The sequence below is a fragment of the Ranitomeya variabilis genome, chromosome 4 (assembly GCF_051348905.1).
Source record: "Ranitomeya variabilis isolate aRanVar5 chromosome 4, aRanVar5.hap1, whole genome shotgun sequence".
In the NCBI taxonomy this organism is placed as follows: Eukaryota; Metazoa; Chordata; class Amphibia; order Anura; family Dendrobatidae; genus Ranitomeya; species Ranitomeya variabilis.
In genome coordinates, this window is record NC_135235.1 from 742837647 (window position 1) to 742909735 (window position 72089).

A 72089-nucleotide genomic window follows, 5' to 3' on the forward strand; every position below is an offset into this window, starting at 1 on the left:
CTCACCATGATTGCCCATCACCTCCATCATTGTCTCCACTGTCATGATCTCAATGGCAAGAGAACATAGCATAAGCATATATAGGAACTAGCTCTTGGAAGATGGGAACTGAGCTGACCATGAACTAAACCTAACGCACAACTAGCAGTGGCCGGGTAGCATGCCTACGTTGATTCTAGATGCCCAGCCCAGCCGGAGGACTAAATAAAGCTAGCAGAGGAAAATATTAGTCCTAGCTCACCTCTAGAGAAATACCCCGAAAGGAGACAGAGGCCCCCCACATGTATTGGCGGTGAGTTGAGATGAAATAACAAACGTAGTATGAAAATAGGTTTAGCAAATTTGAGGTCCACTTACTACATAGCAGAAGACAGAAAGGACACTTTCATGGTCAGCTGAAAACCCTATCAAAAACACCATCCAGAAATTACTTTAAAACTCTGGCATTAACTCATAACACCAGAGTGGCAATTCCCGTTCACAAGAGCTTTCCAGACACAGTAACGAAACTACAGCTGTGAACTGGAACAAAATGCAAAAACAAACATGGACAAGAGTCCAACTTATCTAGTAGTTGTCTAGGAGCAGGAACAAGCACAGAGAGGCTTCTGATAACATTGTTGACCGGCAAGCAACTAACAGAGCAGCAAGGTTATATAGCGACTCCCACATCTTGATGGGAACAGGTGAACAGAGAAGATGAAGACACCAGTTCAATTCCACCAGTAGCCACCGGGGGAGCCCAGAATCCAAATTCACAACAGTACCCCCCCCTCAAGGAGGGGGCACCGAACCCTCACCAGAACCACCAGGGCGATCAGGATGGGCCCTATGAAAGGCACGAACCAGATCGGAGGCATGAACATCAGATGCATTCACCCAAGAATTATCCTCCTGGCCGTATCCCTTCCACTTGACCAGATACTGGAGTCTCCGTCTGGAAACACGAGAGTCCAAGATTTTCTCCACAACGTACTCCAACTCACCCTCAACCAACACCGGAGCAGGAGGCTCAACGGAAGGCACAACCGGTACCTCATACCTGCGCAATAATGACCGATGAAAAACGTTATGAATAGAAAAGGATGCAGGGAGGTCCAAACGGAAGGAAACAGGGTTAAGAATCTCCAATATCTTATACGGGCCGATAAACCGAGGCTTAAACTTAGGAGAAGAGACCCTCATAGGGACAAAACGAGAAGACAACCACACCAAATCCCCAACAGAAAGCCGAGGACCAACACGACGGTGGCGGTTGGCAAAAAGCTGAGTCTTCTCCTGGGACAACCTCAAATTGTCCACCACCTGCCCCCAGATCTGATGCAATCTCTCCACCACAGCATCCACTCCAGGACAATCCGAAGATTCCACCTGACCAGAGGAAAATCGAGGATGAAACCCCGAATTACAGAAAAACGGGGACACCAAAGTGGCAGAGCTGGCCCGATTATTGAGAGCGAACTCCGCCAATGGCAAAAAAGCAACCCAATCATCCTGGTCAGCAGACACAAAACACCTCAGATATGTCTCCAGGGTCTGATTAATCCGCTCGGTCTGGCCATTCGTCTGAGGATGGAAAGCGGATGAAAAAGATAAATCTATGCCCATCCTAGCACAGAATGCCCGCCAAAATCTAGACACGAATTGGGTCCCTCTGTCAGAAACGATATTCTCAGGAATACCATGCAAACGAACAACATTTTGAAAAAACAGAGGAACCAACTCGGAAGAAGAAGGTAACTTGGGCAGAGGAACCAAATGGACCATCTTAGAAAAACGGTCACACACCACCCAGATGACAGACATCTTCTGAGAAACAGGCAGATCTGAAATAAAATCCATCGAGATGTGCGTCCAAGGCCTCTTAGGAATAGGCAAGGGCAACAATAATCCACTAGCCCGAGAACAACAAGGCTTGGCCCGAGCACAAACGTCACAAGACTGCACAAAGCCTCGCACATCTCGTGACAGGGAAGGCCACCAGAAGGACCTTGCCACCAAATCCCTGGTACCAAAAATGCCAGGATGACCTGCCAACGCAGAAGAATGAACCTCAGAGATGACTCTACTGGTCCAATCATCAGGAACAAACAGTTTATCAGGTGGGCAACGATCAGGTCTCTCCGCCTGAAACTCCTGCAAGGCCCGCCGCAGGTCTGGAGAAACGGCTGACAATACCACTCCATCCTTAAGGATACCTGTGGGCTCAGAGTTACCAGGCAAGTCCGGCTCAAAACTCCTAGAAAGGGCATCCGCCTTAACATTCTTAGAACCCGGTAGGTATGACACCACAAAATTAAACCGAGAGAAAAATAATGACCAGCGCGCCTGTCTAGGATTCAGGCGCCTGGCGGTCTCAAGATAAATCAAATTTTTGTGGTCAGTCAATACCACCACCTGATGTCTGGCCCCCTCAAGCCAATGGCGCCACTCCTCAAAAGCCCACTTCATGGCCAAAAGCTCCCGATTCCCAACATCATAATTCCGCTCAGCGGGCGAAAATTTACGGGAAAAGAAGGCACAAGGCCTCATCACGGAGCAGTCAGAACTTTTCTGCGACAACACTGCCCCAGCTCCGATCTCAGAAGCGTCGACCTCAACCTGAAAAGGTAGAGCAACATCAGGCTGACGCAACACAGGGGCAGAGGAAAAACGGCGCTTAAGCTCCCGAAAGGCCTCCACAGCATCAGGGGACCAATCAGCAACATCAGCACCCTTCTTAGTCAAATCGGTCAATGGCTTAGCAATATCCGAAAAACCAACAATAAATCGACGATAAAAGTTAGCAAAGCCCAAAAATTTCTGAAGACTCTTAAGAGAAGAGGGCTGCGTCCAATCACAAATAGCTTGAACCTTGACAGGATCCATTTCAATGGAAGAGGGGGAAAAAATATATCCCAAAAAGGAAATCCTCTGTACCCCAAAAACACACTTAGAACCCTTCACACACAAAGAATTAGACCGCAAAACCTGAAAAACCCTCCTGACTTGCTGGACATGAGAGTCCCAGTCATCCGAAAAAATCAGAATATCATCCAGATACACAATCATAAATTTATCCAAATAATCGCGAAAAATATCATGCATAAAGGACTGGAAAACTGACGGAGCATTAGAAAGACCAAAAGGCATCACTAAATACTCAAAGTGGCCCTCGGGCGTATTAAATGCGGTTTTCCACTCATCCCCCTGCCTGATTCGCACCAAATTATATGCCCCACGAAGGTCAATCTTAGAGAACCACTTGGCCCCCTTTATGCGAGCAAACAAATCAGTCAGCAACGGCAATGGGTATTGATATTTAACAGTGATTTTATTCAAAAGCCGATAATCAATACATGGTCTCAAAGAGCCGTCTTTTTTTTAACACAAAGAAAAAACCGGCTCCTAAGGGAGATGACGATGGACGAATATGTCCCTTTTCCAAGGACTCCTTTATATATTCTCGCATAGCAGCATGTTCAGGCACAGACAGATTAAATAAACGACCCTTTGGGTATTTACTACCCGGGATTAAATCTATGGCACAATCGCACTCTCGGTGCGGAGGTAACGAACCAAGCTTGGATTCTTCAAAGACGTCACGATAGTCAGACAGGAACTCAGGAATTTCAGAGGGAATGGATGATGAAATGGAAACCACAGGTACATCCCCATGAGCCCCCTTACATCCCCAGCTCAACACAGACATAGCTCTCCAGTCGAGGACTGGGTTGTGAGATTGCAGCCAAGGCAATCCTAGCACCAAATCATCATGTAGATTATACAGCACCAGAAAGCGAATAATCTCCTGGTGATCCGGATTAATACGCATAGTTACTTGTGTCCAGTATTGTGGTTTATTATTAGCCAATGGGGTGGAGTCAATCCCCTTCAGAGGAATAGGAGTCTCCAAAGGCTCTAAATCATACCCACAGCGTTTGGCAAAGGACCAATCCATAAGACTCAAAGCGGCGCCAGAGTCGACATAGGCGTCCGTGGTAATAGATGACAAAGAGCAAATCAGGGTCACAGATAGAATAAATTTAGACGGTAAGGTGCAAATGGAAACAGATTTACCAAGCTTTTTAGTGCGCTTAGAGCATGCTGATATAACATGAGTAGAATCACCACAATAGAAACACAACCCATTTTTCCGTCTAAAATTCTGCCGCTCGCTTCGGGACAGAATTCTATCACACTGCATACTCTCTGGCGACTTCTCAGTGGACACCGCCAGATGGTGCACTGGTTTGCGCTCCCGCAAACGCCTATCGATCTGAATAGCCATTGTCATGGACTCATTCAGACCCGCAGGCACAGGGAACCCCACCATAACATCCTTAATGGCATCAGAGAGACCCTCTCTGAAAGTCGCCGCCAGGGCGCACTCATTCCACTGAGTAAGCACAGACCATTTACGGAATCTTTGGCAGTAAATTTCCGCTTCATCTTGCCCCTGAGATAGGGACATCAAAGTTTTTTCTGCCTGAAGCTCCAAATGAGGTTCGTCATAAAGCAACCCCAAGGCCAGAAAAAACGCATCCACATTGAGCAACGCAGGATCCCCTGGTGTCAATGAAAAGGCCCAGTCTTGAGGGTCGCCCCGGAGCAAGGAAATCACAATCCTGACCTGCTGTGCAGGGTCTCCGGCAGAGCGAGATTTCAGAGACAAAAATAATTTGCAATTATTTCGAAAATTCTGAAACCCGGATCTATTCCCCGAGAAAAATTCCGGCAAAGGAATTCTCGGCTCAGATACAGGTGCATGACAAACAAAATCTTGCAAATTTTGTACCTTCGTGGCGAGATTATTCAAACCTGCAGTTACACTCTGAAGATCCATTACAAACAGGTGGACACAGAGCCATTCAAGGGTTAAGAGGAGGTAAGAAGCAGCTAGACAGCAATTAAGGGCTAGGCAGCAAAACTCTGAGGGGGAAAAAAAAAAAATTTCCCTTCAACACTTCTTTTTCTCCTGCTTCAGCCCAAACAATTAACACTTTGCGGGCCGGTCAAACTGTCATGATCTCAATGGCAAGAGAACATAGCATAAGCATATATAGGAACTAGCTCTTGGAAGATGGGAACTGAGCTGACCATGAACTAAACCTAACGCACAACTAGCAGTGGCCGGGTAGCATGCCTACGTTGATTCTAGATGCCCAGCCCAGCCGGAGGACTAAATAAAGCTAGCAGAGGAAAATATTAGTCCTAGCTCACCTCTAGAGAAATACCCCGAAAGGAGACAGAGGCCCCCCACATGTATTGGCGGTGAGTTGAGATGAAATAACAAACGTAGTATGAAAATAGGTTTAGCAAATTTGAGGTCCACTTACTACATAGCAGAAGACAGAAAGGACACTTTCATGGTCAGCTGAAAACCCTATCAAAAACACCATCCAGAAATTACTTTAAAACTCTGGCATTAACTCATAACACCAGAGTGGCAATTCCCGTTCACAAGAGCTTTCCAGACACAGTAACGAAACTACAGCTGTGAACTGGAACAAAATGCAAAAACAAACATGGACAAGAGTCCAACTTATCTAGTAGTTGTCTAGGAGCAGGAACAAGCACAGAGAGGCTTCTGATAACATTGTTGACCGGCAAGCAACTAACAGAGCAGCAAGGTTATATAGCGACTCCCACATCTTGATGGGAACAGGTGAACAGAGAAGATGAAGACACCAGTTCAATTCCACCAGTAGCCACCGGGGGAGCCCAGAATCCAAATTCACAACACTCCACCATCATTGCCCATAACTTCCATCATTGTCTCCCCCCACCACCATCATTGCCCATCACCTCCATCATTGTCTCCCCCACCAATATCATTGTCCTTCACCACACACAGCTCACCGCAGCAGCAGCTCATCACACACACACACACACACACTCTCTCTCACACACACTCTCACACACACACACACTCTCACACACTCTCTCACACACACACTCACACACACACACAGCTCACCTCACGTCCCCGCAGCAGCAGCTCATTCCAGCAGCCTCTTCCTCGCTGGATTCCTGGAAGCTTTCTGACTGAGACAGCAGCACGCTGGATGATGACGTCATCCAGCTGGGCTGTCTCAGACAGGAAGCAGGACGCTGGGAGGTGAGCTGCTTTGTGAGTCTGTGTGCCTGCGTGTGTATGTGTGTGGTGCGGTGCTGTGTGTGCGTGTGTATGTGTGCGGTGCGGCAGTACATGCGGGCAGTGTTAGCTGCACCCAGCGGCTAATGCTGCCTGCTATTAAAGAGAAATGGTATTCACGCCTCTCCACGCCCATAGGCAGTGGGGGCCCTAGGCAGCTGCTGGCCGAGCCTGTATATATATATATATATATATATATATATATATATATATATATATATATATATATATATATATATATACATACACATATATATAGTATATATATATATATATATATATATTATATGTACATATATATATACACATGTATGTATGTGTGTATATATATATATATATATATATATATATATATCCACATATATATATATTGTAGGGATTCACTCGCTCTGGTGCGTTGGAGGAAACAGGAGGCACATTCTCTTTAAAAGTTTACAGGTTTATTTGCTCTATAAACCAGCAAGGCAGCAAAAAAAGATAACAGTCCGTACATCAGGCCAACATAACATAAAAGTCCATAGAAGATCTCTGCTCTTCTCCGGCCTGACGGCACTCAGGCTCTGTCTGAAGCCACAGACAGAGAAAGGCTTCTCCGTCTCTTTACACAGACTCCTGTCTGTAGTGTCCAGCTTAGACACACGGAAATCTGTCCACCATGACAGATTCCCACACTCACTCTGGAGGCTAGCATTAGGCTTTCTTTAATAGGTCTAACCACACCCAGAACCCATCACATGATCAGACATGTGGTTGTGACCTCACCACAGGTCCTGCAACAAACATAGACAGGCATGGTTATGCCCCTTACCCAGGGGTGAGGTATATGGGTAGCCAGACCCTCCCATTTCTCATAGCTACCCATAACCCGGACCCAAATATACTAAGCAACTCCTTATTGCTTTATGTGCAAACAGAAAACACTCCGGGTTACATCACAGCGACAAGCCTTCTCTGTGATACATAGCTCCCGTTGATTAGACACCCTTTAGCCATGCTACATACCTCCCCCCTCTGCCTAAAGCCATGCGCCTTGGCACTTGACCCAAACCGACTAGAGACCCCTCTCAGTTGTCCCTGACAGTCAAACCTTCTGTCTAAGTCAGGGCCTGCCACTGAACCCTTACGTCGGTATTCGTCAACCACTTCCATCACACCCTTTGGAAAAGATGACCCCTTGTCATTTCCTCTGCTACAGGATCTCCCGCTTAGGTCACTGAGCCCTGAACTAACTGAGGAGTCACTATTTCTAGCTCTTCCATCTGACCACCTTCGGTTCTCTCTCAGTTGTTGATCTCTTCTATTGTCTTCCTTCGGAGAGCAGCTCTTCTCTTTACGACTACATCCTCTGTTAACTTCAGCTTGAGGACTTCCAGGCTTTAGAGTACCTCTTCGCCTCTCTGGCAGCTGTTTATTAACTTGCAGTCTCTCAAGTCTCAGCTGCTCTACCTCCCTTAGGTATGCCATACGATATTCCAGAAGCATGCGGATATTCCTAATACTCTCTCTGGATCCAACAACCAGGAACGGAACCATCCCATCTTCATCCATGACCTGGACCTCTTCATCAGCCGGTATCCTCAGTCTCTTCAGACCGGATTTATCCACCATCTCCTGCATCACTCTCCCAAGTTTCCCAATGACTTTCGCCACCAGAGCTTTGGGTACTTGGACTGTGTTTTCCACTAAGCCCAGCTGACTAAGAGCCTTCCTTTCACGCTCCAAACGTCGAACGGCTTCAACATTCTTCAAAATGATCCTCTGTTTTGTACGGAGGCAGTGTAGGTGCATATCCCTTAGGACAGCCACCCGCTTCACTGTGACTTCCCTAGTCATCAGTATGACCAATTGCTGAGTCTCAGGCGCCCAGTGCACACTACACGCCTCTACCGCCTTTCTAAATGCCTCATGCACACCCTTCCTGGCGCACGCTTCTCGCATGTCTTCGGGTACATCAATCACGGTCTTGAAGAGCGGGGTCTCACTCTCTTCGTAGACAGATGGCTCCCTTTTTGCCTCTGACCTTTCCACCAAGACATCTGTCACGACCGGGTGACTCTCTTGTTCTGCTTTTAGCACGAACTCTTCCTCAGTCTTTTCTTCTGCTTGAGCCTTCGCCAAGATGGGCATTGGCAACTCCTCTGCCAGGCAGCGACGTTCCTCCTCTCTCTGGAGAAGCTCCTGCTGATACTTTTCTTGAGCCATTCTGAGCACTTCCATATCTTTCAATATGGCCCTATTCATGGCCTGACACTCCGACAGGTGACGTCTGAGTTCAAAGACCTTCTTCTCCAGGTCACCCACTTTGTGCTCAAATGCTTGCCTCAGGACCCTTTCTAGTTCAACAGTTTCTTTAAGCAGCTCTATGTTATGGTCCTGCTCTCTTTTGGCCAGCTCATGTTGCACCACCAGTTCTTTAGTTAAACTTTCAGACAGGGTCTCTTGCCCACCCACACTCTGCCTCTTCAGAGTTCCACCTGTTTCTGCATCCAGCTCTACGGTCTCTCCTGGGCTCTCTGTCTGTTTACTCTTTGGTACCTCTGGACTCTTGGTAACCTCAGAGTTCTCCATTTCTTCCGCATCAGGTACTTCATCATACTGAGCCACTTCACTTTTACCAGGCATTGCAGCCCGTCACTAACTATCTCAGTGCTAGGGTTTGTCAGAGATAAATTGACCTCCTCATCAAGGACAGTAACCTGATCTGTACCTGACCCTGTCTCTTCCTCATCACCTCTCTTCTCAGAGGGTGTAACCTGTCCCGCCTTTCTGAGGCCCCGACGACGAGATGAAGATTTGTGATTTTTACTCGGCTCCTCCTTACTGCACTCTTTTCCCTTTGCGCTTGAGTCACAGTCTGAACAGGAGTCACCCTCTCTCACTCTGTCATCCTGGAACAGCAATTCCCCATTTAAACAGGTGTCAGACCCACACTTTCTTCCGGTCACCCGTAACTCTGGACCATTGACACTAGGTGGCGCCACCTCCTCTCCACACATCCCATTACCAGGAATCCCCACAGCCTGCTGCTGTAGTGGGGCTTCAATATGACCATTGCGTCTCTCCTCTGAACAACCCCACACTGCGTCAACTTCCCATATGTCTTCAAAGATCACAAAGTCCCGGCCCCTCTCAAATGGGTAGAACAAGTCTGGTGTTATACCGCCATCTTGGCACTTTACATTTTTGGACATATCAATGAACACTCTGTCCACAGTATAGTCAACCGTGACCCCATGAATGCAGCGAACATTGACCTTTTTCTCGGTTAGACAGAGAACGAGAGGAGTTCCCATCAGAGTCACCTGACTCTTTGAGTCCAGCAGTCCAGATACTCCTTCACGTTGTAACATAACAGTACACACCTGTGGGCTGTCATCAAATGGGAAGTCTATGCCGCACTCGGAATACACAAAACACAAACATTGCTGTTCCCCTTTTGAAAGCTCCACCCCTTTTTGGGTCACCATCCCCTTTTTGGACTCCGCCCCTTTTAGGGCCACCACCCACTTGTGGGCTATTTTCTCCTTTAGGGCCACCACCCCCTTTAGGGACTCCACCCCCTTTTGGGCAACTACCCCCTTTTGAGACGCCGCCCCTTTTTTGGGATGCCCGGCCCCTTTTTGGCCAACCATAATTATTTGGGGTCACGGCTCCATTTTGGGACTTCATCCCCTTCTAGGGACACCACCCGAGTCTGGGGTACACCCCGTGGACTTCCCACAGCACTCTCAGGCCCCAGTTCGCACAACACAGCAATGTGACTCTGGCCCTTTAAGAGTCTGCACACTCTAAACCAGCAGTCTTTTTTTTTTTTTCTTCTCTTTTATCTCTTTGCTGCAACCGCGCTGCACAGCTCAACCGCAGACTTCGTGGACCCGCCGATCCACAGCAAGCCGCTTGTCACCTTCGTGGACCCGCCGAACCACAGCAAGCCGCTTGTCACCTTCGTGACCCCACCGAGCCACAGCAAACTTCGTGACCTCACCGAGCCACAGCAAGCTGACTCTCAGGAAAAAAAACTCAGTCTCTCACTGACTCCGGTCAGAACACCACAGACTCCGGTCTGTTACGCACCCGGCTTTACACACAGCCCAAACATAGTTTTTCACTGACCCCGGTCAGTACAATACACGGTTTTCAGACCGTTACCCGTTGGCAACTTCACCGGTTTTCTGGACACCCCTCAGCCTCAGAGATGCCCAGACGCACTGTCTGTTTTCTTCCACTCTGACCCCAGTCAGTACACACGGACACCTGTCCGTTACCTGTGGTTGCCGGCCACACAGGTTCCCGGATCCCTCTTCTCCTCAGGGGTATCCCAAAACAGCAGTTCTCACTGACCCCGGTCAGTACTGTATTACTCACGGTTGTCAAGACCGTCCACTCTTCTTGGCTCAGCCCAGCCAGCGCTGCAAGACGTGCTCCTTGGATCTTTGCCCGCATCCGAAACACCAATTGTAGGGATTCACTCGCTCTGGTGCGTTGGAGGAAACAGGAGGCACATTCTCTTTAAAAGTTCACAGGTTTATTTGCTCTATAAACCAGCAAGGCAGCAAAAAAAAGATAACAGTCCGTACATCAGGCCAACATAACATAAAAGTCCATAGAAGATCTCTGCTCTTCTCAGGCCTGACGGCACTCAGGCTCTGTCTGAAGCCACAGACACAGAAAGGCTTCTCCATCTCTTTACACAGACTCCTGTCTGTAGTGTCCAGCTTAGACACACGGAAATCTGTCCACCATGACAGATTCCCACACTCACTCTGGAGGCTAGCATTAGGCTTTCTTTAATAGGTCTAACCATACCCAGAACCCATCACATGATCAGACATGTGGTTGTGACCTCACCACAGGTCCTGCAACAAACATAGACAGGCATGGTTATGCCCCTTACCCAGGGGTGAGGTATATGGGTAGCCAGACCCTCCCATCTCTCATAGCTACCCGTAACCCGGACCCAATATACTAAGCAACTCCTTATTGCTTTATGTGCAAACAGAAAACACTCCGGGTTACATCACAGCGACAAGCCTTCTCTGTGATACATACCTCCCGTCGATTAGACACCCTTTAGCCATGCTACAATATACACTCACCGTCCACTTTATTAGGTACACCTGTCCAACTTCTTGTTAACACTTAATTTCTAATCAGCCAATCACATGGCGGCAACTCAGTGCATTTAGGCATGTAGACATGGTCAAGGCAATCTCCTGCAGTTCAAACCGAGCATCAGTATGGGGAAGAAAGGTGATTTGAGTGCCTTTGAACGTGGCATGGTTGTTGGTGCCAGAAGGGCTGGTCTGAGTATTTCAGAAACTGCTGATCTACTGGGATTTTCACGCACAACCATCTCTAGGGTTTAGAGAGAATGGTCCGAAAAAGAAAAAAAATCCAGTGAGCGGCAGTTCTGTGGGCGGAAATGCCTTGTTGATGCCAGAGGTCAGAGGAGAATGGGCAGACTGGTTCGAGCTGATAGAAAGGCAACAGTGACTCAAATCGCCACCCGTTACAACCAAGGTAGGCCTAAGAGCATCTCTGAACGCACAGTGCGTCGAACTTTGAGGCAGATGGGCTACAGCAGCAGAAGACCACACCGGGTACCACTCCTTTCAGCTAAGAACAGGAAACTGAGGCTACAATTTGTACAAGCTCATCGAAATTGGACAGTAGAAGATTGGAAAAACGTTGCTTGGTCTGATGAGTCTCGATTTCTGCTGCGACATTCGGATGGTAGGGTCAGAATTTGGCGTAAACAGCATGAAAGCATGGATCCATCCTGCCTTGTATGGAGCATCTTTGGGATGTGCAGCCGACAAATCTGCGGCAACTGTGTGATGCCATCATGTCAATATGGACCAAAATCTCTGAGGAATGCTTCCAGCACCTTGTTGAATCTATGCCACGAAGAATTGAGGCAGTTCTGAAGGCAAAAGGGGGTCCAACCCGTTACTAGCATGGTGTACCTAATAAAGTGGCCGGTGAGTGTATATATATATATATAAGGAAAACAAAAAGCAGCACCAAAAGAAAACAAAGGGTGCAAAAAATCCTTCCAGGTATATACCAAACCTCATGCTATTATCCAGAAAAATGAATGCAGCACTCCAATAGAAAAAATAAATGTGGTTTATTGGCCCATGTGCGACATTTCAGTCCAGGATGTGGACCTTTCTCAAGCCTGAGCTTGAGAACGGTCCACATCCTGGACTGAAACGTCGCACATGGGCCAATAAACCACATTTATTTTTTCTATTGGAGTGCTGCCTTCATTTTTCTGTATAATATATATATATTTATATATGTTTGTGTATATATATATAGATGTCAGTGACACACAAACATATGTTTTTGTATTAGATAGATAGATAGATAGATAGATAGATAGATAGATAGATAGATAGATAGATAGATAGATTCTCCATGCAGGGAGGCAATGGGTTAAACAGGGTACAAAACAGTACAATTAGCAAAGGATATGGCGGAGTGAAGAAATAACTGCTCAAATAAAGGCAGTCCTGATGAAAATAAGTGGTTCCTAAGTCCACAAAGTGAATAGCGTCGGCAACGACTGGCACGGTATCTTTTCAAACACGGTCCTATGGGCAACAAAATCCTGTCTTCTGGCGGCAGTGGTCAGTCTCCGGTACCTTCCACTGCAGTGCACTGCATATACTGCAGTGGCTAACAAGTTTACGCGCCACAGTCCTGTGCGAGCCCAAGGTGGCTCTGCAAATATTCACTGGTTACGTCAGGTCACAAGTATCAGTCCTGTATGCGGTCCCTCTTATGTGACACATGTGCTATACTCACGGACACTGAGCATACGGCACCTTTTTCTCTGTAGTGACCGGGCACACTCTGCATGTTCCTCTCCCTTTTTGGTCCCGCTGTTGGTGGCAGGCAAAAGCAGATGCTGGGCTGCTCGATGCTGGTGCTCCCAGGACGGAGCACTTCTCTCCCTGGCTGTTGCTGCACAGACCAACTGCAGACTCTGCAACGGTCCCTCTTCCTAGACTGCTGTGGCACTCCCGACTTCTCTGTACAGCGGTCCCGCTGCGGACATTAGGGGACCCTGTCAGTGTGGCCTGTCGTGGGCCAGTACTCTGTGGTGGGGGCAGGGGAAGCAGAGTGCTCCGCTCACTGCCCTGCATTCGTGCCCAACTGACGTGTTTCATGTGCTTTTCTCTATTATCCCCCCTTTGCTGCGCACGCTTTTCTCCTCCCACTCCCCGCCCTCCTGGGATAGCAGGAAGATCCGCCGCTCTAGCGCTTCCCCCAGGCAACAGGGGAAGGTCCGGCTCACTCAGGCTTCCCCCAAGTAACGGGAAGGTCCGGCTCACTCAGGCTTCCCCCCGGGAACGGAGGATGCAGCCCTTTCAGTTCCAGACCCGGCATGCAGGTACCCGCTGTCTGGTCATCCCCCTAACACAGTCACACTCCAAACTCCACTATGGTGAAGACCAAAAAGCCATCGAAGGACACCAGAAACAAAATTGTAGCCCTGCACCAGGCTGAAAAGACTGAATCTGCAACAGGCAAGCAGCTTGGTGTGATGAAATCAACTGTGGGAGCAATAATAAGAAAATGGAAGACATACAAGACCACTGATAATCTCCCTCGATCTGGGGCTCCACGCAAGAGCTCATCCCATGGGGTCAGAATGATCACAAGAATGGTGAGTAAAAATCCCAGAACCACACAGGGGGCCTAGTCAATGACCTGCATAGAGCTGGGACCTCCATAACAAAGGCTACCATCAGTAACACACTACGCCGCCAGGGACTCAGATCCTGCAGTGCCAGACGTGCCCCCCTGCTTAAGCCAGTACATGTCTGGGCCCATCTGAAGTTTCCTAGAGAGCATTTGGTTTGTCAAGAAGAGTATTGGGAGAATGTCATATGGTCTGATGAAACCAATGTAGAACTGCTTGGTAGAAACAAAACTAGTTGTGTTTGGAGGAGACAGAATGCCGAGTTGCATCCAAAGAACACCATACCTACTGTGAAGCATGGGGGTGGAAACATCATGCTTTGGGGCTGTTTCTCTGCAAAGGGTCCAGGACGACTGATCCGTGTACATGAAAGAATGAATGAATGGGGCCATGTATTGTGAGATTTTGAGTGCAAACCTCCTTCCATCGGCAAGGGCATTGAAGATGAAACATGGATGGGTCTTTCAGAAGGATAATGATCCCAAGCACAACGCCAGGGCAACTAAGAAGTGGCTTCGTAAGAAGCATATGAAGGTCCTGGAGTGGCCTAGCCAGTCTTCAGATCTCAACCCCATAGAAAATGTTTGGAGGGATTTGAAAGTCCATGCTGCCCAGCGACAGGCCCAAAACATCACTGCTCTAGAGGAGATCTGCATGGAGGAATGGGCCAACATACCACAACAGTGTGTGCCAACCTTGTGAAGACTTACAGAAAACGTTTGACCTCTGTCATTGCCAACAAAGGATAACAAAATATTGAAATGAACTTTTGTTAATGACCAAATACTTATTTTCCACCATAATTTGCAAAATAAATCTTGCCAAATCAGACAACGTGTTTTTCTGGATTTGTTTTCTCATTTCGACTCTCATAGTTGTAGTCTACCAATAATGTCAATTACAGGTCTCTCTCCTCTTTTTAAGTGGGAGAACTTGCACAATTGGTGGCTGACTAAATACTTTTTTCCCCCACTGTAGATATATAGATGTCTGGGAGAAATAAAATTAGTACAGTGTGTGTGCAGCTTACTGTACATTTAATTATTAAAAGATAATTTAAGGGACAAAAATGGCGTTGGCTCCCGCGCAATTTTCGTAACCAACAGAGGGTAAGCCGACGGCTGCGGCCAGATCTTTATAGCCTGGGAAAGGGGTAATCTCCATGGAGCTTTCCAGGCTATATCAGCTCACAACTGTATACTTAGCCTTTACTGGCTAATGTATTGGGATATCCCAAAAAAGAAAAAATGACGTGGGGTTCCCCTATAACTAATAACCAGCAAAGACTATGCAGACAGCTGTGAGCTGATATTATTAGCCTAGGAAGGGGCCATGGATACTGGTCCCCCCAGCTTAAAACATCAGGTCTCCGCCACCCTAGAAAAGGCGCAACACTAAGATGTGCCAATTCTGGCACTTAGCCTCGCTCTTCAAACTTGCCCTGTAATGGTAGTAAGTGGGGTTCATATTTGTGGGGTTGATGTTACCTTTGTATTGTCAGGTGACATCAAGCCCATGGCTTAGTAATGGAGAGGTATCTATAAGACACCTATGAATTACTAATCCTATAGTTATATCTTAAACAAAGATACAGCCAGAATAAAGTCCTTTAATTGAAAAAATGACACAGATTACTTTAATAATTTTAATTAAACCATACTTATTACTTCACCTAATTCCACCGAAGACTTCGATCACCTGTAATAAAAGTAAAATAAAAAAACAACAATATATCATACTTGTCCATCGTTCTGTCTCATGCCGTAATCCATGTCTGGGGGATAAATACTTTTCAACCTGGACTGTGCCAAGATGCGACCGTCAACGCTGAGCACTGGGGAATGGACTGCTCTGAGCACAGGCTCAGTGACTAGCGGTGATGTCACTAAGGCTGTGTTCCCCGCTAGCACCGTAAATCTCACCGAGGTCATTGCAGTGAAATTCTACCGGTGAACTTGCCTCTGCACCGAGCAACTTTATCACGGTGCTAGCAGGGATGTATGTTATGGACCTGGTGGTTAGGAGCACACGGAATGACCTGATGGTTAAAACGTTAAACCTGGGACAAGCTCTGAGGAGGTGGTAACTCTACTGACCACAATCCCTAATCCTATCACACAAACTAGAAATAGCCGTGGAGCATGCCTAACTCTCCCTAGACGCCTCTTCACAGCCTAAGAACTAACTACCCCTAAAGATAGAAATAGCAGCCTACCTTGCCTCAGAGAAATTCCCCAAAGTAAAGGTAGCCCCCAACAAATATTGACGGTGAGTTAAGAGGGAAGTGACAAACACAGGAATGAAACAGATTTTAGCAAAGGAGGCCGAATCTTTTCTAAATAGACAGAAGATAGGAAAGGGAACGATGCGGTCAGTATTAAAAACTACAAAAACCACGCAGAGTGTGCAAAAGGACCTCCACACCGACTCACGGTGTGGAGGTGCAACTCTGCACCCCAGAGCTTCCAGCTAGCAAGGAAATATCATTATAGCAAGCTGGACTAGAAACATAGCATGTACTGAGAAATATATTAAAAAACCAATGAACAGCCAATGAACTAGCAGGGACTTAGCTTCTGCTAGAGTAGACAGGTCATCTGAGAAATACAAGAGAGATCTGAACCAGTACTGAGACATTGACAGCTGGCATGGACTAACGATCTAAGCAGAGTTAAATAGGGGAGTCAGCAGAAGCAAATAAGCGAGGGCAGCTGAGAAAGCCAACCTCAAAGATCAGCAGTTCCACTCAAAGCCACCAGAGGGTGTCCAAGGACAGAACTCACCAAAAGTACCATGCACGACCACAGGAGGGAGCCCAAGAACGGAATTCACAACAGTACCCCCCCCCTTGAGGAGGGGTCACCGAACCCTCACCAGAGCCCCCAGGCCGATCAGGATGAGCCAAATGAAAGGCACGAACCAAATTGGCAGCATGGACATCGGAGGCAACAACCCAGGAATTATCCTCCTGACCATAACCCTTCCATTTAACTGGGTACTGAAGCTTCCGTCTCGAAATACGAGAATCCAAAATCTTCTCCACCACATACTCCAACTCCCCCTCAACCAACACCGGAGCAGGAGGATCAACGGAAGGAACCATAGGCGCCACATATCTCCGCAACAACGACCTATGGAACACATTATGGATGGAAAAAGAAGCTGGAAGAGCCAAACGAAACGACACAGGATTGATAATTTCAGAAATCTTATAAGGACCAATGAAGCGAGGCTTGAACTTAGGAGAAGAAACCTTCATAGGAACATAACGAGAAGATAACCAAACCAAATCCCCAACACGAAGTCGGGGACCAACACAGCGATGGCGGTTAGCAAAACGCTGCGCCTTCTCCTGAGACAACGTCAAGTTGTCCACCACGTGAGTCCAAATTTGCTGCAACCTGTCCACCACAGAATCCACACCAGGACAGTCAGAAGGCTCAACCTGCCCTGAAGAAAAACGAGGATGAAAACAAGAATTACAAAAAAAAGGCGAAACCAAAGTGGCCGAACTAGCCCGATTATTAAGGGCGAACTCAGCCAATGGCAAGAAGGTCACCCAATCATCCTGATCAGCAGAAACAAAGCATCTCAGATAGGTTTCCAAGGTCTGATTGGTTCGTTCGGTTTGGCCATTTGTCGAAGGATGGAACGCTGAAGAAAAAGACAAATCAATGCCCATCTTAGCACAAAAGGACCGCCAAAACCTAGAAACAAATTGGGAACCTCTGTCAGACACAATGTTCTCCGGAATGCCATGCAAACGAACCACATGCTGAAAAAATAATGGAACCAAATCAGAGAAAGAAGGCAATTTAGGCAAGGGTACCAAATGGACCATTTTAGAAAACCGATCACAAACCACCCAGATGATGGACATCCTTTGAGAGACAGGAAGATCAGAAATAAAATCCATGGAAATATGCGTCCAGGGCCTCTTCGGGACAGGCAATGGCAAAAGCAACCCACTGACACGAGAACAGCAAGGCTTGGCCCGAGCACATGTCCCACAGGACTGCACAAAAGAATGCACATCCCGTGACAAGGAAGGCCACCAAAAGGATCTAGCAACCAAATCTCTGGTACCAAAAATCCCAGGATGACCAGCCAATACTGAACAATGAACCTCAGAAATAACTTTACTAGTCCATCTATCAGGGACAAACAGTTTCCCCACTGGACAGCGGTCAGGTCTATCAGCCTGAAACTCCTGCAGCACCCGCCGCAAATCAGGGGAGATGGCAGATAGAATCACCCCCTCTTTGAGAATACCAACCGGCTCAGGAATTCCCGGAGAATCAGGCAAAAAACTCCTAGAAAGGGCATCAGCCTTCACATTCTTAGATCCCGGAAGGTATGAGACCACAAAATCGAAACGGGAGAAAAACAGCGACCATCGAGCCTGTCTAGGATTCAACCGCTTGGCAGACTCGAGGTAAGTCAGATTCTTGTGATCAGTCAGGACCACCACGCGATGTTTGGCTCCCTCAAGCCAATGTTGCCACTCCTCAAATGCCCACTTCATAGCCAACAACTCCCGAATGCCGACATCATAATTACGCTCAGCAGGCGAAAACTTTCTAGAAAAGAAAGCACATGGCTTCATCAAAGAGCCATCAGAACTTCTCTGAGACAAAACAGCCCCTGCCCCAATCTCAGAAGCATCAACCTCGACCTGAAAAGGGAGCAAAACATCTGGCTGACGCAACACAGGGGCCGAAGTAAAACGACGTTTAAGCTCCTGAAAAGCCTCAACGGCCGCAGGGGACCAATTCACCACATCAGCGCCTTTCTTCGTCAAATCAGTCAAAGGCTTAACCACACTAGAAAAATTAGCGATGAAGCGACGGTAAAAATTAGCAAAACCCAGGAACTTCTGAAGACTCTTCACCGATGTAGGTTGAGTCCAGTCATAAATGGCCTGAACTTTAACAGGGTCCATCTCGATAGTAGAAGGGGAAAAAATGAAGCCCGAAAAGGAAACCTTCTGAACTCCAAAGAGGCATTTAGACCCCTTCACAAACGCATTAGCACGAAGGACCTGGAATACCATCCTGACCTGCTTCACATGAGACTCCCAATCATCCGAAAATACCAAAATATCATCCAAATATACAATCATGAACCTATCCAGATACTTCCGGAAGATGTCGTGCATAAAGGACTGAAACACAGATGGAGCATTAGAAAGCCCGAATGGCATCACCAGGTACTCAAAATGGCCCTCGGGCGTATTAAATGCTGTTTTCCATTCATCGCCCTGTTTAATACGCACAAGATTATACGCCCCTCGAAGGTCAATCTTGGTAAACCAACTAGCCCCCTTAATCCGAGCAAACAAATCAGACAGCAGAGGCAAAGGGTACTGAAATTTGACCGTGATTTTATTGAGAAGGCGGTAATCTATACAGGGTCTCAGAGAGCCATCCTTCTTGGCCACAAAAAAGAACCCTGCTCCCAACGGTGACGAAGACGGGCGAATATGCCCTTTCTCCAAGGACTCCTTTACATAACTCCGCATAGCGGCATGTTCTGGCACAGATAAATTGAAAAGTCGGCCCTTAGGGAATTTACTACCAGGAATCAAATTAATAGCGCAATCACAGTCCCTATGAGGAGGTAGGGCACTGGACTTGGGCTCATCAAATACATCCTGGTAATCCGACAAAAATTCAGGGACTTCAGAAGGAGTGGAAGAAGAAATTGACATCAAAGGAACATCACTATGTATCCCATGACAACCCCAACTAGACACAGACATTGATTTCCAATCCAGTACTGGATTATGAACCTGTAACCATGGCAAACCCAACACAACAACATCATGCAAATTATGCAACACTAAAAAGCGAATATTTTCCTGATGTGCGGGAGCCATGTACATGGTCAGCTGAGTCCAGTACTGAGGTTTATTCTTGGCCAACGGCGTAGCATCAATTCCCCTTAAGGGAATAGGACTCTGCAAAGGCTCCAAAGAAAAAACAGCGCCTGGCAAACTCCAAGTCCATCAGGTTCAGGGCAGCGCCCGAATCCACAAATGCCATAACAGAGTAGGATGACAATGAGCAAATCAGAGTAACAGACAAGAGAAATTTAGGCTGCACAGTACTAATGGTGACAGACCTAGCGAACCTCTTAGTGCGTTTAGGACAATCAGAGATAGCATGAGAGGAGTCACCACAGTAGAAACACAGCCCATTCTGACGTCTGTGTTCTTGCCGTTCAGCTCTGGTCAAAGTCCTATCACATTGCATAGGCTCAGGCCTCCGCTCAGAGGACACCGCCAAATGGTGCACAACTTTGCGCTCGCGCAAACGCCGATCAATCTGAATGGCCAAAGACATTGATTCATTCAGACCAGCAGGCGTGGGGAACCCCACCATAACATCTTTAAGGGCTTCAGAAAGACCCTTTCTGAAAATTGCTGCCAGGGCACACTCATTCCATTGTGTAAGCACAGACCACTTTCTAAACTTCTGGCAATATACCTCTGCTTCATCCTGACCCTGACATAGAGCCAGCAAGATCTTTTCTGTCTGATCCACAGAATTTGGTTCATCATAAAGCAATCCAAGCGCTAGAAAAAAATGCATCTACATTAAGCAATGCAGGATTTCCTGGCTCAAGGAAGAATGCCCAGTCTTGCGGGTCGCCACGCAACAAAGAAATAATAATCTTTACTTGCTGAATGGGATCACCAGAGGATCGGGGTTTCAGAGCAAGGAACAGTCTGCAATTATTTTTGACATTCAAAAATTTAGATCTATCCCCAGAAAACAAATCAGGAATTGGAATTCTAGGCTCTAACATCGGATTCTGAACTACATAATCCTGAATATTCTGTACCCTTGCAGCGAGTTGATCCACACAAGAGGACAAACCTTGAATATCCATATCTACACCTGAGTCCTGAACCACCCAGAGGTTAAGGGGAAAAGAAAGACAAAACAAGCTGCAAAGAAAAAAAAATTGACTCAGAACTTCTCTTATCCCTCTTTTGAGATGCATTAACACTTTGTTGGCCAGCTGTACTGTTATGGACCTGGTGGTTAGGAGCACCCGGAATGACCTGACGGTTAAAACGTTAAACCTGGGACAAGCTCTGAGGAGGTGGTAACTCTACTGACCGCAATCCCTAATCCTATCACACACACTAGAAATAGCCGTGGAGCGTGCCTAACTCTCCCTAGACGCCTCTTCACAGCCTAAGAACTAACTACCCCTAAAGATAGAAATAGCAGCCTACCTTGCCTCAGAGAAATTCCCCAAAGTAAAGGTAGCCCCCAACAAATATTGACGGTGAGTTAAGAGGGAAGTGACAAACACAGGAATGAAACAGATTTTAGCAAAGGAGGCCGAATCTTTTCTAAATAGACAGAAGATAGGAAAGGGAACTATGCGGTCAGTATTAAAAACTACAAAAACCACGCAGAGTGTGCAAAAGGACCTCCACACCGACTCACGGTGTGGAGGTGCAACTCTGCACCCCAGAGCTTCCAGCTAGCAAGGAAATATCATTATAGCAAGCTGGACTAGAAACATAGCATGTACTGAGAAATATATTAAAAAACCAATGAACAGCCAATGAACTAGCAGGGACTTAGCTTCTGCTGGAGTAGACAGGTCATCTGAGAAATCCAAGAGAGATCTAAACCAGTACTGAGACATTGACAGCTGGCATGGACTATCGATCTAAGCTGAGTTAAATAGGGGAGTCAGCAGAAGCAAATAAGCGAGGGCAGCTGAGAAAGCCAACCTCAAAGATCAGCAGTTCCACTCAAAGCCACCAGAGGGTGTCCAAGGACAGAACTCACCAAAGTACCATTCACGACCACAGGAGGGAGCCCGAGAACGGAATTCACAACAGATGTAACCAAGGTCACCGTAGTTCAGCCCAGCTGGGAGCACAGCTTCGGTGATGTCACCGCTAGTCACTGAGCTTGCGCTCGCAGCAGTTCATTCCCCAGTGCTTCTCAGCATGGACGGTCGCATTTTGGCACCATCCAGGTTGAAAAGTATTTCTCCCACAGACATGGGGGGGAGGGATTACACCACAAGACAGAACGACAGACAGGCATGGTATATTGTTGTTTTTTTATTTTATTTTTATTTCAAGAGATCGAGGCCTTCGGTGGAATTAGGCGAGGTCGTAAGTATGGTTTAATTGCGATTATTAAAAGGAGTCTGTGTCTTAATTTCAATTAAAGGACTTTATTTTGGCTGTGTCTTTATTTACCATATACACTGTGTTCCAAATTATTATGCACAAAGAGTTTAGGAGTGATAAGGTTAGAATTTTTTTGTTGGTCATTTAAACTCATTGATGGTGATGTGTGTTAGGGCTCTTTATATCACTGAAAGCAATTGCAGATACCTATGCAAATTAATTTGGCAGGTGTGTCCAAATAAAGGCAAGACTACTTAAGAAGGCTGTTCCACATTATTAAGCAGCCTACATTTTTTGCCAAAATGGGAAAGAAAAAGGATGTGTCGGCTGCTGAGAAGCAACAAATTGTGGAGTATTTAGGTCAAGGCATGACTACAATCAACATTGCCAAGACACTTCATCGTGATCATCGCACAATCAAGAAGTATGTAGCTGATTCCCAGCACACACGTGTGCGTGCTGATAAGGAAAAATTGAGGACTCTTTCCAACAGGCAATTGCGTAAGGTTAAAAGAGCAGCTGCAAAAATGCCTTGTCATAGCAGCAGACAAGTTTTTGAAGCTGCTGGTGCCTCCAACGTCCCCAGAACAAGATGCCGGGTCCTTCAGAGGTTTGCAGCTATGCGTAAGCCATCCTGTCAACCACCTCTATCCACTGCACACAAGCAGAAGCGGCTCCAGTGGGCCAAACGATACTTGAAGACTGACTTCCAAACTGTTTTGTTCACCAACGAGTGCCGTGCAACGCTCGATGGTCCAGATGGATGGAGTGGAGAATGTCTGGTTGATGGACACCCCATGAAAACACGGCTAAGGCGCCAACAAGGAGGAGGTGGAGTAATGTTTTGGGCTGGAATCATGGGGAGAGAGATTGTCGGCCCCTTTATGATCCCTGAAGGGGTAAAGATGAACTCCATAATCTATGTGGAGTTTATAAAACAACACTTCCTGCCATGGTTCAAGAGGAAGAACCGTGCTTTCCGCAGAAAGATCATTTTCATGCATGATAATGCACCGTCTCATGCTGCAAAAAACACATCTGCATCTCTGGCTGCTATGGGCATAAAAGAGGACAAACTTATGGTGTGGCCACCATATTCCCCTGACCTCAACCCCATTGAGAACCTCTGGAGCATCATCAAAAGGAGTGTTTATGATGGCGGGAGGCAGTTCACATCTAAGCAACAGCTCTGGGAGGGTATTCTGTTCACATGCAAAACAATTGAAGCAGAAACCATCCAAAAACTGACAAATTCAATGGACGAGAGAGTTCAGAAGCTTCTTTCGAACAAGGGGTCCTATGTGCAAATGTAACATCACCTAGAATAAAGTTTTCACTTGAAAACTGTTTGATTTAATTTTGTAATAAGCTGATAATGCTTATAACTTCACAATTTACCATTTTTTTGTTCAAAATAAACAAAAAAGGTTGAAAACTCTGCTGTGCATAATAATTTGGAACATGCATTTTGAGTGTTTATTTTTTAAAAAAAGATACTGTTTTCATAGGCAGTTTGTTCCATAACGTTGCAATTATACTAGAATAGTAGATGACTGGAAAATAACAATGACTGCAATTCAGATAGGTAATTTAGGGAAAATATGAGGAAATATTATTTGCATAATAATTTGGAACACAGTGTAACTATAGGATTAGTAATGGATAAGTGTCTTATAGATGCCTCTCCATTACTAAGCCGTGGGGTTGATGTCACCTGACAATACAAAAGTGACATTAACCCCACATGCCACCGCTACAGGGCAAGAGGGAAGAGCCGGGCAAAGCACCAGAATTGGCGCATCAAATAGATGCGCCTTTTCTGAACATCTGTGGGCTGCTGTTTTAAGGTTGGGGGTGCCTGTATCAATGGTCCCTTAGCAGCCTGAGAATACCAGACACCCCCAACTGTGAGCTTTAGCAAGGCTGGTTGTCAAAAATGGGGGGGACCCCATGCCGATTTTTTTACATATTTATTTAAATAATTTAAAAAAACAGCGTGGGGACCCCTCTATTCTTGATAACCAACCTGGCTGAAGCTGACGGTTGCAGCCCCCAGTTGTGAGTTTTGCCTGGTTGATTCAAGAAAATGGAGGGAACCTACGTCCGGTTATTCATTAATTTATTTAGTTATTTCGCAGGCGGCGGCTGAGGAATACCCGATCACCTGCTCATGCCATCATTGTTATTAGCTGCAGCAGGTGTTGGATGATGGGAGTAAGAGTCCTAGAAGCCCCCACCTGTCATCATTCTGATTTTAAAATAACTCATCATTCTCTCCTGCTCGCGCTGATTGCTGGCAGAGTAGGAGAGAATGATGAGAGCAGTCTTCAGCACCTGCCGCCGAGGAACAGCGCTTACTGTAGCGCTTCTTCCACAGCGGCCGTACGTGTGGTACTAATGCGGCACATGGACGGCATCCATGTGCGGCACGTGTTTACACGGACTCCGTGTGATCCGTGCAGCTGCACAAAAATGGACATGTCTACGTTTGGGGCACACTGACACAAGGTCTGGGAAATAAAACACAGATATGTGCTGTGGAGTGTATCGCACAGACAGAGGTCTGTTGTGGTCTAAATCGAGGACAGGTGGCTGGGGTTTGTAGTCCCACAAACCTGTATGTCAATTAAAGGGCTGGATTTAAGGTTAACCAGATGTGATGGGTGGGACTGGTTAACCACACACCTCCTAAGGGGTGTTCTCCTGGAAAGACAGGAAGTAATTTTGATTCCTGTGTGCAGCACATGGGAGAGACCCATGGGTAAGACTGGAGCGGTCGAGTGCTCCTGTGGAGTCCAGGAGGCACTGAGGGGCTGGGCTGACAGGACCTATATGAATATACAAAAAAGGCTGCACTCTATCGTGCCAAAGCATGTCTAATATGGAATACTTGAAATTTGAATAGCAAAATGGCTTTTGAACATTAGAAAATTATTTAAGAGACGCTTAGCACAGAATTTGATATAATCAAATAGTGTGTGCCCATCAACCGACGTCAAGGTGGTCTCATAAACTGATGGGTCCCTGACCTCCCTGTCCAAATGTGAACACTTACCAAAGGCCAATGTCTGTATGCCTGGGTGAATGTGAAAACCTCTGTTCAGCACAGCCTACATATGAGTTGGCCGGGACCAAGTGTAATGAGATGCAATTAAAAACCACATGGTGATGGGAGGAGTGCTCAGTCAATAAGCTAGCATTGAAATGACAGAAAAAAGACTCGCACATCCTAACTAGTGTGAATAGGTGCATACCAGGAGCAGCTACCTCCATACATAAATATACAAAAAAGGCTGCACTCTATCGTGCCAAAGCATGTCTAATATGGAATACTTGAAATTTGAATAGCAAAATGGCTTTTGAACATTAGAAAATGGGAGAAAGGGAGTCCTTGAGCCGGCTGGTATTCTCAAGGAGCGGGTGATTCTTTCTGCCATCTCCCCTGATTTGCGGCGGGTGCTTCAGGAGTTTCAGGCTGATAGACCTGACCGCTGTCCTGTGGGGAAATTGTTTGTTCCTGATAGATGGACTGGTAAGGTAATTTCTGAGATTCATTGTTCTGTATTGGCTGGTCATCCGGGGATTTTTGGTACCAGAGATTTGGTTGCCAGGTCCTTTTGGTGGCCTTCCTTGTCGCGGGATGTGCGTTCTTTTGTGCAGTCCTGTGGGACCTGTGCCCGGGCCAAGCCCTGCTGTTCCCGTACTAGTGGGTTGCTTTTGCCTTTGCCGGTTCCTGAGAGGCCCTGGACGCATATTTCCATGGATTTTATTTCTGATCTTCCTGTCTCTCAGAAGATGTCTGTCATCTGGGTGGTTTGTGACCGGTTTTCTAAGATGGTTCATTTGGTACCTTTGCCTAAGTTGCCTTCCTCCTCTGATTTGGTTCCATTATTTTTTCAGCATGTGGTTCGTTTGCATGGCATTCCGGAGAATATTGTGTCTGATAGAGGTTCCCAGTTTGTGTCTAGGTTTTGGCGTTTTTTTTGTGCTAGAATGGGCATTGAGTTGTCTTTTTCTTCGGCATTTCATCCTCAGACAAATGGCCAAACTGAGCGAACCAATCAGACCTTGGAAACCTATTTGAGATGTTTTGTGTCTGCGGATCAGGACGATTGGGTGGCCTTCTTGCCGTTGGCCGAGTTTGCCCTTAATAATCGGGCCAGTTCGGCTACCTTGGTTTCGCCTTTTTTTTGCAACTTCGGTTTTCATCCTCGTTTTTCTTCGGGGCAGGTTGAGCCTTCGGACTGTCCTGGTGTGGATTCTGTGGTGGACAGGTTGCAGCGGATTTGGATTCAAGTGGTGGACAATTTAACGTTGTCTCAGGAAAGGGCTCAACGTTTTGCTAACCGCCGTCGGCGCGTTGGTCCCCGGCTTCGTGTTGGGGATTTGGTCTGGTTGTCCTCTCGTCATGTTCCTATGAAGGTTTCTTCCCCTAAGTTCAAGCCTCGTTTTATTGGTCCTTATAAGATTTCTGAAATTATTAATCCAGTGTCTTTTCGTTTGGCCCTTCCTGCTTCTTTTTCCATTCATAATGTGTTCCATAGATCTTTGTTGCGGAGATATGGGGTGCCCATGGTTCCCTCCGTTGACCATCCTGCTCCTGTGTTGGTTGACGGGGAGTTGGAATATGTGGTGGAGAAGATTTTGGATTCTCATCTTTCGAGGCAGAAACTTCAGTATCTGGTCAAGTGGAAGGGTTGTGGCCAGGAGGATAATTCTTGGGTTTTTGCCTCCGATGTCCATGCGGCCGATTTAGTTCGTGCTTTTCATCTGGCTCGTCCTGATCGGCCTGGGGCTCTGGTGAGGGTTCGGTGACCCCTCCTCAAGGGGGGGTACTGTTGTGAATTCCGTTCTTGGGCTCCCTCCTGTGGTTATGAATGGTACTTTTGGGAGTTCTGCCCTTGGGCTCCCTCTGGTGGTTTCGAGTGGAACTGCTGCTCCTGGAGTTTGGCCTGGCAGCTGACTTCACTAATCGGCTCCCTTGGCCTTTCTATTTAACAGGGCTCTGGTCTGTAAATCATGCCAGCTGTCAATGTTTCTCTAGGTTAGACTCAGTCCTCTCCTTGGATTTCTCTGATGGCCGTCTATGTCAGCATAAGATAAGTTCTTGCTAGTTCTTGTACTTACTGTTCAGTTCAAAGTTATGTCTCTTTTTGTCCAGCTTGTCATTATGAAATATTCAGGCTAGCTGGAAGCTCTGGGGAAGCAGAATTGCCCCTCCACACCGTGAGTCGGTGTGGAGGCTATTTTGTAATCTCTGCGTGGATTTTTAGGATTTTTAATACTGACCGCACAGTGCCCTTTCCTATTTCTGCCTATCTAGTCAGAGTTGGCCTCCTTTGCTAAAATCTGTTTTCATCCCTGCGTTTGTCATTTCCCTCTCCACTCACAGTCAATATATGTGGGGGGCTATCTTTCCTTTTGGGAATTTCTCTGAGGCGAGATAATTTTCTATTTCTATCTTTAGGGGTAGTTAGCTCTTAGGCTGTGAAGAGGCGTCTAGGGAGAGACAGGAACGTCCCACGGCTATTTTTAGTGTTTGTGTTAGGATTAGGTTTGCGGTCAGTAAAGCTACCACCTCCTCAGAGCTTGTCCATGATCTATTTTACCCACCAGGTCATATCAGTGCTGCTCCATTACCACCAGGTCATAACACGTGTCTTCATAGGTATTAAGGTCGGGCAACCAACTTGGAATTGACTGTCCTGCCGGTCTCTGAAGTAATGCGTAGAGCCTATTACTCCCTCGGTGTTCCGGCCACCGTCTACGCACCTCAGAAGGAGGCTGCCGATCTTGGGGCAGAACTCGTCCCGGTATTATCTCCTTGTGCTGTGACTTTGTTTCTCACTCTCCAAAATACCCTTCGCTTCGTGTCCTTTCTTAGGATGCTGCCGCAATGGGTGCAGGCGCAGCTCCGTAACGTTCTATCTCATGCTTGGCCTCTGTCAGGATCCCATCCCTGACAGAGACCCTCTGTCTGCAGCTCAGATGTTCCTCCTTTCCCCGTCTGCCTGACAGGTCCTCTCTGGGTCAAACCCAGGTAGCTTCTCTCTCACTTCCTATCCAACCCACCAGTTTTACCCGTGTGTGAGGAGTGGCCTAGTAGATAGAACCTTTGCTCCCCCTGGTGGACTGGAGTGTGAAGTGTAGTGTGTGACTGCGATACCTGGCAAGGTGAACTCCTTTAGTACCATCAGACGTAATATCACTTCCCTTGGTGGAAGAGCGACATTACTGCAACGACCAGGACTCTGGGGTGCTGCATATACTCAAGTATAAGCCAACCTGAGTATAAGCCAAGGCACCTAATTTTGCCACGGAAAACTGGGTAAGCTTATTGACTTGAGTATTAGCCGGGAATGCATTGTCCCCTCATCCCTGTCCTGGTATGCGTGGCTCCCCCATCCCTGTCCTGGTATGCATAGCTCCCCTCGTCGCTGTCCTTGTATGCGTTGCTCCCCCCGTTGCTGTCCTGGTATGCGTGGCTCCCCCCATCGCTGTCCTGATATGCGTGGCTCACCCCGTCACTGTCCTGGTATGCGTGGCTTCCCCTGTCGAAGTCCTGGTATGCATGGCTTCCTCCGTCGCTGTCCTGGTATGCATGCTTCATATTACAAAAAAAAATCCCACTCACCCTCCTCCAGCGCGCCTTCGCAGCATCTCATTGGTGACAGCTTCCAACAGCCCTTCTTGTGCTTAGCGATCACGTGGCACCGCTCATTAAGGTAATGAATATTCCCTCCACGCCTATGGGAGTGGAGGCACATGCATATTCATTATCTTAAAGAGCGGAGCCACCACTCAGCACAGGAAGAGCTGCTGGAAGTCGTCATCAATGAGATGCTGTGAGGGCACGCTGGAGGGCAAATAGGATGTCTTCTGGAAGATGGCGGCTGCGGGTGTCACTGTGCGCGCTATTAGAGAAATGAATATTAATTTCTCTTTAGCAGCAGTATAGACTTTAGCTGCAGCCACCGGCTCCTGCCTCTGTCACCCGCTGCTCCCCCTCCCCGCCGGCTTTCTGGGACAATGACTCGTGTATAAGTCGAGGGGGGGGGGGGGCGTTTTCAACACAAAAAAAAATGTGCTGAAATATTCGGCTTATACACGAGTATATACGATTTTACTTGTGTCGAGCGAGATATGCCTGATTAAGGTCCTTGGAGTGATGCATATAAAATCTGTTCTCATAATGTCCTTCCTGTTTAAGGTGAAAACTAAAGAACTTGGAGGAGACTTGGGCCTTATCTTTCATAATGTTTATTTTCACATGAGTGCACAGATTGCCATATTTAGCTTAAATATGTTGATTAATATAATAAGATACTTGCTAATTGCTATGTGGTCCGGAACAAGGAGGGGGGAGGGGTTTGGATGGGTGTTGTCATTTGTTGTATGTTGAAAAATTCAATAAAAATCTGATTTAAAAAAAAAGGTATTTACAAAGGGGACAAACAATACAGCATATGCAGTGCATAAAATAAACAAGATTAAAACAGGAAACTTACTATGGTGATCAGAGATGATTTGGCTTAGCAAAGGAATAGCACAGCAATTGGGAACGTCCAGTGAACGGGATCGAACATACACTGATATATATCTTTCTGTATGAAACCAGATCATAATTAACCTTGACCTTTTATCAGCATCGAAGTTACACCCAGACACCCCTCCTTGATGACCTCACATCTGTGGGATGTTCTCAGCCCTTCAGGATTTTATAAAATTCCCAACATTAACAATAGCTTTACTCCTGAAGACCACAGAAGTTCAAGATCACTGCTATGTTTTTAATCGCGATTTTAACTTTCCATATAGATAGTAAACATGACATGGCTGGAGTCAGCGATCTGAGCACTACTGATTTGGGGCTTATAGGCAGGTGTTGCTTTATGGATTTTAATGTTTTTTATAACAGTGTCTTATAGTCAAAAAAGTATGGTAAGTTGTAAAGTAATTTCCCTTTCTCATTTAATTATATGACTGTCTGTTATATCGTTTTGTACAATTTGTCAATTGTTTCTCACCGTCTGAGTTATTTTTAACTGTCAATAAAATATGATTTTCCAGTGATTCATTTTTCACACTCTAGGTATGGTAATGGGTTCTCTATGTGTGGCATTTTCCAGCGGTGTCGGCACTTGCGTTCCCTGGGGTCACGTGAGGTTGTTACATCATGTGAAACCTGCCCCCAATCAGAACTGGAGTCACCATCACCACCTTCGGACAAATCAAAAATCACAAAGAAGTCAGAGAGCAGCCGCAGCCCTGGTTTTTAGTTGATATTCAATACATCTAAAGGCGGGGACAGTACAGCGGCACTGATTGAGAGCAGGGCTCATGTGATGTAACAACCTCACGCAAGCCTCGGGAATGTGAGCACCGACACCTCTGGAATAGGGCCAGCACAGAAGTTGAGATGAGTGTTTTTATTTTAACGAGGCCAAACATGAGGAATCACAAGGGGGTGTTGTCGGTTAAATCATTTCCAACATTCTGCACATAAAAAAGCTTCTCCCCTGTGTGAGTTCTCTGATGTGTATCAAGATTTGATTTAGCAACAAAAGATTTCCCACATTCTGAACATGAAAATGGCTTCACCCCTGTGTGAGTTCTCTGATGTGTATCAAGATTTGGTTTAGCTACAAAAGATTTCCCACATTCTGAACATACAAATGGCTTCACCCCTGTGTGAGTTCTTTGGTGTCTATCAAGATGCATTTTCCGGTTAAAACATTTCCCACATTCTGAACATGAAAAAGGCTTCTCCCCTGTGTGAGTTCTCTGATGTTTGAGAAGACTTGATTTCTCTGTAAAACATTTCCCACATTCTGAACATGAAAAAGGCTTCTCCCCTGTGTGAGTTCTCTGATGTTTGAGAAGATTTGATTTCACTGTAAAACATTTCCCACATTCTGAACATAAAAATGGTTTCTCCCCTGTGTGAGTTCTTTGGTGTCTATCAAGATGTGTTTTCCTGTTAAAACATTTCCCACATTCTGAACATGAAAAAGGCTTCTCCCCTGTGTGAATTCTCTGATGTTTGAGAAGATTTGATTTCGATGTAAAACATTTCCCACATTCTGAACATAAAAATGGTTTCACCCCTGTGTGAATTCTTTGGTGTCTATCAAGATGCATTTTCCGCTTAAAACATTTCCCACATTCTGAACATGAAAAAGGCTTCTCTCCTGTGTGGGTTCGCTGATGTTCAGTAAGACATGATTTCATTGTAAAACATTTTCCACATTCTGAACATGAAAATGGCTTCTCCCCTGAGTGCGTTCTCTGATGTTTGATAAGATATGATGTATCTGTAAAACATTTCCCACATTCTGAACATGAAAATGGCTTCTCCCCTGTGTGATTTTTCTGGTGAATAACCAGATTTGATTTCTTGATAAAACATTTCCCACAATCTGAACATGAAAATGGCTTCTCCCCTGTGTGAATTCTCTGGTGACTAACCAGATTTGATTTCTTGTTAAAACACTTCCCACACTTGGAACAAGAATAGTTATTCTGTACTGTGTGAATTTTTTGATGTTTAGGAAAAGATTTTTTAAAAGGAAAACTATTTCCATATTCTAAAACTGAAAATGAATTCTTTGCTTTATGAGCAGTTAGTTCTTTAATGCTTATTTTGTGACTTTGATTTTCCTTAGTAATCTGTAATGAATCAGAAGACAGGACCTGTTTGAAAGAATCAGATGAGAGATGATCGCTGTGAAGTGAAGATGGTATATCTGGAGTAATGGCAGTCGCTTTAATTGTATCCTGTAGAATCTCAAGATCATCTGATTTAAAAATTGAAGATGGGAGCTGTCCCTCTGATATCCTGGTACAGTCATCTGCCAAGAACAAAATCAATTATTAATTTTGAACAAAATATTCTTGACTTATATTGTTGAACATTTCTACTTATTAATAAAAATAATAATCTTTATATAGCTCTAACATATTCAGTTTGCACACATTATCATCGCTGTCCCCAATGGGGCTCACAATCTAATTTCCCTATCAATATGTCTTTGGAATGTGTGAGGAAACCGGAGTACCCGGGGAAAACCCACACAAACACGGGGAGAACATACAAACTCCTTGCAGATGCTGTCCTTGGTGGGATTTGAACCCAGGGCTTCAGTGCTGCAAGGAAGCAGTGTTATCCACTGAGCCACCGTGCTGCCCTTAAACCATCTGTAAAAATTATGCAAGTTATGTAAAAATATTGATCTACCAAGACAATGACAGTTCATAGGCTAATAGAAAACCTCATAAGATGCACCAGTAGATCGTGGTGCTCAACTGTTTGTTCATTCTGCTTCCAAATATCAAATAAAAAGCCACCAAGCTGTTTTGTAGGCAAAAATAATACCAATAAAAACCTCTAGTCAACTGAAAAAAAGTCCCAACTCAGGTCCATCATCTGTCAGTGGAAAAACAGTTTTCCACATTATTAGTGGCTCAAAGTCTTTTGAAAATCAACATGGCTTCTACAAACCAATCCAGCAATATCAGCTCTGCCGGAAGGTGCCAGATACAAGCTTGTTCTCCTCTGGTTCAGTCCTCTGTAGTGATGGGCGAGCACTAAAATGCTCAGGTGCTCATTGCTCGGGTCAAGAAAATTGGAATGCTCGGGTGCTCGACCTGAGCAACAAGCCCAATGTAAGTCTATGGGAAACTCGAGAATTTTTCCGGCAGCCCCTCCTGGTGATCTTTAGATGTACTAGAAATTGCGTAAATCCATGGGAACAGTGTTCAAATGATTCCCATTTCTGACTCCCAGGTCACTGCTGTGAACAATGTTGTCAGAGTCTTACGCCACTTTTACAGACTCACAATAAAACATACAAACACTAAACTAAAATTAATTCTCCTGGGAAATATGTTAAGAAACATCCTTTCCAGGGTAATGACTCGTTCACACATAGACTTTTTGATGCGTTTTTTAACTTTATCTTTGCTTTCAACCAAGACAAATGCATTCACTAATAAATGTCATTTTAACATTTTACAACCTTAGCTGGCCATGTGGTGTGTGACACATCATCAGACACATCCTGTTTCATTTAGGAAGGAGGAACTCAAAGTCACAAAGCCAATTTTTATAGGGCAATCAGGCGGCCTTTATATTCTTAGAGATCCATCAGCCAGCTATGCTTTGTTGTTCCCATTATTAAACAGTGGGTCTCCTATACTGTTATTGCCTATGCAGAGAGCGGCAGGGTTTCCAAAAATTAGGATGCACCCCAATACCCCTTCGACGAGACATACAGGAGGGCCTCCTAAAAACACCAAGGTTACTTAACGGTAGCCGGTTTTTCTGGAACCCATGACAGCACACCTGAGAAAGGGATCCGCCCAGCCAGGACAGGAAACCTACTGAAAATAAAAGGGTGGTACCTCTCTCTCACTTCAGTTGGTTTACAGAGCATGAGAGGTCCCCCTGGTTAGTTCACATGGCAAACTATCACCACATTATATTATCAAAAAAAACACCCAACTAAAGTGCACACCGAAGAGTGAAAAAAGGGGGGAATATACGGGTGCCGTCATGGGTTCCTGAAAAACCGGCTACCGGTAAGTAACCTTGGTGTTTTCCCTTCACCCATGACAGCACACCTGAGAGATTTTTGGAGAATGAAACATCTTAGGGAGGGACCACTGCTTGCAGCACCCTTCTACCAAAGGTTAGATCAGCCGAGGAGGACAGATTTAGTCAGTAATGTTTAAAGAAGGTAGATGGTGAGGACCAGGTAACGGCCTTACATATCTGATCAATCGATACCTCAGCCTTCTCTGCCCAGGAAGTAGCCACAGCTCTGGTGGAGTGAGCCTTGATGCCTTCAGGAACCGGAGCACGAGCATAGGACAAGCTAATGGCCTCCCTGATCCATCTGGCAATGGTACTCTTGGATACCCCGTACCCTTTCTGCTACCCTGGAAGGCAACAAATAGGGACTGATTTTTCCTCCATTGACTAGTCATCGACATATATTGTAACATGGATCTCCTCACGTCTAACGTAAGGGACGCGTTCCTGCTCGCATCAACATGACCACACAGCTAATTATTTTCTATGGCACTACTCAGCCCTACTAAGCAATTTGTGGCTCCTTTGCCTAGGTGCGGCATCGCCACTACTACTACCATTTACACAGCACCTAGGCTTCTTGGCGCAATTATGGACATCTTATACCTAGCAGATTTGAGATTTTTTGCATTGCTGTATTTCTCTTTAGGCTATTACTTACATTGAATCTCCAGTCCTTCTGCCTTAGTACAGATATCTTTTTTTTCCATATGCACATGCACTTTATTGCCACTTTGCTTTTCATTCGTGTAGCTTACCTCTTTTACACTATGGGGTACATGTCATGTCTATACTTCATCACATGTATTTTTTAACTGACACGTTGTTCTTGATGATTCAGTGCTAGTTGTCTACAATCTTTGCAGGCTACATGATTTAGTGTTATTTATTATTTTCATTTACTATTTCAGCTACAATATACCTGCAAAGTTACCAGTGCACAGAAATTACCATTCTGACTACATAGTGCACTTAGCACCAATTTTTTCATTTTTTTGTATCATTGTGTCATATATCATTTTTCAGTTATACATGGGTTGTTCCTCAGGTCTGTTGTGTTCCAAGGGCAGACATACACTTCGTGTTGTCATTATCATGTTACCACCCCTTACTTCCTTTTTTTTCTTTAATAATAAATAAGTAGAATTTTTTGTATCATATACATTTATTAGTTTTCCTTTTCATACATTGGACCCCACAGTTTGGTTTTTTTCTTTTGTTGCAATTTGATCACCGGCGAATGGTCTGCCAGTCACTCCACAGCAAGCATTAGATCATCCATGTTGTGTATTACTACTGGATATTCACCATTCTCGTTGCTTGCCAAGTGCGTAATCTCTTCAACTTATCACAGAATGAGGGCAATGTGATCTCCTGGCTCATATGGAACAGAAGAACTACCTTGGGGAGATAGGCCGGATCTGGTCTTTGAACCACCCTGTCCTGTAGGAACATCGCCTTCCTCAATGCAATACAGCAGCCCGTAATGACTTACAGTGTGAGACCCTTTATTTTGACTATTATGTTCTCCGGTAGTAGGCCTTGCTGGCGCTCAGAGTCCAGAACCAACCAGAGGAAGGATTGTACTTTCTCCAGTGCTAGCCTCGACTTGAGGGTATTTACCTTCTAGCCTAGTTCTTTTAGCGTCACAGTCAGTTCTTCTACTTGATTCACAGTGATCTACCGACTATAAGGAAGTCGTCCAAATACGAGATGATAACTAGGTCCCGAGAATGAAGGAAGGACATTACCTCCGACATTACCTTGGTAAATACTCTTGATGCTATAGACAGACCGAATGGGAGGGCTGCATACTGGTAGTGCTCGATCTGTCCCTGGACATACAGAGCTACTCTTAGGAATTTTTGATGGTCCCGATGGATTGGGACATGATAATAGGCATCCTTTAAAGTCTATGACCGCCATGAAGCAGTCCTGAAACAACATCTTTATCGCCGTATTTACCAACTCCATTTTGAAGGAGCAATTCACAACCCAATGGTTGAGCTTCCACAGATTGACAAAAGTTCTTAGTGAACTGTCCGGTTTTTGCATCAAAAAGAGGGGGGAATAAAATCCCCTTTCTTCCTCTTCCCTCTGGACTTCTCGTAGAACCTGTGTTTGCACCAGTCCCAACACCAGCGCCTCCAGGGCTAGTTGTTCTCCTGGGGACTTTCTGCAGGGTGTCAACACAAAAGTCTTCCGGGGTGGACGAATGAAATCTATCTTTAGGCGGTCTCTGATGACACTCAGTACCCAAGGACTGGGGGAGATGTTCAGCCACGCAGGGAGAAAGAGAACCTCCCCCCTACCTCTGACCTGATGTCATTGGGAGGGCTTTTTGGACGATGTAGAGGGTTCTCTAAACATGTAACCAGACCTTTTTCTGTCTTTGAAGTCCCAGCTCTTCCTCTTCCCAGGGGGACGGTCTCTATTAAATTTCCTGGTCTCCGCCGGAAAACGAGGGAATCCCTTCTTTTTATTCCCTGCTTTTTCTAAGATGTCCTCCAGCTTCTCACCTAAGAGGAATTGACCATCACATGGGATGGAACAGAGTCTATTCTTTGAAGGTAGGTCACCGGGAAACCCCTTTAGTCATAAGGCTTGTCTGCATTAGACAGGCCTGCTGCCCTAGCTGCCAGTCTCACAGAATCTGCTGAGGAGTCCGCTAGGAAGGCTGCTGCTCCTTGCACCAAGATCATATTGGCCAGGATCTCGTCCGTTGGAACTGTACTCCTCAACCGTTCCTCTCTCTGCTGCAGCCAGACCATAAGGGAGCGGGCAGTACAGGTCCCAGCTATTGCCAGTTTAAGACCCCAGCGGCCACCTTCCAGGTGTGCCTCAAGAACCCATCTGCTTTCTTGTCCAATGGGTCTCTTAGCATGCCAGAGTCCTCTAAGGGCAGGGACAACTTCTTAGGTGACCTAGCCACGGCCCCATCAATTTTAGGGATTTTTTTCCATCCTTCTAAGTCTTTTTCCTCAAAGGGGTATCTTCTTTTAGAAGATAAGGGCAGGCTGACGGATTTGTCTTGCTTCTTCCACGCCTTCTCTATGAGCGCTTTAACCCTAGTGTTAACTGGGAAGGTGCACTTCGTTTTTTCCTCCAGACCCCCGAACATAACATCCTCTAAGGATTTAGGAGTCATCTCCTCCTTTAGGCCCATCGTAGACCTGACTGCTTTATCCAGTCTATCCATGTAGGAGGCCGACTGTGCCTTCTGGCCGAGGACATCACTGTCCGAGGAGGAGTCAGAGGATGGGGAGGAAGAGGGAGATGGGGGTTCTCCATGACATTCCTCACCGGATTGTGAGGCTTCAGAATCTGTGACAAGCCCACGGCCTCTTTTGCTCCCCTTTTTAAAGGCTGATTTTAAGGAACCTTTAAACTTCCTCCCTAATCATGGCCCTAAGGCTTGTGGCGAAGTCTCTTCCTTAACAGTCTTTTGTATACAGTCAGCGCAGAGATTCTTCTGCCACTGAACTGCTAGTGGGACTTTACAAAGAGAATATTCTTTGTTCTTGGATTTGGCACTAGCCTTCCTTGGCCCTTGGTAATTAAGCAGAAGATGGAGCCCATTAACACGAAGGTGACATTCACGAAGATCATTCACCACCTGATGACAATCAAGGGTACCAGAATTGGAGGGTACTGTAAGGGCTGCTGCTGATGTCCACTGTGATACTCCATAATGGGGAGCTTCGGACAAGAGCTTTTCCGCTGTAGTCATCTCTTCATTTAAGGAGGTATCCACTGTGCTCTCTGCCTCCTCCGATGCACGTTCCATGCTCCTCCCCCTCCGCACAATGTCGGGACACGTCTAAAGTCCACGCACCCTGTCCGGCGTTTTCGCCATGGGCACTGCCATCTTGGATCTGGTGCACAGTCACTGACGTTACGTGGGCGCGCCCATTCCCAGCGTGTCTTCCGAACGATGCCAGCAGCGCAGACCCGGAAGTCAGCTCCGTGGAGCAGCAGGAAACCAGCAGAGGAGGGAGAGAGGTGCAGCAGCCGCAGAAGAGCCCCAGTACCCCTGACTGCGCTGTTCCTACTCCCGCACATGCGACAAGGCCCCACAGAGCACACGGATGGCGCTTCCACCACCTGGAAGCCGGCATACAGAGGCTCTGCCTGTTTTTCCAGGGCCGGGACAGGCATGGGTGAGTGGAAAAAATGTCTTCTAAACCACCGTGTTTTCAGCACTAGGGTCCCGGTCTCGACAGGAAACCCAACTGAAGCGAGGGAGAGGTATCGCCCTTTTATTTTCAGTAGGTTTCCGGTCCTGGCTGGGCGGATCCCTCTCTCAGATGTGCTGTAATGGGTGAAAGGAAAATAATGTTCCCATTATTAGGAAGTTGGTCTCCCATACTGTTTGCCTATGCAGTGAATACAAAGGCTGCCAAAAATTGGGACGCACCCCAATACCCCTTGGAAGACATGTAGAGGAGGGCCTCATAAAACAATGTTCTGTAGTGTGGCTAAGGGTCGCATAGTTGATGGGAGGTATGTGTCACAGAGATAGCTTGTCTCTGTGATGTAGCCCGTAGTGTTTCTCTAGTACATGAAAGCATTAAGGATGTTAGTTTGTTGCACCTGGGTCCAGGTTGCAGGTAGCTATGAGAGATGGGCGGGTTTGGCTACCCACATTGCTCACCTCTGTGTGTGGTTACAGCATATATAATGGAGGCTGTTTGGCACATGGTGTGTGTATTGGGAGGGAGAAGGCCTCCTGTGTGTGTGAGGCTCCAGAACGAGCCTGAAGTACTGGACATCATCCAAGTCTATGTGCCCACAGGCCTGGAGGAGCAGAGCCCTGCTATGGGCATTTATACTTTGTTTTGCTGCAGCTAAAGGCGGTTTATTTTCTGTTTGTGCTTCTGGGGCTTATGAAGGAATAAACCCACATGAACTTTTAAAGGAACGTGTCTCCTGTTTTCCTCCTGTCGCACCTGAGAGAGTACGACTACTATAATTGGTGGAGAATGTGGACAGCGTTCCCAGCAGAGATGCGAGACTGCTACAGGAAGGACTGCATGTCCTGGGTCAAGTCTGTCGCAAGCCAGCAAGCATCGCCAGACAAAATGGAAGACCTGCTGAAACACCTGGTCCAATCGCAGCAGCAAGATACCAACAGGCTGTTGTTACAACAGATCCAACAGAGCAAGCAGGAGCAGCGCCTGGAGATGCAGCTTCTGGCGACCGCCATCCAGGGCAGGACGAGCGCCCCAACCCCAGGTCCAGCTGATGATGCCCTCGCCCGAAAGGCGGTAAGACAGTATTTGCAGGAAATTACTCCCAGGGAAGAGGTTGAGGCTGAAGAACCTGCAGTGGAGAATTGCAGTGGTGAGGCTGAAAAACCTACAATGGAGAATTGCAATATTTAAGCTGAAGAACCTGCAGTGAATTGCAGTGTTGAGGCTGAAGAACCTGATGTGGAGAATTGCTGTTTTGAGGCAGTAGAACCTGCAGTGGAGAATTGCAGTGTTGAGGCAGAAGAGCCTGCAGTGGGGAATTTCAATGTTGAGGCTGAAGAACCTGCAGTGGGGAATTGCATTGTTGAAGCTTAACAACGTGCAGTGGAGAACTGCATTGTTGAGGCTGATGAATCTACAATGGAGAATTGCAATATTGGGGCTTTCCTGACAGTGTTTGGAAGGGTCATCGAGAGGGAGAATATCCTGCCAGAGCAGTGGGAGAAGGAGCTGGCGCCATACTTGATGGGGGAACCCCAGAAAGCATACTATGATTTAGCTTTTCAGGATGTTAAAGAGTATGGCAAGCTAATAATGGAGATTCTTGCATGATTGGGGGAAACAATGACTCAGGACACAGTGGGTTCACCGTTGGGCGTATCACCAGGACAAATCACAGCGCTCCCAAATGTTTGACCTGTTGCACCTGGTCCAGAAGCGGCTGCAGCCAGAGGCCTGGTAAAACGGGAGGTGATGGACCAGTTTGTGCACTCCCTGCCAAATTCCGTACAGACTTGGGTTGCCCAGGGTGATCCCCGGAATGCTGATGAACTGGTCAGACTGGTTGAGAGATACCAGAGGATGGAAGGTTCTGTTGGAACAGCTAAGTGTATGGGCTGACAAACATTTACCCCTGGGGGTATACATAAACATACTGTATAACCATTTTTTTTTATACGGGCATCATATACACCCTTTAAAAAAAAATTATGTAGGTGTTGCATCATGGACCACGGTCACCCTAGTGATCTGGTGGTGGAGGATGAGGATGAGGAGAAGGAGGAAGACAACAGCAAGTAGCCAAAAATCAGGAAATGCATACCCATGTGTGGGTGTGAAGAGGTGCATGGGAATAGACCTCCCAAAAGAAGACACTGGATTTGAGTTTATGTTACGCTGCTATCAGTGGTGTTGAGAAGTCTGGCCCAATCCAGCCCTTGTTAATTTTTATAAGAGTCAGCCTGTGAGCATTTTCAGTTGAAAGGCGGATGCGCTTATCAGTTATAATTCCACCAGCGGCACTAAAAGCCCGCTCTGACAAAATGCTAGCGGCAGGGCAGGCCAGGACCCCCAAATATATGGGCATCGCTACATCGCGAACTTATATGTGATCCATGTGACGGACAAGCCACAGTTTGAAATAGCTGGCCTGTAAAAAAAAAGATTCCTGGTCCCTGATACCTGGGACTATGTCTACAAATGTCTGTAATAGCAGCAGCGGAAGAACTGGAATGGACCCTCTTGCTATATGCACAGCAGTCTGCCACAAACACTGCGTGCCTGCCTAGCACTGATATCTATGCAGCTTTATTAGTCCTCAGAAGGACTGTTAGATGAGATGGATATGTGTATTAGATATGGTATACCAACACCAAGTTAGAACAAAGCAAATCTCTCCCTAGCACAGCAGCAACTCTCCCTACACTGCCTGATTCTAGAGCAGACTGTGAAGAGCATGGCGGCATCAGGTTTGATATCGACCTGATGAAACTATGCGTCCAGCCAATCCATGTAATGCCACAACCAACATGGCTTCAGCATTAGAGTGTGTGGCAGACAATCCCTGCATGTCCATTGGCTCTCTAAAGAGCGCCAAACGTGCAGGGCGGGGACCCGAACTCCCACCAAACAACACCGAAAATACTCGGCGAGCTCCGAGCATCTTGACCAGTGTGTTGCTTGGGCGAGCACCGAGCAGTGGCGAGCATGCTCGCTCATCACTAGTAATGATGGAAATCTGCCAAGTAAAAGTTTGACTGTTTTAACCAATTCAGGGACCCCTGGATTGTTTGTTCCGAAGATTCTGGAAGATGGATGCATGGAGTCAGTGGAGGATATGGGTAACAAGTAAGGGTGATGTACCCACACACAGCAGCACTCTGGGACTGAGACACGTTTTGTCAGTAGGGTGCCAGAGTGTGCAGGAGCAGCAACTCACCCACGACTACATCGCTCAGTCACCTTACACAAGCAAGGTACATGTGTGAGCTTGCTAGATTGTAGGGTCTGCTGCGAAGGCCACAGATCTGTCTGGTCTGTTATTCCTTTCAATAACTCTGCAGCGGTGTGCGGTTTGTCTCCTAGACAAATTAGCTTCAGCAGAGTCTGTTTCCGCTTTGCTAACGCAGTGCTGCAGATCTTCAAGCTACTGGCTGATGTGGACAACGTGCTCTGAGATAGCAAATCAAAGAAGACAGATGAGAAGTAGGGGCTGCAGGAACTGGAGTAGGAAGTGGAGGAAACCCCGATAGAAGTAGAGTCAATAATCTTCCGTGTCGGTAGCACATGTGCCATGCCAGGGTGGTACTCGGGCACAACCTCCACAATATTCACTCAGTGTGCCATCAGGGAAATGTAGCATCCCTGAGCACAAGTGATTGTCCACGTGCTGGACGTTAAGTGGACAATTAAAGTAACCACGTTGGTAAGGGCACGGGTGATAATAGTGGACACGTGCTGGTATAAGATGGGAACGCCACACCAGGACAAATAGTGGCGGCTGGGGACTGAGTAGCGAAGGACCAAATGTGTACACCTGTAGCAGACCATTTTTTTTATTTATATCTAACTACGGAAATTTCACACAAACCAAGATCTGCAGTATATATGACAATAGTCCATTTTAGAACAACCAAATTGGTAGACCTGTAGCAGGACAAATTTTCTTTTTTATTTCAAAACAAACAAAATTTCACCCAAAGCAAGTTATACCGTATGTATGACAGAAAAGTAAATTTTTGGAGCAAACATATTTGGGGAATTGTACCAGTCCAAGGTTTTTTTTTATTTTTTATTTTAAAACACTGTAATATTACACAAAGCGCATTGAACTGTATGGATGAATAATTGAATCCAGAAATTTTTTTTTTTAAGTAAATATTTTGCAAGTGTAGTTTATGTACTTCTACACTCAAAGGCTTTGCAGAAAGTTCAAAGCAAGGAAAACAATATAAGGAAGGTCATCCATAGAACCCTAAAAGGCAACAACTGGTGGACCTCATTCAAAGATGTATTTGATGTACTCCTACACTCAAAGGCTTTGCAGAACTTGCAAAGCCAGGAAAAAATTATAGGGAGGGTAATACAATAATCCTCTTCAGGTGTGAGTTTCTTCTTCTCATTCCTCAGGAGGTTGGAGGGACTGCCTCCACCCCGATTCCCAGGTGCCTGGGGTGTAAGTTACCTGGCTATTGGCAGTGCCAGAGCCCCAACATTTAGAAATGGGTGGCAGAACTCTATGTCACTTGCACCATCGCCTGCTCCAGCATAGGAGGTGGAGAACCCCCAAGGACAGTACGATCTCTGGGGAGTGGTCTTGAGCAGCATCGAGGAGCTTCTTCCATGCTCGCTAATTCCTCAAGAATGGTTTATTCTGCTCCCTTCCTTCTGGGATCACACTCACCACATACCAGCGATGTTGCCCCTGCATTTTGAAGAACATGACAACTGGTTCCAGCAATCAGCCTTCAAGGCAAGCGTTCTACCTCTACAGCCCACTGGTTGAATGAGATGTGATGAAGGGTCCTAAACTCTTCTATGGACTCACATCTCCGCTGCCAGTTGTACACAACGACCTCACCCGAGATGCAAACTGTCGGTACCTTGTGGCTAGTGGGCCCGACAGCATTTCTCTAGCCCTGGCTTGTCTCCTTGTCTCTTCTGACGACCCTAGGTCCCGCAGTCCGCTCACCACTTCCTTGATCCTGGCTCTCCCAACTGCAGTCCACAAGACCCCAGCAGTAAAGGCTGCAGCCTCGATTATTCCTTCGTGGTTCCAGGAAAGCATTTGGCTCCTATCCTCCCTGCTGTTGTGCAAGCTTTCTCTGGCTCCAACATTCCTCCGGTCACTCCCTCGGGAGTTTCACTTGATTCCACCATCTTTGTTGCCCACTAAGCAAGTTACACTGTATGGATGACTAACTGAATCCAGAAAATATTTCAAACACATTTTTGAAGTGATATATATGTAACCCAGAGCATGTAAACCATACTGTATGGGTAAGTAATTTAATCCAGCAAAAAAATGTTACCTTTTTTGGAGTGTTACATGGCATAGAAATATACCCAAGTGCACGGAATTCTCCATGAATGAGTAAGTGAATACAGAGATAAAATGTGAACACTTTTTTGGAGTGTTACATACAAAATGTACCACACAGCACGTAATACACTATGAATCACAATATATAAAAAATTTTCTCACACAAAAAAAAACAAACTACCACAGCTATATACTGAGCAACTGACTGCAAAACCCAAATCACTGCCTACAGACTGTATTCAGCCATTCTCCCTGCTCCTGCAACTCTCCCTTCCTCCCTAGGCTAAAAGCAGATTGTATCTGATGCAAACTTCAAAGCACAAGATTAGCCCTTAGAATGGCTGTTAGTATGATGGTTCAGCTTCAGAACCAGTACCTACGCTACAGGACTCTGATTCGTTGTACTGCACACACAAGCACTCTCTCCCTCCAATTACAACTGTCACTGTGAGCTGTGCAATGGCGTCAGTGTGCCGAGCCTGACGCTGCCTACTTTTTTTTATCAAACCTCTAATGATGTCACAAAGCCAGGAATGAGAGTAATGCCACTACTAAGATGGCTACAGCATTAAAGTGAGGCACAGGCAATCCTTGCATGCTTTTTGGCTATGTAACAGGCACCACACCCGTGGGGTGGAGATTAGAGTTTGAAATCGAGCACCGGCTAATGTTTGTTGAGTAATGAGCACATCTGAGCACCCAGATAATCAAGTGATATCCGAGTATCACTGAGCACATTTGCTCATTCATAATTGGGATTCTAGGAAGCCAACAGCATCATTACCCTCCGCTTTCTTTTAGAGGCCCATCATAATATTTTTCTTCAAGTGATTTTCTAACTTGTCAGCACATTCTGCGTACGCTGTTATTTGGCTTTGTATTTTACAGAACTGGGCAGGTAATGGTCAGAATCATCTAATCTCTTGAGGTAGGTGGATCCTCTAGGTTGTAAGTTAAATAGAAAAGGGCTTTCACAAATTCACAAAATCATTTGGACATTTTTGGATGGAGGAGAAAGTTCTACTCTTAAGGCAAAATGGTGATCACACGATCATGATACAGCCGAACTACTCCACTGATAATGTAGCCACAGCCGGTGACTGAGACTGAGAAGAATCTGTGACTTCTCTGCATTTAGTGGTTACTGCTCACCTGGGTAGTCATATGTAGGAAACTCCTCTTTACACCACTCATCACCCCTCACATATGTCTCTATAATATTAATATTGGTCAGATCTTCACCCTGAAATAAATATTGTAAAATTCACAGACAGATGAAGAAGTCACATCTATGATCAGCTCTAATCCTGCCATCTCCACCGTTCTCATTACACAAGTATAAAACATATAATACTGGTGGATAAAACAAGACTGAGCACAAGACCTTCACAGCCGTCTACACATCATAGGGGAGATCTCATGACACCTTCTCTCCATCTACCTGAAAATCCTGAGGAACATTGGGATCTTCTTGTTTACAGTCCTGTGGAAGAAGAGGACAGGGACATCTCTCTGGTGTTGTCCTCTTACTGGATTGATCTGGAGGAAACACATACAGGGACTGAATTCATTCTTTACATACAGATAATTATAGGCCGTGTGTATTTAGTCCTGTCTATTACCTGGTGATGTGAGGGGCTGGGGAACCTCCATCATAACGTCCTTGTACAGATCTCTGTGTCCTTCTAAATACTCCCACTCCTCCATGGAGAAATAGATGGCGACATCCTGACACCTTATAGGAACCTGACACATACAATGATACCGTCATCCCCCGATCCCATCGTAGCATTACTGTATAATGTCCCAACATTCCTAGCAGTTTCACCTCTCCAGTCAGCAGCTCAATCATCTTGTAGGTGAGTTCTAGGATCTTCTGGTCATTGAGGTCCTCATGTATCAGGGGGTGAGGTGGAGGCCTAGAGACTGGGCTCAGGGGACTTCCCCATCCCTCAGACACAGGGTCCTGACAGCGCTCACTAGAGGTCTTCTTCACTACTGTGTAATCCTGGTTATGGAGAGACACATTAATAAATCTCAGTACAGACATTTCCAGAGTCCTCACCTCTCCAGTTCTGTCCATCTGTTATTCCCATAGATAAGAATGATGTAATGTGACGTCATCAGAATCTCTCACCTCTCCAGTAAGCCGGAAGAGGATCTCTAGGGTGAGGTGTAATATCCTCTCCGCCATCTGGTCCCTGTCCATCTCCATCCTTGATGATTAATTCAGAAAAATTGTCTCAGTATACAAGATGTCCAATGAGAGGATCGGATACTGTAGGGAAATGAAAAGGAAGAAAATGAGCCAATGTAACATCATAAAGAGTGACAACAAGGGGAAGCATACCAGGAGAAAGAATGTGTAGATGTTGTATTCTCTAGTCCTGTATTGATTGGAACACAAGTTGAATTGCTGACTAAGACATCTCCTCCATGCTACCAATCACTGGCTATGTTGGCCACTGCTTCGGCAACTTATTGGCTGTAGGAATCACACGTTTATTGGGACTGAGCAGGATGTGCTGCAAAAGACTGGAGAAGATGGAGGTCTGCAGAGACCATCTGTGGCTGTGAAAATTCATCATGTTATCTAGACAAGATGGAGATCGAAAGAAAGAAAACTCCAGAGAAGATATAATCCATAAGATACCTGGATGTAAATGATTATTGTATGGTCCACAGTGTGATGATGGCTGTTAATAACTCCCAGTATCTTCTTACCATTTTTAAAGGACATACTGGGAGTTGAGTGGTTGTAAATTCATGAGATACAATTGTTTATGGGGCTGACTTGATGTTACAATTGATTGCCGTACTAAGGTTAGCTCTTGAATTTAAGTACTCTTGGTTCTGGTGACGTATCTATTTAATGATGATGGTTCTGGTGGTGTAGTCAAGTACTGATGGTGGGTCAGTTTATGTTTCATGTACTGATGGTGGTTCAGATAATTACCTGGGTATTTAGCCAGCTCTCTGCCTCAGACTAGTGCAAATTGTAGCTTCTTGCTCACTGGTGTATGTTTGCCGTGTTTCACTGTGCTCTGCTCTACTGCTGCCTGACCTAAGACCGTGTTCTGAATCAATGTGTTTTCAACCTTTGCTTGATCCGCTATCTTCCTGGTATTTTGACCCCTGGAACATGACCTGACGATTTTTTTGTATTAACCCTCTGTCTAGGACATACCCTCCTGGCTCCTGACTTCGGACCTTTTGATTACCCAGCCTCGCAGCTTGTCCATGAGTAGTGACTAGCGTCACACATATACAGTGTATGGGGGGATGGCGATAGTATGGGAACATTATACTGTGTGGGGGAATGGCTGTTCTGTGAGAACCATAGTGACCTATGATGCTTCGATCTCAGAACAAGGCTCCATAGGTTGTACTATGATGGTGAAAGAAGGACTGTTTCTTGTCTAAATTCATTTAATTCTATCGTTTTAGGTTTTTCAGGTTGCCATTTGTGGACTATGTTGGAATCCATTGACTCCTTCGAACCAGCATGGCTTTTTAATTTTTTTTTTTAAACAATTTGTTGAACTAGGGGGTAGGGGAGTTGTTTTTTTGCAAATAAAATATTTTTCTGAGTGTTTTTTCTTTCAGCTTACTGGGTTTGTAATGGGGGTGTCTGACAGATGTCTCTCCAACACTAACCCCTAGGATTGAAGCCAGATGACATAAACCCCCCCAAAATATTACCCCGATTGCCAGAGCACCAAGGCAATCGTGAAGAGCCAGGCAAAGTGGCAGAATTGGCGCATCCAATGTAATGCACCACTTCTAGGGGGGATGAAAGCTGATATTTTTAGGCTGGGAAGAGACAATATACAAGGACCTTGCCAGCCTGATATCAGCCCCCAGCTGTCTGCTTTACCTTGGCTGGTTATTAAAAAGGAGGGGGACCCCACATCACTTATTTAAATACATGTATTTAATAAGATTAAAAAGGTTAAATACACCCTATAGCACCACTTGAAAGGCACCAAAGAGTGTAACTTTATAATATTTAGGTGTGGCTGACAATCTAAGCTCTCCCTCCTATAACAACTCTCCCTGCTTCCTGAGAACGGTGTACTGAGCATCGCGTCACCGGATCTTCTATAAGACCAACATGACTACAGCGTTACTGTGTATGGGGGACAATCCCCGCATGTTTATTGGCTGTCTAACAGTCACAAATCATGCAGGCCAAGGTCTGCAGCACCCACGGTACTCGATCATTTAATGAGCGCATTCGAGCTCTCCGATGCCTGATTGAGTAGTGGAGAGAGTGGTCATCACTGGTATCTACATTATTGTGCTGGAGCAGAACTAGGAGAGAAACAATCACATTTTGTAAGAACTTCTTTGGGCTTCTGTCCTCTCATCCTACAGTTGTCTGAATGGATCTAATGTGGACTTGGGAACCAGCTAAGCCGCATTCTGTCCACAGCTGTTACGTCACTGTTCACACCACACAGAGACCCCAAAAGAGTGCTGAAGGGGTTAATGTCTTCCACGTCCAGTAATGGAGAAACTCCACATACCTCCATCCGCAGAGCCGCACTCCACAGAGAATAATGGAGCCTCCAGCACCGACCTCCACCCGCAGAGCTGCACTCCACATAGAGAATAATAGAGCCTCTAGTCATCCAGTTCCGTCTGTACGTCCTCAATTCCCACAATCCACTGCACCGCACATGAAGTACGCCGACCACCATATTGGAATACCCAAGTGATGGGTATTCCAATATGGCACCCGCTGGTGGTACCAGGCCATTGTGCAGTACTACCAGCGGGTCAGCGCAGGACCCCCCGCTGCTGGGACTCCCCTGCCGCAAGAACCCCACACCGCAAGGACCCCTCCCTACCACTATGATTCAGGCCACCACTGGGTTCCCGACCGCCGCTCGGATCGAGACCACGGGGCACCCTTCCCGCCGGGCAGCCGTAGGAAAATGAGTCGCTGCGCAGCTGTGACTTTGGAGTCAGAAATGCTTCCAGGGGCAATCCTCATGATGTTCCTGTGTCTCAATATGTAAAGTGATGGGTGTCTCAATATGTAAACTGCTGCTGGTACCAACCTTTTGCATGGTACAACCAGTGGAACACCGTCGCACCACACACACACACATTGTATATGCCTTACGCACCACACAAATACACACACACTCTTGCTCACGCTCAAGCTCATACGCACATTCACACACTCACGCAGCCTCTTGTGCAGTACCACCAGCAGAACACCGTTGCAAACATGCCGCCGCCGGGATCAGCTGAATGATTCACTGACTGCCGCCATCTTTGTACGGGAGGAGCGCATGCGCAGTTTTAATGTGACCGCCACTATCTGTCTGCACAAAGATGGCGGCGGTCTGATTTACTGCACCTGCGCGAATTATGCAAATAATTTGGCTGATCCCGGCGGCAGATGCGCGATGTGTCTACAGGCAGAGGAAGCTGGTCACATTAAAGGGGTTTTCCCCCGAACAAAAGTTAATTTTAAAAATTGTCTGTGTCTGACCGTGTACGGAGCATACCACATCTCCTGGGCAGGGGAGGAAGCAAAAGACAATACTGACAATACCCCAGGGGATCACAGTGGATTCATTTTGTGAGGTAAAATATTTCACTGACTGTTTTTTAAAAATATTTTACCTCACAAAATGTATCCTCTGCAATTTCGTGCTGTAATGTCAGTATTGTCTTTTGCTTCCTCCTCTGCCCAGGAGCCCTGGTATGTTCGGTACACGGTCAGACACAGACAATTTTTAAAATGAACTTTTGTTCCTGGGAAAACCCCTTTAAAAAGCAAATCTCAATGCCAACATGGCTCTTCATAAAAATACGCCAATAACAATGAAAGGAAAGCAGCAAAGGCACAACGTCGAAGACAACAAAGGGCAAAAGAGACTCTTGAAGAGCAACAGCATCACTGGCACAAAAATAATGCATATAAGCGTAGGCATCAAGCACATGAGTCCCCTGATGCAAAACTCATTAGATTATCACAGGATGCCATTAGGTAACAATAGCGCCGCATGCCTGCTCCCATTATGACATTACGCCCTCCCGATGCGATATCATCGGGCCTCCATCTAGTGGAGAATAATGGAGCCCCCAACACCGACCTCCACCCGCACTCCACATAGAGAATAATGGAGCCTCCAGCCCCTACCTCTACCCGCAGAGCCGCACTCCACATAGAGAATAATGGAGCCTCCAGCACCGACTTCCACCCACAGAGCCACACTCCACATAGAGAATAATGGAGCCTCCAGCACCAACCTCCATCCGCAGAGCCGCACTCCACATAGAGAATAATGGGGCCTCCAGTACCTACCTCCACCCGCAGAGCCGCACTCCACTTAGAATAATGGATACTCCAGCACCGACCTCCACCCACAGAGCCGCACTCCACATAGAGAATAATGGAGCTTCCAGTACCTACCTCCACCCGCAGAGCCACACTCCACATAGAGAATAATGGATCCTCCAGCACCGACCTCCAACCGCAGAGCCACACTCCACATAAAGAATAATGGAGCCTCCAGTGTAACACCCCTGGTTGTTACAGTGGCATTGCTTTACTCACGGGGATATTGATGTGACGCTTGGAAGAGAGGAAGGATCCCTTTGACAGGTATTCGGCACATACAACACTGTTCTGACTCCAGGCCAGAAGGGGGAGCTCTACACTCGACTTCAGGGGAGCTGCTCTCTGGGAGGAGAAGTCAGTTGCTGGGCAGATGAAGTTAGACAGTTGGTGAGAGGAGGGCGAAGAGAGAGGAAGGAAAGCTGGGGCCGTGGAGACGAGTGATTCTGCGGCTCCTAGGAAGGGAAAAGAAAGCAGAGCAGTCTGTAGGAGACTGAGAGGGAAAAGAAGCACAGGAGAGTGGAGAGAGAAGCTGCAACTAGGTTTCCTCCATGCTGAGCGCAGATACCGGTAGCCAGAAGACTGAGGTTGTGGGGGTAACTTCATGCCCCATGGCAGAAACCGGCAGACCGCTGATTGCAAGTTACCTGTCCACCATTAACACCCAAGGACACAGTAAGGCCGGTTTCACATGTCCAGATAATTCCGGTACCGGACAAAACGGTACCAGAGTTATCCGTGTCCGTGTGCTCACGTGGCACACGTGCGGCAGCCGTGTGCCGCCTGAGGACCACACGGACCGTCCAAGAGAGACAGCGCTACAGTAAGCGTTGTCCCCTGCTTGTGGTGCTGAAGCTGGCATTCATCCCTTCTGTCCTGCTCAGCTGAAAGCAGCGCTTGCAGGAGAGAAGGGATGAAAGATCAAGGTTTTTTTTGTTTAAAATAAAGTTTGGGGGTTACCTCCCGCCTCCCATCCCCCGTGCACCCGCCCGCTGGCAGAGAAATACTCACCCATCTCCCGCGATGTCTACTCTCAGCGCCGGCAGCTTGTCCTGTGTGAGCGGTCACGTGGTACTGCAGGAGACATCGCGGGAGCTGGGTGAGTATTTCTCTGCAAGTGGGCAGGCGAACGGGGATGGGAGGCGGGAGGTGACCCCCAAACTTTATTTTTAACAAAAAAAAAACTTTGATTTTTCATCTCTTCTCTCCTGCAGGGGAGAAGAGATGAATGCCGCCTTCAGCACCACTCGCAGGGTGGACAGCGCTTACTGTAGCGCTGTCTCTCCTACTGCGGTACGTGCACACGGAGGAGAGTGCACACTGTTCTCCGTGTGCACGTGTGCGGGATGCTTTGCGGACCGTGCTGCCGGAGATAAGCGGACATGTCTCCGTGTTTTCAACACAGACACACGGTGACACACACGTGTGTGTGTCTCCGGTACGTGAGAAAACTGTCAGTACACGTACCGGAGACACTGACGTGTGAAAGAGGCCTAACAAATAGAGTCCGGGTCGTGATAGAGATCTGTAAAAAGGCTTGAGCTACCTGTCGTACAGGTAGTGTCCTACCTAAAGGGGGACAGATAGAAAACGTGAGGACCTTGTGTGAGGCCTAAGGCAGCAAGGGACTACAACAACACAGCGCTAGAAGGAAGGCTTCCAACCCAACCTGGTTAGAGGGATTCCCAATTCGCTTCCAAGTCGGCCGGACCACCACCAGAATCCGTGATCCGGTACCCTGGACTGTGGCTGCCTGAATCATACAGTAAAGATGTAAAGAGACTGCAACCCTGTGTCCTCCGTTTCTTTCTACACCACCTATCACCATCTTCATCTACTACACCGGGAGCCCTGGGGACCCGGCTTCACCTGTGGGAAGCCACACCATCCCTGCTGCCATAACATCACCCCAGTGGACCCCTTTAAGCAGCGTCGGTCACCCCACATGTTTTGTCACAAATTATTATTATTATTCAACTAACCCCTTTAAAGACCGTCCCTTTAACATGGGTGGGTCGCCACCGCCGTGACACATCCCTTTAAGTACCGAGTACCCCACGACCCTGGCAGACGTTTCACCAGCACCTACCTACACCCGAAGAGCTGCACTCCACAGGTATATGGCTTTTCTGTGCGCACAGGACCTGTGATGATGTCACAGGAGGGGAGGAGTCAGGGGTCACATGATCAGGGGCCTCAGTGGATGCAGGACTCTGCTGTGCTGGTTGTCATGGTGCTGGATGAGGGGAAGTTTCTGTGTGGGGTCAGGAGGGGTTTACAGTGTGGATGTAGCAGAGTACGAGGTGTACGGAGCGGAGCCGTGTGTGTGAGGTGTCCGGAGCGGAGCCATATGTACGGAGCAGAGTCATATGTGTACGAGCGTGTGTACAAGGTGTATGGAGCGAAGCCGCATGTGTGTACAGGGTGTACGGAGAGGAGCCGTGTGTGTACGTGGTGTACGAAGCGGAGCTGTGTGTACGAGGTGTACGGAGCAGAACCTTGTGTGTACGAGGTGTATGGAGCGAAGCCGCCTGTGTGCACAAGGTGTACGGAGGGGAGCCGTGTGTATGAGGTGTACGGAGCGGAGTCGTGTTTGTGTGTAATGTGTAGGGAGTGAAGCTGTGTGTGAAGACACAGCCTTGTATCTTATTTAGCCAGATGTAAATTGTGTAGGCCCAGAATCATAAACTGTGCAGTGTGTATGAAGCGGAGCCGTGTGTGTGTATGGGGTGTACGGAGTGGAGCCGTGTGTGTACAAGGTGTACAGAGCGGAGCTGTGTGTTCAGAGTGTACGGAGCAGAACCTTGTGTGTACGAGGTGTACGGAGCAGAGCCGTGTGTGTGTACAGGGTGTACGGAGCGGAGCCATATGTGTATGTGGTGTACGGAACAGAGCCATGTGTGTATGAGGTGTATGGAGCGGAGTCGTGTTTGTGTATAATGTGTAGGGAGTGAAGCTGTGTGTGAAGACACAGCCTTGTATCTTGGTTAGCCAGACGTAAATTGTGTAGGTCCAGAATCATAAACTGTTGTCTGAAGTATCGGTTCTTCTAGTAGGACGAATATTTACCTCTAATATTATCTACAGTTTACTTTCTGTTATCTTTGCAAAACAGTGATGCATGGCAACTGAACAATGATTGTGAAGAAACCAGATTATATCTTAATTACCCAGATGACTATGTTTTTCAGAACCAAGAAGAATTTACTTTTTATCCGTATGTTCGCTTTTAGATTAAAGGGAACCTGTCACCCCCAAAATTGAAGATGAGCTAAGCTCACCAGCATCCGGGGCTTATCTACAGCATTCTGTAATGCTGTAGATAAGGCCCCGATGTATCCTGAAAGATGAGAAAAAGAGGTTAAATTATACTTACCTGGGGGGGCGGTCCGGCCCGATGGGTGACGCGGTCCGGTCCGGGGCCTCCTATCTTCATAGGATGATTTCCTCTTCTTGTCTTCACACTGCGGCTCCGGCGCAGGCATACTTTGTCTGCCCAGTTGAGGGCTTAGCTCATCTTTGATTTTGGGGGTGACAGGTTCCCTTTAAGTGTTGATTTCTGGTGGGTCAAGAAAACAGACTTTTGTTTGTGTAAAGGTACCGATGCCGATCGCTGCAGCGTCGCTGTTTGGTCGCTGAAGAGCTGTCACACAGACAGCTCTCCAGCGACCAACGATGCCGAAGTCCCCGGGTAACCAGGGTAAACATCGGGTTGCTAAGCGCAGGGCCGCGCTTAGTAACCCGATGTTTACCCTGGTTACCAGTGTTAAATGTAAAAAAACAAACACTACATACTTACATTCGCGTCCCCCGGCATCCGCTTCCCTGCACTGTGTGAGCGCCGGCCCTAACAGCAGAGCGGTGACGTCACCGCTGTGCTTTGCTTTCCGGCCGGCACTGACACACTCAGTGCAGGAAGCTCTGAGCAGCAGCGCGGACGCCGGGGGACGTGACAGACATCAGAGGGTGAGTATGTACTGTTTTTTTTTTACTTTTACAATGGTAACCAGGGTAAATATCGGGTTACTAAGTGCGGCCCTGCGCTTAGTAACCCGATATTTACCCTGGTTACCATTGTAAAACATCGCTGGCATCGTTGCTTTTGCTGTCAAACATGACGATACATGCCAATCTGACGACCAAATAAAGTTCTGAACTTTCAGTAACGACCAGCGATATCATAGCAGGATCCAGATCGCTGCTGCGTGTCAAACACAACGATATCGCTATCCAGGACGCTGCAACGTCACGGATCGCTATCGTTATCGTTGTAAAGTCGCTTAGTGTGAAGGTACCTTTAGTCTGTAATAGTGACTTATAAGCTGATATTTAATATAATACATTGTGCGCTTATCTTTGAAGACTAGTGATGTTTGCTGATATGCTAATTGTGCATTGTGTTATGGAGCCAGTTTGTTGACTTCAAAGCAGAGAGGGAAAGACTGTGCAAATAGATTGAATGGTCAAGTAATGCTACTTGATCTCATCACCATTGCTCAATTTATCTTGATGCTGGACTGAAGGACACTGGGTAAATCTAAAAATAGCTGACATACATCTGGTATAAAGAGATTCAGAGACAGAGAGAGTGATACAGCCGGACATTCTGCAAAACAGAATGCCAACAGACGAGAGACAGGACTGCAGCCAAACCATCATGGCAATATCATGAGGGACATGGATTTATCATTCTACAGGAAACAGCCTAGGGGTTTTCAGCTCCATTTGGAAGGACACAGATCTGATCTAGTGACCATCGCTGAACCAAGGATACGTTTGGAGAAAGCAAGGATTGGGACCCACTGGTCGCCTGGCTCCATGGAGATGTTTGGATAAGCCAGATGGTGACTTTCATGTCAACTGGCTTTAGACCTCATATGGACTGTCATCTCGCTACGCTTGTCGGTACCTCCTCTGTGTGTGTGTAACACAGGTGGGGTAGCCGACCCTGGGAGTTCTGACGTAAATATCTGCCATTATCACAGCGGATCAGCGGAAAGGTGAGACTTTGTAATGTCCACCATCTTGGGGAATTTTGCTGGGACTGTTCTATGTGTCATCTGCCTGTTTTGTCATTTAATAAATCGTTGCCACACAGTTTTACCCTCACCCTGTGTTGTCTCAGTAACATTACGGCCACGTTAATGGGAGAGCAGACGTTAGGCAGGACGATCCCTAGTCCATGCGGTTTTGACTAGCGGACCTTGGGTGCCCGTCGACATCCCCCCCTTCCCGATTTCCCCACAATAATGTTTGCTGATATGTTAATTAGATGCATTGTCCTTGCCTGCCAATTTGTTTGCATTCTAAACAGAGGAGGAAAATCCATGCAAATAGATTAAGTAATGTTACTTGAGCTCATCACCATTCTTCCCCTTATCTGTGATGCTGCACTGGCTGACATTAAATTTTTAAATCTAAAAATAAGTTACATGCCTCTGTATAAAGAGAAAGAGAGATTGGGAGGAAGACAGACAGAAATTCTGCCAAGACCTACATCCAAAGGACCAGAGACAGGACAGCAGTCAATTCATCATGGCACCATCACGAGGGACTCGGATCTATCATTCTACAGGAAACAACCTAGGGGTTTTCGACCACGGTTGTAAGAATACAGATCGGCTCCATTGACTATTGCTGAACCATGGATACATTTGAGAAGCCAGGTTGTGACTCTTGGGTTAACTGGCCTTGTACCTCAATGGACTGTCATCTTCCTAAGCTTGTCGTTACCTCCTTTCTGTGTGTGTGCCACAGGTGGGGTAACTGACCCTGGCAGATGAATGCAGGTTGTGATCCTCGGATCAAATGGCCTTGTATGGACTGAATGGACTGTCATCTTCCTACGCATGTAGTTACCTCCTCTATGTGTGTGTACCACATTTGGGGTAGCGACCCTGGAAGATCTGAAGTCACAGCTGCCATTATCCTGGTGAGTCAGTGGAAGGGTGAGACTCTAATGTGCACCTTGTCATACAAAATTAAACTCACAGCACCTCATGGAACAATAGGGTCCACATTACCCAAAGGTGTAGCGCATATCCAAGAAGTCCTCGGAAGATGTCCAAATACCAGAAATAAATAAAGACAACTCACAAGTTGGTGAATTTGCATCACATTTGTTCTACCTCCAGTTGCGACATTTCGATCAAAATAGATCTTTATCAAGCACAATACAAAAACACACACTTAAATAGTGCAAACACCACCCCCTAACTGACAACAGCCAATCATAAACATATAAATACATATATACAAAATCAAATCCATGCCTAAAACCACCCCAAAAGGAAATGAGTTGGAGGAGCACCTTGATCAGCCAAACTGCCCACTTCGATTACTCATCATGATGTATTACACTTAGATCTAGGTCCGAGAAGACCACAATGTATTTTCAGCAAAACAAAGGTCCAACCAACAAAGTGAAGCTTCCCCGCTGTCATGGTGATCATTGCTCCAATCATCTTCTAGATCTGCCCATATCGTGTCCCGGGCCAATCAGCGGGCGTCTCATATTGCATATTATTAGTGTGACACTATGATACTGACTATTTATATATTTACATTGTGAGTTGTGAATTTCAGCTTATATTGACCAGTCCCTAGATCTCTATGGGAGTTCTGGATGTCTAGAATGAATTGGGGATAATGAATAGTTAATTTTCTGTGAGGGTACGGATAACTCTATCAGAATTCTAGGTTATGTTTTTGAGACAAGGTTGTCCCTGTTGTGCTGTGTTGTTTGCGTACGCAGTTAACGTTGTATTGATGTGTAACCAGTGCATTGATGTTGTATTTGTATATATGTATTTATATGTTTATTATAGAATGTTAGAGTTGGAAGGGACCTCCAGGGTCATCTGGTCTAACCCCCTGCTCAAAGCAGGATTCGCTAAACCATCCCAGACAGATGTCTTGCCAGCCTCTGTTTGAAGACTTCCATGGAAGGAGAACTCACCACCGCTGGTGGCCGCCTGTTCCACTCATTGATCACCCTAACTTTAAAAACGTTTTTTCTAATATCTAATCTGTCTCCTTCCATTCAGTTTCATCCCATTGCTTCTAGTCTTTCCTTGTACAAATGAGAATAAAGATGATCCTTCTACAATGTGACAGCCCTTAAGATATTTGTAGACAGCTATTAAGTCTCCTCTTAGGGTATGTGCACACGTCCGGATTTCTTGCAGAAATTTCCTGAAGAAAACCGGAAATTTTCTGCAACAAATCCGCATTTTTTTTTGCATTTTTTTTTGTTTTTTTCCCATTTTTTTTGCGTTTTTTTAGCATTCTGCAAGCGTAATTAGCTTGCAGAATGCTAAAGTTTTCCAAGCGATCTGTAGCATCGCTGGGAAAACTGACTGACAAGTTGGTCACACTTGTTAAACATACTGTTTGACAAGTGTGACCAACTTGTTACTATAGATGCTGCTTATGCAGCATCTATAGTAAAAGATAGAATGTTTAAAAATAATAAAAAAAAAAAAAAATGGTTATACTCACCCAGGCGATCTCCTCAGCGGCGTCCGTTCCTATAGATGCCGGTGTGGTTCAGGACCTGTGATGACGTCGCGGCTTGTGATTGGTCGCGTGAGTCACATGAGCGGTCATGCGACCAATCAAGACAGTGACGTCATCACAGGTCCTGAACCACACCATCTTTAGGAACCGAAGAGAGAGCATGCACCGGAGAGGCGGGAACACTTCGACGGCCATCAGAGGGTGAGTATAGGACTATTTTTTATTTTAATTCTTTTTTTTTACCAATTATATGGTGCCCAGTCCGTGGAGGAGAGTCTCCTCTCCTCCACCCTGGGTACCAACCGCACATAATCTGCTTACTTCCCGCATGGTGTGCACAGCCCCGTGCGGGAAGTAAGCAGATCAATGCACTCCTAGGTGTGCAGAATCCCCGCAATTCCGCATTTTTAATGAACATGTTGCTTTTTTTTCCGCGATGGGATTTTTTCGCAGAAAAAATTGCAACATTTGCACAAAAAATGCGGAATACCCTGTAAATAATAGGAGGCATATGTAAGCGTTTTTTTCGCGTTTTTATCGCGTTTTTATAGCGAAAAAAACGTGAAAAAAACGCACATGGCCTTAGTCTTCTTTTTTGCAAGCTAAACATTCCCAAATCCTGTAACTGTTCCTCATAGGACATGGTTTGCACACTGGTCACCATTCTGGTTGCTCTTCTCTGAACTTGCTCCAGTTTGTTGATGTCTTTTTTTAAATATGGTGCCCAAAACTGGACACAGTATTTCATGTGAGGTCTGACCAAAGAGGAGTAGAGGGCAATAATGACTTCATGTGATCTAGACTGTATGCTTCTGTTAATACATCCCAGAATTGTATTTACCTTTTTTTGCTGCTGCATCACACTGTTGACTCATGTTCAGTTTATGATCTATTAGTATACCCAAGTCTTTTTCACATGTGCTGTTGCTTAGCCCAATTTCTCCCATTCTGTATATGCTTTTTTCATTTTTATTGCCCAGATGTAGCACTTTGCTTTTTCCCTGTTAAAAACCATTCTGTTAGTTGCTGCCCACTGCCCCAGTTTATTTATATCTTTTTGAATCCTCTCTATCTCTTCTCCAGTATTAGCTATCCCTCCTAGCTTTGTGTCATCAGCAAATGTAATCATTTGTAGGGGTTTCACTCACTCAGGTGCGACGGCTGACACTTAGGAGGCAGGTTCCAACAAAAGTTCAAAGGTTTATTGCTCCATAAACCAACTATCATAAACAGAAAACAAATAGCCTTTAGCTCAGGCAAAGGAAAAAAACAAGTGTCCATTCCTTCAGACTCAGTCCTGGAGCCTTAACACACTCTGGAGGCTAGCACCTCCACACATATCTACTGTGTTAAGCATTAGGCTTTCTTTTATAGGTCTAACCACATCCAGAACCCATCACATGATCAGATATGTGGTTGTGACATCACCGCAGGTCCTGACACACATATAGGTAGCTATGGTTACATCACAGCGGCAAGCCATCTATGTGACACATATCTCCCGTCGATTAGACACCCTTTAGCCACGCTACATACCTCCCCCCTCTGCCTAAAGCCGTGGGGCTTGGCACTTTCCCCCACTAGACAAGGGATTCTTGACAGGGCATCAGCATTACCGTGCAGCTTCCTGGCCCTATGTTCTACATGGAAACAGAAGTCCTGCAGGGCTAAGAACCAATGGTTGACCCTAGCATTTCTACCCTTCGTTTCCCTCATCCATCTAAGTGGGGCATGGTCGGATATCAGTCTAAATTTACGTCCCAGCAGATAGTACCGTAATGTGTCCACCGCCCACTTTATGGCCAAGCACTTCTCTCTACGACTGAGTAGTTCTTTTCAGATGGGGACAGCTTCCTACTCAGATAGAGAACAGGATGCTCCTCCCCATGTAGTTCTTGGGAAAGGACTGCTCCTACCCCAACATCTGAGGCATCTGTCTGAAGAATAAACTCTTTCTTGAAGTTTGGAGCCATCAGAACGGGTTGCTTACACAGAGCCTCTTTCATTTCTTGGAAGGCTGACTCTGTTTCTTTGGACCATTTAACCATCACTGACTTTGTCCCTTTTAGCAGATCAGTCAGAGGCGCAGCCATAGTGGCGAAGTTTGGGATGAACATCCTGTAATATCCCATGATTCCCAGGAAGGCTTTAACTTGCTTTTTGGAAACTGGTTTTGGCCATGTTTGAATTGCCTCCACTTTACTGATTTGGGGGTTTTATTTCTCCATGACCCACTATATATCCAAGGTACTTAGCTTCTTCTTTACCCAAGGCACACTTCTTCAGGTTTATTGTAAACTCCGCCTCTCTTATAGCATCAAACACCGCTTGGACCTTTTCCAGATGACTCTCCCAGTCCGGGCTAAAGATGACGATATCATCTGTTATGATCCTTAGTGGTTGAGGATCACAAATTACTCCAGCTAAGTAACAAACGTAGGACAAGCTCTAGGGAGGTGGCAAACTGGACTGACCGCAAATCTAAACCTATCCAAACACACTAGAAGTAGCCGGTGAACGTGCCTAAAAATCCTAGACGTCTCGAGCCAGCCTGAGGAACTAACTACCCCTAGAGAGAAAGAAAGACCTCTCTTGCCTCCAGAGAAATAATCCCCAAAGATATAGAAGCCCCCAACAGATAATAACGGTGAGGTAAGAGGAAGGCACATACACAGGGGTGAAAGCAGATTCAGCAAATGAGGCCCACTAATACTAGATAGCAGAAAATAGAAAAGGGAATCTATGCGGTCAGTAAAAAACCCTTACAAAATATCCACACTGAGATTTCAAGAACCCCCACACCAACTCACGGTGTGGGGGGAGAAACTCAGTCCCCTAGAGCAACCAGCAAGCGAGGAAATCACATTTTAGCGAGCTGGACTAAAAACATAATGAACACTGATAATCAAAAAATGATCAAACAAAAACTTAGCTTGTCTTGGAGAGACTGGGAGCAAGGTAGACACAAGGAATCTGAAGAGCACTGAATACATTGATAGCAGGCAAGGAGCTGAGTATCCAGGTGAGCTAAATAGGAAACCAACCAAGGATAACGAACCAGCTGATGAAGCCAACCTGCAGAAAGACAACACTACACAGTACCGCTTGTGACCACTAGAGGGAGCCCAAAAATAGAGTTCACAACAGTACCCCCCCCTTGAGGAGGGGTCACCGAACCCTCATCAAGACCCCCAGGGCGATCAGGATGAGCCGCGTGGAAGGCACAAACCAAATCGGCCGCATGAACATCAGAGGCGACAACCCAGGAATTATCCTCCTGACCATAGCCCTTCTACTTAACCAAATACTGAAGCCTCCGTCTAGAGATACGAGAATCCAAAATCTTCTCCACCACGTACTCCAATTCGCCCTCGACCAGCACCGGAGCAGGAGGCTCAACAGAAGGAAGCACAGGTACCACATACCTCCGCAACAAAGACCTATGGAACACATTATGAATGGCAAACAATGCTGGGAGATCCAAACGAAAAGACACCGGGTTAAGGATTTCAAAGATCTTATAAGGACCGATGAAGCGAGGCTTGAATTTAGGAGAGGAGACCTTCATAGGAACATACCGAGAAGACAGCCACACCAAATCCCCAACACGAAGTCGAGGACCCACACCGCGGCGGCGGTTGGCAAAGGGCTGAGCCTTCTCCTGTGACAACCTCAAATTGTCCACCACATGGTTCCAAATCTGCTGCAACCTATCCACCACAGAATCCACCCCAGGACAGTCAGAAGACTCAACCTGACCCGAGGAAAAACGAGAATGGAAACCAGAATTGCAGAAAAAAGGTGAAACCAAAGTAGCAGAACTAGCCCGATTATTAAGGGCAAACTCGGCCAAAGGCAAAAAAGTCACCCAATCATCCTGATCAGCAGAAACAAAACATCTCAAATAAGTTTCCAACGTCTGATTAGTTCGCTCGGTTTGGCCATTAGTCTGAGGATGGAAGGCCGACGAAAAAGACAAATCAATGCCCATCTTAGCACAAAAAGTCCACCAAAACCTGGACACAAACTGGGATCCTCTATCAGACACAATATTTTCAGGAATGCCGTGCAAGCGAACCACATTCTGAAAAAATAGAGGAACCAAATCGGAGGAAGAAGGCAACTTAGGCAAGGGCACCAAATGGACCATCTTGGAAAAACGATCACACACCACCCAGATGACAGACATTTTCTGAGATACTGGAAGATCCAAAATAAAATCCATGGAAATGTGCGTCCAAGGCCTTTTCGGAACAGGCAAAGGCAAAAGCAAACCGCTGGCACGAGAACAGCAAGGCTTAGCCCGAGCACAAATCACACAAGACTGCACAAAGGAACGCACATCCCGCGACAAGGAAGGCCACCAGAAGGACCTAGCCACCAAATCTCTGGTACCAAAAATCCCAGGATGACCCGCCAACACCGAAGAATGAACCTCGGAAATAACTTTGCTGGTCCATCTATCCGGGACAAACAGTCTCTCTGGTGGACAACGGTCAGGTCTATCCGCCTGAAATTTCTGCAGCACTTGTCGCAAATCTGGGGAAATGGCAGACAAAATCACTCCCTCTCTGAGAATACCAGCCGGCTCAGAAACTCCCAGAGAGTCAGGCACAAAACTCCTAGAAAGTGCATCAGCTTTCACGTTCTTCGGACCAGGCAGGTATGAGACCACGAAGTTGAAACGGGAGAAAAACAACGACCAACGAGCCTGTCTAGGATTCAGGCGCTTGGCAGATTCAAGGTAAATCAGATTTTTGTGATCAGTCAAGACCACCACACGATGTTTAGCTCCTTCGAGCCAATGTCGCCACTCCTCAAATGCCCACTTCATAGCCAACAACTCCCGATTACCAACATCATAATTCCGCTCGGCAGGCGAAAACTTTCTTGAAAAGAAAGCACATGGCTTCATCACAGAGCCATCAGAGCTTCTCTGCGACAAGACAGCCCCTGCTCCAATCTCAGAAGCATCAACCTCGACCTGGAAGGGAAGAGAGACATCTGGCTGACATAAGACTGGAGCTGAAGAAAACCGGCGCTTCAGCTCCCGAAAGGCCTCCACGGCCGCAGGAGACCAATTAGTCACATCAGAACCCTTCTTGGTCAAATCCGTCAAAGGTTTAACCACGCTAGAAAAATTAGCGATGAAACGACGGTAAAAATTAGCAAAACCCAAGAACTTCTGAAGACTCTTAACAGACGTGGGCTGAGTCCAGTCATGAATAGCCTGGACCTTGATTGGGTCCATCTCCACAGTAGAAGGAGAAAAAATAAAACCCAAAAAGGAGACCTTCTGTACTCCGAAGAGGCATTTTGAGCCCTTCACAAATAAAGCATTAGCACGCAGGACCTGAAACACCATCCTGACCTGCTTCACATGGGACTCCCAATCATCAGAAAAGACCAAAATGTCATCCAAATAAACAATCATAAATTTATCCAGATATTCTCGGAAGATGTCATGCATGAAGGACTGAAACACAGAAGGAGCATTAGAGAGTCCAAAAGGCATCACTAAGTACTCAAAATGGCCTTCGGGTGTATTAAATGCTGTTTTCCATTCATCTCCCTGCTTAATGCGCACAAGGTTATACGCACCATGGAGATCTATCTTGGTGAACCAACTGGCACCCTTAATCCGAGCAAACAAATCAGACAATAGTGGCAAAGGATACTGAAATTTGACTGTAATTTTATTCAGAAGACGATAATCTATACAAGGTCTCAAAGAACCGTCCTTCTTGGCCACAAAAAAAAATCCTGCACCAAGAGGGGAAGAGGATGGACGAATATGTCCCTTCTCCAAAGACTCCTTTATATAACTCCGCATCGCGGCATGCTCTGGTATAGACAAATTAAAAAGTCGTCCCTTAGGGAATTTACTACCAGGAATTAAATTTATAGCACAGTCACAATCCCTATGAGGGGGCAGGGCACTGAACCTGGGCTCATCAAATACATCCTGGTAGTCAGACAAAAACTCAGGGACCTCAGAAGGAGTGGAAGAAGCAATAGACACCAACGGAGTATCGCCATGAATTCCCTGACAACCCCAACTTGACACAGACATAGCTTTCCAATCTAAAACTGGATTATGAGCTTGCAGCCATGGCAGACCCAAAACGACAACATCATGCAAATTATGCAGAACGAGAAAGCGAATCACCTCCTGATGTACGGGAGTCATGCACATTTATTATTTATTATTTATTATTATTATTATTTATTGTTATAGCGCCATTTATTCCATGGCGCTTTACAAGTGAGGAGTGGTATACATAATAAAAACAAGTACAATAATCTTGAACAATACAAGTCATAACTGGTACAGTAGGAGAGAGGACCCTGCCCGCGAAGGCTCACAATCTACATGGGATGGGTGAGAATACAGTAGGTGAGGGTAGAGCTGGTCATGCAGCGGTTTGGTCGATCGGTGGTTACTGCAGGTTGTAGACCATGCACATGGTCATTTGCGTCCAATACTGAGGCTTATTCTCAGCCAATGGCGTAGCATCAATTCCCCTCAGAGGAATAGGAAATTCCAAAGGCTCCAGGACAAAACCACAGCGCCTGGCAAACGACAAATCCATCAGATTCAGGGCAGCACCCGAATCCACAAAAGCCATAACCGGGTAGGACGACAAAGAACAAATCAAAGTAACAGACAAAATAAATTTAGGCTGTAAAGTACCAATGGTGACAGGTTTAGCGATTTTTTTAAGCGTTTAGAGCATGCTGAGATAACATAAGTAGAATCACCACAGTAAAAGCACAACCCATTTTGACGTCTATGACTTTGTCGCTCAATTCTCGTCAGAGTTCGGTCACATTGCATAGACTCAGGTCTCTGTCCAGAAAATACCGCCAAAGGATGAGCAGATTTGCGCTCCCGCAAACGCTGATCAACCTGAATGGCTAAAGCCATAGAATCACTCAGACTTGTAGGGGTGGGAAACCCCACCATAACATTCTTAACGGCCTCAGAAAGACCTTCTCTGAAATTTGCAGCCAGGGCACACTCATTCCATTGAGTAAGCACCGACCATTTCCAAAATTTTTGACAATACACCTCTGCTTCATCCTGACCTTGAGAGATAGCCAGCAACGCTTTTTCTGCCTGATTCTCAAGATTAGGCTCCTCATAAAGCAGTCCAAGAGCCAGAAAAAATGCATCTACATTAAGCAAAGCAGGATCTCCTGGCGCCAGAGAGAAAGCCCAATCTTGAGGGTCGCCACGCAACAAGGAGATAACAATTTTAACTTGCTGAGCGGAATCACCAGAGGAATGAGGTCTCAGAGATAGAAATAACTTACAATTATTCTTAAAATTTTGAAACCTAGATCTATCTCCAGAAAACAACTCAGGAATGGGTATCTTTGGTTCTGACATAGGGCTACGAATAACAAAATCCTGAATACTTTGCACCCGTGCAGTAAGATGATCCACACTAGAAGTCAGAGTCTGAACTTTCATGTCTGCAGCAGAGCTCAAAACCACCCAGAGTTCAAGGGGATGAAAGAAGCTAAACAGACTGCAGCAAAGGAAAAGCGGGAGGAAGGAAAAAAAAAAATGTACTCAGGTCTTCTTTTTATCCCACTTCTGCAATGCATTAAACACTTTTTGGCCTGCTATACTGTTATGATCCTTAGTGGTTGAGGATCACAAATTACTCCAGCTAAGTAACAAACGTAGGACAAGCTCTAGGGAGGTGGCAAACTGGACTGACCGCAAATCTAAACTTATCTAAACACACTAGAAGTAGCCGGTGAACGTGCCTAAAAATCCTAGACGTCTCGAGCCAGCCTGAGGAACTAACTACCCCTAGAGAGAAAGAAAGACCTCTCTTGCCTCCAGAGAAATAATCCCCAAAGATATAGAAGCCCCCAACAGATAATAACGGTGAGGTAAGAGGAAGGCACATACACAGGGGTGAAAGCAGATTCAGCAAATGAGGCCCACTAATACTAGATAGCAGAAAATAGAAAAGGGAATCTATGCGGTCAGTAAAAAACCCTTACAAAATATCCACACTGAGATTTCAAGAACCCCCACACCAACTCACGGTGTGGGGGGAGAAACTCAGTCCCCTAGAGCAACCAGCAAGCGAGGAAATCACATTTTAGCGAGCTGGACTAAAAACATAATGAACACTGATAATCAAAAAATGATCAAACAAAAACTTAGCTTGTCTTGGAGAGACTGGGAGCAAGGTAGACACAAGGAATCTGAAGAGCACTGAATACATTGATAGCAGGCAAGGAACTGAGTATCCAGGTGAGCTAAATAAGAAACCAACCAAGGATAACGAACCAGCTGATGCTGCAACCTGCAGAAAGACAACACTACACAGTACCGCTTGTGACCACTAGAGGGAGCCCAAAAATAGAGTTCACAACAATCATCCAGGTACGCAGCAGCGTATGCCTTATGGGGTGCAAGGATTCTATCCATAGCCCTCTGGAAGGTCGCCGGAGCTCCCTGTAGGCCAAACGGCATCCGGACATACTGGAAGCATCCATCTGGTGTAGAAAACGCCGTTTTCTCCTTGGCTTCCTGTGCCATGGGGATCTGCCAATACCCCTTCGTCAAATCCAAGGTGGTTATGTACCTGGCGGGCCCAAGCCTTTCGATGAGCTCATCAACGCGGGGCATGGGATATGCGTCAAACTTGGAGACTTCATTCAACTTCCTATAGTCGTTGCAAAATCTCCACTCCCCATCAGGTTTTGGGACCAGGACAATTGGGCTCAACCAACCGCTCTTGGATTCCTCAATGACTCCAAGCTTCAACATATGCTCCAGTTCCTTGGAGATTACTTCTCGACGTGCCTCAGGAATTCGATAAGGCTTCATGTTCACCCGCACATGTGGCTCTGTCAGGACCTCGTGCTGTATGACCTTGGTGTACCCGGGCAACTCTGAAAACAGGTCCCTGTTCTTCTGAAGTAACTCCCGGCACTGCTGTTTCTGGGCCTTCGATAGCGTCTCCGCTATAGTAACACCTCCAACCTCACCTTCTGGGTTGCTTAGGAAAGACGGAGTTACTGCCGGCACTCTATCTTGCCATGGCTTGATGAGGTTAACATGGTAGACTTGGATTGGTTTCCGTCTACCTGGTTGGTGAATTTTATAGTTTACCTCACCAAGCTTCTCTACGACCTCATATGGCCCTTGCCATTTAGCCAAGAACTTGCTCTCCACTGTCGGAACTAACACAAGAACTCGGTCTCCCGGATTGAACTGCCTAACTCTCGCAGACCGGTTGTAGACCCTGGCCTGAGCTTCTTGTGCCTGGAGGAGGTGTTCTCTCACGATAGGCATCACCTTTGCAATCCTCTGCTGCATCAGGGCCACATGCTCAATGACTCTTCTGTGGGGCGTAACTTCGGCTTCCCAAGTTTCCTTGGCTATATCCAGGAGACCTCTCGGATGTCGGCCATATAGAAGCTCAAACGGTGAGAACCCTGTGGAGACCTGTGGAACTTCATGAATGGAAAACATCAGATATGGTAAGAGACAGTCCCAGTCTCTACCGTTTTTCTCTATAGCTTTTCTCAGCATGCTCTTCAGTGTCTTGTTAAATCTCTCAACAAGACCATCTGACTGGGGATGGTACACCGAGGTCCTCAACTGGGAGATTTTTAGGAATTTGCATAACTCCCTCATCACCTTGCTCATGAAAGGTGTCCCCTGGCCAGTCAGAATCTCCTTCGGCAGACCTGTCCGGGAAAACACATGAACCAACTCACGGGCTATACTCTTCGAGAATGAATTTCTCAGAGGAATTGCCTCAGGATAGCGTGTGGCATAGTCCAGGATGACTAATATATACTGATGGCCCCGGGCTGATTTAACTAAGGGACCGACCAAGTCCATGGCAATTCTCTCGAATGGCACCTCAATAATGGGCAATGGCACAAGGGGGTTCCTGAAATGAGGAGTGGGGGCAGTTAGCTGACATGTAGGGCAAGACCTGCAATAGTTCACTATTTCCCGGTGACACCCAGGCCAATAGAACCTCTGCACAACCCGTTCCTGTGTTTTTTCCACCCCTACCTTCCGTCTATAAGGACCCGGCACTACCAACTGCTCTATCAACTCCTCCCTTACTTTCGTGACTCGGTACAACAACTCCCCATTCATCAGAAAATGGGGAAATCTTGTCTGCCCCTGGCTCCTGTACAACCCCATTAATAACTGTGACATTATTAAAGGCTTCCCTCAGAGTTGGGTCCCTATATTGAGCAGTCCCAAAATTTTCACCGGTTACCTCTAACTCCAGAATGTCAGATGCAGGGGACACTTCCTCCTCATCCCCAACCAGGACACAAAAAGGAAACCTGTCTGTCTCTGGGTGTGGCGATACCTTTTTAGGGTTCATTGGTTCCCTACTCTTGCTAGCGACCTCGGAACCCTTACCCCACAAATCCCAAAACAAACAGAAATCCCGACCAATAATTATAGGGTGCAACAAGTCCCGAACAACACCGACTTCATGGGACTCAGTACCACACGCCGTTTCAATATCCACCCTGGCTATAGGGTAGTCCTTTGCATCACCATGTATGCACCACACGCCGACCTTCTTTCCCGGGAGCAGGTGGAGAGGGAAAGTGGCCCTCACCAGGGTCACTAAGCTCCCCGAGTCTAACAGCGCCGTTACTGCTCGACCGTTCACTTTTACAGAACACGCTTGAGGCCCCTCATTGGGTGGAGAGTTCACACTGCAGGCTGGATATGCATAGTATGAACTACGGCGTCCCATGCTGCAGTCCATCTGCTCAGTGGTCTGGGAACAACGGGCAGCTATATGTCTGGGCCCGTGGCACCTCCAGCAAATAATATCACCCGTAGGGACCTTGGGCACCACCTCCCCCGCCCTTTGTGACCTTGGACGCCCCACCCCTTTTTGGGACTCAGCACCTTTCTGGGACCCCCAGTACGGCATGGGCTGCCTCCCAAAGGAGCCGTCCATCCCTTGGTATCTCTCGACCAGTCCGATCAGTTCGTCGGCATTCTGGGGATCACCCTGGGCAACCCAAGTCTGTATGGACCTCGGGAGGGAATGCACAAACCGATCCATCATCACCCGTTCTACCATCTGTGCAGGCGTAGAGGTCTCTGGCTGCAGCTATTTCTGGACCAGGTGCAACAGGTCAAACATTTGGGAGCGAGGCGGTTTATCCCGGTGATAGGCCCAGCAGAGAATACGCTGTGCCCTAACAGTCAGTGTCACCCCCAAACGTGCGAGAATCTCGGCTTTCAATTTGTGATACTCCTTGGCATCCTGCAAGGTTAAATCATAGTACGCCTTCTGAGGTTCCCCCGTCAGGTAAGGCGCCAATACCTCTGCCCACTGCTCTGGCGGAAGTTTCTCCCTCTCAGCGACCCTCTCAAACACCTTCAGGAAGGCCTCAACATCATCCCCGGGAGTCATTTTCTGCAATGCGCGTCTTACCGTCTTCCGGACGTGGGTGTCATCAGCCAGACCTGGGGTTGGGGTGCTCATCTTGCCCTGGATGGCGGTTGCCAGAAGCTGCATCTGCTGCCATTGCTCCTGCTGGCTCTGTTGTATCTGCTGCATCAACAGCCTGTTGGTCTCTTGCTGTACCTGCTGCCGTTGCTCCTGCTGTGATTGCAACTGGACCAAGTGTTTCAGCAGGTCCTCCATTTTCCCCGGCAATGCTTGCTGGCTTACAGCAGACTTGACCCAGGACATTCAAAAGTAGACTTACGTCTCCACTGGGAACGCTGCCCGCACGTCTACCACCAATTGTAGGGGTTTCACTCACTCAGGTGCGACGGCTGACACTTAGGAGGCAGGTTCCAACAAAAGTTCAAAGGTTTATTGCTCCATAAACCAACTATCATAAACAGAAAACAAATAGCCTTTAGCTCAGGCAAAGGAAAAAACAAGTGTCCATTCCTTCAGACTCAGTCCTGGAGCCTTAACACACTCTGGAGGCTAGCACCTCCACACATATCTACTGTGTTAAGCATTAGGCTTTCTTTTATAGGTCTAACCACACCCAGAACCCATCACATGATCAGACATGTGGTTGTGACATCACCACAGGTCCTGACACACATATAGGTAGCTATGGTTACATCACAGCGGCAAGCCATCTATGTGACACATATCTCCCGTCGATTAGACACCCTTTAGCCACGCTACACATTGTACCCTCAATTCCTTCATCTAAATCATTGATAATGTTGTTGAACAATACAGGGCCCAGGCTAGAACCCTGTGGTACCTCACTTGAGACATTCTTCCAACTGGATGTGCAGCCATTTACGACCACTCTTTGGGTCCGATCACTAAGCCAGTTATGAATCCACCTAACAGTTGCCTTGTCCATTCCATACTTAGTCATTTTTTCAATAAGAATTGTGTGAGATACTTTGTCAAATACTTTGCTGAAGTCAAGATATACGATATCTACAGGATTTCCCTGATCCACCCAGTCAGTGATTCTGTCATAGAAGGAAATTAAGTTAGTATGGCATGACTTATTAGTTACAAACCAATGTTGACTCTGGTTAATCACTTCATTCTTATCCAGGTTCTTACATACATGTTGTTTAATAATTTGTTCAAAGATCTTTCCTGGTATAGACATCAGACTCACCGGCCTATAGTTCCCTGGGTCCACCTTCTTCCCCTTTTTGAAGATAGGAACATTTGCTCTTCTCCAATCTTCTGGGACTTCTCCTGTTCTTTATGTTTATGATTGGCTGTTGTCAATTAGGGGGTGGTGTTTACACTATTTAAGTGTGTTTTTTTGTATTGTGCATTGTTCTTGATAAAGATCTCTTATGATTGAAATGTCGCAACTGGAGGCAGAATAAATGTGATGCAAATTCACCAACTTGTGAGGCGCTGTCCTTATTTATTTCTGGCATCTGTAATGTGCACCATCTTGGGGTATTGTGCTGGGGCTGGACTATGTGTTATCTGCCTCTTTTATGGATCAATAAAGCATTGCCACAGTGTTTTACCCTCACCCTGTGTTGTCTGAGGAGCGTTATGCCCACTTTAAAGGGAAAGCGGGCATTTGGCAGGATGATTCCTGGTCCATGCATCCACCGACCCGCCGTCTCCACACTGTGTTTGTATACAGGGCTGTCTCATACCTGTCAAAAAATATGTAGATGACACTGTAATGACCAGAGGTCCAAATAAGATCCAGTGAGTCACAAATTGAGACAGAGACAGAAATAACAACACTTCTTTTACTGGAATAGGAGTTGAAATGAAATTCAATATTGTATAAAACAGCCTGAGAGTCCCCTATTATTTACACTCATTTAGCCAGGGCTGAAGTCAATGTGCCAATCCCAAAGTTCCCGCTTTATGTGTATTACACTGAGGTTTTAAAAGAAATTTACCTACCAAAAGGTCAAACAAGGTATTATATGAGAAACAGGTGTAAAACAGATGTAGTAGTCTTATGGGAATCCCTGGAATGGCACACTGAGTATAAACTTAACAAAACCCACCATAACAATATATATCAATATAACAGACATTCTTATACTGAATCTGGGGATACCCGGGTATCTATTGCTACGGTATAGTTAACCTGTGGTAGATACTCACACAGGCCTATGCTTTGCATCGGCTGCAGCCGGTCACAAAAATCTTCAGAGCCAAAACTTCAACAAAAACAAGGATCCTCGTCTTGTCAGCTGATGCCGAGCCCACACGCCGGGGACTTACAGATCTGTAGCCTCAGGGATCGGTTTGAAGTAGCACTTCAACGGGGCTTGTCTGAATCCCTCTCAATGTAGATAGTACAGGATACAGTCTCTCCTCCAACAGTCACTCACAATTTCCCCGAGAGCAGACAACCTGAATCTGCACAGGAAAGATGTCTTCTGTCGCTTTCTAGCCTAGTACAGCAGGGACTCCACAGAGCTCCAAAGTCACACAGCTCTCAAAAATGCTCTGTATTTGTTTCACAGCAGAACCAAAGGTTCACAATATCAAGGGGTTAACACTCTCACAAACATTCTGTCAGCAAACACTCTTTACAGAGTCCAGACTCCTCACTTCTTAACAGCTGCCTTATACTGCGTCTCACATGGAAGCTTCTTGCAGCATCACCCCTCAGGGTCCTATACAGCAGACACCAGGCCCCACCCCCCAGCACACACAGTTTGGGCTTTTGCTCTCAGCTCAGACATGCAAAAGCAACAGGGTCCTAATGCTCTTATGATGCCGTTACAGTTCACACTCTTACAACACCACAAGACTTTTTACCTAATATTCTATGAACTGATGAATCAAAGGTGGGACTTTTTGGAAGGCCCCCTTACATCTGGCATAAAAGGTACCACTGGATTCCACCATGAGAACATTTGACCAGCAGTAACATGCAGTGCGGTGATGTTGTGCTGTTGCTTCTATAGAACTCTGCTGAGTTATCAGAATTGGCGGAGTTCGTGAATTCTGTTTTCTTTCATGAAGTCACACAAGCAAGTCCATGGGTGGATCAAAAGTAACATAAGAAAGGGTTCCTGGATGTCCTATGGCAGCACACAAAAGGGTTAAGTAGCTTTACCTCTGCCACCCCATACTGATAGAAAACACCTCTGAACACAGAGGAGCCAAGTGCGGAAATGCAGGAGGTGGAGCCAAGTGCAGGAGGCAGAGCCAAGTGCAGGAGGTGGAGCCAAGAGCAGAGACGCAGGAGGCGGAGCAGGGAAGAACCGCAAGAAGCGGAGCAAGGTAGAACCGCAAGGAGCGGAGCCACAGAGCAAAGCCACAGATTGCAGAGCTGAGAGCAGAGCAAAGTCAGAGTGCAGAGCAAAGCTACAGAGAGCAGAGCCGAGAGCAAAGCCACAGAGTGCAGAGCAAGGTCACAGAATGCAGAGCAAGGAGCAAAGCAAGGTCGAAGAGAGCAGAGCCGAAAACAGAGCTAAGCAAGACACAGAGTGCAGAGCTGAAAGCAGAACAAAGCCACAGAGTGCAGCACAAGGTCGCAGAGAGCAGAGCCGAAAGCAGAGCAAAGCAAGACAGGGACAAAGCAAGACGAACACAGGAACAGGAGTAGACTAAGACCAAGTCAGGAACGGGACAA

At 46.4% G+C, this 72089-nt stretch overlaps 1 protein-coding gene across 4 annotated transcripts; it reads right to left on the minus strand.

The window, feature by feature from the left end:
* Positions 1–29098: 29098 nt before the first annotated feature.
* On the minus strand, positions 29099–51698 carry LOC143768061 (uncharacterized). Of its 4 annotated transcripts, none has more exons than XM_077256733.1 (7): positions 51571–51698; positions 45261–45401; positions 44952–45131; positions 44746–44869; positions 44565–44662; positions 44276–44366; positions 29099–31868 (listed from the first exon to the last, which is right to left on the minus strand). In XM_077256733.1, the coding sequence occupies exons 2-7, from the start codon at positions 45336–45338 to the stop codon at positions 30475–30477; spliced, it is 1965 nt and encodes a 654-aa protein (XP_077112848.1). In that variant the 5' UTR covers positions 45339–45401; positions 51571–51698; the 3' UTR covers positions 29099–30474. The 4 variants fall into 4 exon arrangements, with proteins under 4 accessions (XP_077112848.1, XP_077112849.1, XP_077112850.1 ...); XM_077256734.1 differs by having other exon boundaries at positions 51464–51574; XM_077256735.1 differs by lacking the exon at positions 51571–51698 and adding an exon at positions 49701–49938.
* Between the last annotated feature and the right edge of the window lie 20391 nt (positions 51699–72089).

What these genes read in the sequence shown, in the direction of transcription:
- LOC143768061 (XM_077256733.1), bottom strand. Translation starts at nt 45,338, where the DNA reads ATGGAGATGGACAGGGACCAGATGGCGGAGAGGATATTACACCTCACC. An exon ending in TTGAGCTGCTGACTGGAGAG is followed by an intron (nt 44,870 to 44,951) that starts GTGAAACTGCTA and finishes TGTATGTGTCAG; the next exon opens with GTTCCTATAAGGTGTCAGGA. An exon ending in TCCTACATATGACTACCCAG is followed by an intron (nt 31,869 to 44,275) that starts GTGAGCAGTAAC and finishes TGTTCTTGGCAG; the next exon opens with ATGACTGTACCAGGATATCA.